At 44.3% G+C, this 52,759-nt stretch overlaps 1 protein-coding gene across 1 annotated transcript; it reads left to right on the forward strand.

Moving 5' to 3' along the window:
- The first annotated feature begins 11,327 nt into the window (after positions 1-11,327).
- Atp6v1b2 (ATPase H+ transporting V1 subunit B2) lies at positions 11,328-37,162 on the forward strand. The gene is made up of 14 exons (XM_052162816.1): positions 11,328-11,511; positions 19,154-19,209; positions 24,374-24,472; positions 24,955-25,048; positions 25,181-25,258; positions 25,469-25,608; positions 25,782-25,883; positions 26,436-26,533; positions 26,695-26,818; positions 28,946-29,096; positions 31,424-31,506; positions 32,180-32,284; positions 33,858-33,987; positions 35,889-37,162. The coding sequence occupies exons 1-14, from the start codon at positions 11,376-11,378 to the stop codon at positions 36,026-36,028; spliced, it is 1,536 nt and encodes a 511-aa protein (XP_052018776.1). The 5' UTR covers positions 11,328-11,375; the 3' UTR covers positions 36,029-37,162.
- Positions 37,163-52,759: the final 15,597 nt, after the last annotated feature.

Genomic DNA, 52,759 nt, shown 5'->3' on the forward strand with positions numbered 1-52,759 from the left:
TGTAAAGTTTACAAAAAAGGCCAAAGAAGACAGATGAACAAGAGTAACAGAGGTCTCCTATTGTGAGCTATCCTAATTATGTGAATTAACTTGGAGGATTGATTTAGTGATTAAAAAAGAAGAAGAAGGAAAGAGCTTGAAAAAGTAAACCTAGAAAGAGAGAGCAAGGTCACCAAGGAAATGCGTCAATACTGTGGGTTCTTTGAATTTAGTAGCACAAACCAGCACACACTTGCTGTTGTACAATTCTGGAGGTCAGGAGTCTGAAGGCATCAGCAGGGCTTTGTTCATTCTGGGGCTCTGGGTGTTGTGGGGTCCACTTCAATCCAACATGCACCCAACATAACTCAAACACCAGGCCAATGCAGATCACACAAATGTATTGTAATCAAGCCGCTATTGATTGGTCAGGGCTGGAGAGCAGACTCAGGAGCTTAAGCCGCTATTGATTGGTCAGGGCTGGAGAGCAGACTCAGGAGCTGAACTATGACCCTGAAGGGACGTTGTAGTTGAAGGGTAAAACCACAGAGCTATGGAATAGGGAGGGTATAGCAGTTTCCCATCATATTTTGGCATAAAGGGTTGAGCAAGAGAATTTCCATCCAAGGAGTGAGTCCCTGGGCCTGGGCACAGAAACTGGTTTGATTGCACTAGCAAGATGGAGAAGCAGTCTCTGAGACGTCTGGACTCAGACAACTTTTTCTTACAGCAGAAGCTATTCAGCTACTGGGAAGCTGCCTAGGGCCTGGGACCTTGAATTTAATTTCCCTTGTGATTAAATGGGGTCTGAAAACTAAACAGACTAAAACTAGAGTAAAATTTATTCTAGTACTTAAAATAAATTTCTTATGCCTGTTTCCAGCACTGGAGACAATTCAATTCAAGAGGCCACCTACAGATCTTAGCTCCCAAGAGGCCACCTACAGATCTTAGCTCCCAAGAGGCCACCTACAGATCTTAGCTCCTAGCTTTTCCCTTCAAAGCCAGTAGCACATGTTAAACTCTCCCTGACCTTCACTTGCAAGAACCCTGTGGTTATACTGAGTACACCCAAACAGTTCAAGGTCCTGACCCCAGGACCTTAAAATAAGATTCCCTGCATCTCCTGTACATTTTAGCATGCAGAGAAACCGTCACAGGTTTGTGACTAGGATGTTAGCATCTCTTGGTGCCATTGCCCTATTATCATGGGATGTGGGGAGCAAGGCACATGGGTTCCCCAACATGTTTCTATATTTGTGTCTCTAAGAATAAAAGGGACTACAGCCAAAAGTTAGAGAGATGCATCAGTAAATATATTTTCTAGTTTTGGGGTAAAAGCCTTTTGAGAGTCCAGTTGGCACTTCTGCCAACATGTTCCCTGGCAAGTGTGCTTTACATTCTCTGAGGGTTTGGGCATCTCCCACAGAGTGCAGCTGTCTAGGAAAGAACATTCATATGGGGTTAGGGAGCATAAAACAATCCTAATTGAAGAAAACTCGGATGGGACTGGAGAGATGGCTCAGCAGTTAAAAGCACTGACTGCTCTTCCAAAGGTCCTGAGTTCAAATCCCAGCCACCACATGGTGGCTCACAACCATCCATAATGAGATCTGATGCCCTCTTCTGGGATGTCTGAAGACAGGTACAGTGTACTCACATATAATAAGTAAATAAATCTTTTTAAAAAATAAGAAAACTTAAAGTTACCACCAAAATCAGAGTCCTCCTCCCCGCAAAACAAAAGTATATGAAAATGATGATCTGGGGGAACAGAGGGCAGGTATGGCTAAAGAATGCTCACACTAGCATTACCAGAAATAACAACAACAATGACAACCTCTGTGAACTGCCTACTCCATTTTCAGCATATTGCTAATATATAGTCATTTACATATGTTATATTTAAAACGTGAATACGTTTTTCAGTTGCAGAGCTTGTGTTCATAGCCAGGGCGAGTAAGTCTTCACAGGATACTGGTGATAATCACAGGAATGAGTCCTTATCTTCCTCTGGTTGAATTCTTTTCATCTATGTGTGTGCATGGGGTGGAAGTCAGTAGACCAGCTCGGGCGTCAGTCCTCCTCTTCTACAATGTTGAGACCAAGTCTCTGATTGGACAGTGTACTCACCAGGCTGGCTGGTCAACAGGTAGGCCCAGTGAATTCACTCAAGTCATCAGCTGTGGCAGCAAGTGCCCTTACCACTGAGCCATCTAATGTGCTCCAAGATAGAAATCTCTGTGCACATTTTCAGGTTCGCACACACTTTTCAAAAGCTAAAAGCAACCTGATGCCTTCCGATGGACGAATGAACAAGCAAATGTGGTAAGGACGCACAATGAAATCTTACCGTCGTGGGTTAATCTTGAGAGTATTAAACTAAAAGTATGTCATCCACCAGAGGAAAAACTCTTTATGATTTCATATGAGGTTCCTAGAATAATGGAATTCATAAAAACAAAAACTTTATGTCTGCTAGGATGTGGGGGGAGGGAAAATGGCAAGTGGTTCTTCAATGAGAACAGAGTTTCATTTTCACAAGATGAAAAACTTCTAAATATTAGTTGGTTGAACCAATGTCAATATATTTAATACTGAACTGTATATTTAAAAATGTTTAACATGGTAGGTCTTGTCTCTTTTGATATAGACTTTTTAAAAGTTTTAAGAACATTATGATTATATATAATATATATTTGATTATCTACTGATAAATATGTCCATATACATATTTATACATATATAGATGTATATATACATCTATTAAGAAACACATATACATACAGCATAATGGCTCACATTTTTTTGGGGGGGGGGGGTTCAAGACAGGGTTTCTCTGTGTAGTCCTGGCTGTCCTGGAACTCACTCTGTAGACCAGGCTGGCCTCGAACTCAGAAATCCGCCTGCCTCTGCCTCCCAAGTGCTGGGATCAAAGGCGTGCGCCACCACTGCCCGGCAATGGCTCACATCTTATAATCTCAGCACTCTGGAAGCTCAGTTCAAAACAGCCTGGTCTACATAGAGAGTTCTAAGACAATCTAGGCTACAGATTGAACCTATGTCTCAACAAACAAGATGGAAACTAGTCCCAACTGGTCTCAAACTCACAATCCCCCTACTTCATCCTCCCAAGAACATGACTGTACATCTTAACTTTACAGATTTTCCACATAACAGTGGAAAATTAAAACCTAAAGAGTAACCAGTAAAAAGCAATAGTTCCATTTAGATACATTAGTTCCATTCTGGTGGCCTCTAAGTCCTGGCAAAGAACTATTTCTGCTCAGAGCTAAGTGGAAGTGTGAGGCCCTCCAACTGCGTTCCTGCTCTTCCCAGTTTAAATGGCTGGCCCTGGGGTCCTTCAGCAGACAGCTTTTTCACTGGGCATATAAACACACGAAACAATTGAGTGGAGCTGAGGTTGACAGGGCCTGCCACAATGAACGTCCTGTGACTCAGCTGTAGGGTGTTTTTGTTTCTCATTACTTCCTGTTTCCCTTAGCTGTTCAAATATTTAACAATCACTTCATAATTCCTCATATTTAGCAGACATCAGAGTCACAGGCCCAGACTTTAGAGGCATGGTTCCAAATACATGACTTTGGTTCAGAAGTTGTGTCTAGGTTTCTGAAAAAGCACAAGGATATTTATGGGGAAAGACTGTAAAGAGGCTGTGATCTTTATGACACTGAAGAACCTATGGAATAGTGTTGTCTCCAAAAGTTAAGAAACTCTATGTGAGAGAAAATAAGTGCTGGACTCAGATCCGGAGGGACAAGGTACTTTAAAATGCCAAAACTCCAAGCCAAGCATGATAGCATACATTTGCTATAATCTCAACTCTAGGAAAGCCAAGGCAATTCCAGGGGATCCAACAATCTCTTCTAGATTCTGACGGCATCAGGTCTGCACATGGTACACATACATCAATGCAGGCAAAGTACCATAAATAAAATCTCATACACATACTTATAAATAAATATAAAACAAAGCCAAGCCAAGGGCCAGGGGTATAGCTCAGTCATGTGCAAAGAAGCCTTAGTCTCAATGCACAGGACACACACACACACACACACACACAAATTAACATAAACTGGAACTTCACATAATCTTTCCATTTCAGGACACCACTAGCAAATTCAATAATATATAAGTAGTTTCATTCCCAATCTCTTGAAGAACAAGGCAGGAAAGTTTCAAGCTAAAGAAAATTCCATGCCAGTGAAAGCAAGCTTCTGCTGGGCGGCGGTGGCGCACGCCTGTAATCCCAGCACTCTGAGAGACAGAGGCAGGCAGATTTCTGAGTTCGAGGCCAGCCTGGTCTACAGAGTGAGTTCCAGGACAGCCAGGGCTATACAGAGAAACCCTGTCTCGAAAAAAAAAACCAAAATTCAAAACAACAACAACAACAAAGAAAGAAAAGAAAAAAGAAAGGAAGAAAGCTTCTTACCCGAGCGAAGATGCTGCAAACTCACTGTGGACGCCCTTGAGCTGTGGCAGAAGTATGCAGGTGTTTTATAATAGTGTAGAACTCCAAGGCAGACTGCTCTGGTAGGATTTAAATGTGAGGACTCTTCTAGCTGTTGCCTCTCACCTGAGCCCTCAGCCACCACCTTTACTCCCTTGCTGGAGACGTAAGCCTCACGAACACCTCACGCACACCTCACGCACACCTCACGCACACCGTCTCACCCACCTGCGGCTCTCTCCATGCTCCCTTTATCTCTTTTGCATGGTGAGGCCCTTCCCTTCCTTCCGTGGTCTCCCTGCTTCTTGGCATGAAAGACCTCTTTTCAAGTGCTGGATTTCTTTCTGAATTAAATTTTGTATTTATTTATTTTTTAAAGACTTATTTATTTTAATTATATGAGCTGTAGCTGTCTTCAGACACACCAGAAGATCTCATTACGGATGGTTGTGAGCCACCATGTGGTTGCTGGAAATTGAATTTAGGACCTTCGTAAGAGCAGTCAGTGCTCTTAACCACTGAGCCATCTCTCTGGCCTATTTTATTTATTTATGTGTACATTTCTGAGCATTTATACACATGGAAAGAGGATATATGCACTGTGCCTGAGTGTTGAGGTCAGAAAAGGGCATTGGCTCCCCTGGGACTGGGTGTTGAGGTCAGAAAAGGGCATTGGCTCCCCTGGGACTGGAGCCAACAGTTAGAGGCAGTTATGAAATAACTCTGTTCCTTTAAGGCAGGGTCTCACACTGAACCCAAAGCTACCCTTTTCTCAAATAGGTTCAGACTGGTCTCGTCCAAGCTGGATGTCTTAGTTAGGGTTTATATTGCTGTGGTGAAAAACCATGACCGAAAAGCAAGTTGGGGAGAAAAGAGTTCATTTGACTTAAACTTCCATATCACTGTTTATCCTTTAAGGAAGACATCCTTTCGAAAGACAGGATGGCAGGAACTCCAGCTGGGCAGGAACCTGGGGGCAGGAGATGACTGAGACCATGGAAGGGTGGTATTTAACTGGCTTGCTCCTCATGACTCACTCAGCCTTCTTCCTCACAGAACTCAGAACCACCAGCCTAGGTGTGGCACAACCCAGAATGGGCCCTCTCCCATCAATCACTAACAAAATGTCCTGAGGGCTTGCCTGTACCTAGATCTTACACAGGCTTTTGTTTGAGGTTTCCTCCTTTCTAGATGACTTTCACTTATGTCGAGTTCATAAAACTATCCAGGACATTGGGGTTAGAAGTATGTAAGGATGACTTCTTTATTACATGGGCAGTAACGTCTGCACCCTGGTCCTCCTGGCTGCAAAATGTCTTAGCAGACATCTTTCCCAGTCCCAAGTCTTAACAATTTTCAATACCTCCAATCGTTCAGACCATCGGAGCACAGTTCATCAGGGTGAGACTGTATGGTAGTGGCTAATCCATTTCATGGAAGCTGAGAAAGCTATGATTACCTATACTCTTTAAGCCTTACCCCAATGACCTAACCTCCTCCTACTAGATTCTACTTCACCCAAGATGTCACAGGCAAGCCTTCAAGTTTTTGTCACAGAGGCTTTTGAGGAACCCTTGTATAGCAATAACTGTATATTATTGTTTCTATTAATATTACTTACTGACTTCTGATCAGTCTTGACTCTCTGGGCTTCCTAGAAGCTTGGCTGAGGTACCATAGGCCCTGAAGAAGACTCACACATATCCAGAGCCTCTTTGCTTAAGAGTGAGAGAGAAGAAACACCATCTTCCATGTGAACTTCAGTTCTGAAATCCTGGGCAGTGTAGGCAGAATTCGACCTATAACAGATGGACTCTCAGCCTCAGCAATGGCTCCTTAGAGAGTCTGGTCATACACTAACTGTGGGAAATTGTCCATCCTCAGACCATTGGACAAGAGCTATAGTTGAGACTGGTGGAGATTGTGAGACTTTACTGGAGTAGGAAAGGGAGGGTCACTTGTACTCTCTAAATTCAGTTCTCATCAGACTCATTCCTAGAAAGTACACCTTTCAGCCCTCACTAGAAAATAGAGGGGAGGGATTCCTTTAGCCATCAGTGTGGGTCTGAATTATTCCACTGAGCAACTGTGAGACTGTGGACAGCCTTTTGATTTCTCTGTGCCTCTGGCTGCTAACTTGTAGAGTTTTTGTGGAAGGTCAATGAGTTAAACTAACAGCAAGCAATTAGCAGGCCATGGTGAATCATGTCTTTATGGAGACAGAGGCAGGAGGATCACTTGAGGTCCAGGGCAGCCTGGTCTATATAATGAGTTCTAGGCAGGCCAGAGCTACATAGTGAGACCCTATTTCTAACAACAAGCATTTAGAAGAGTGTCTGTGTTACAGGTCCCCAGAACTTAGAACAACAGAAGCCATGATGAAAGTGCTATTCAGGTCTTGGAACCCAGCACATAGGCAACAATACACCCCCCGAGAGAGAGAGAGAGAGAGAGAGAGAGAGAGAGAGAGAGAGAGAGCAAAGACCATCAAAATCCATAGTTCTAGGAAAGTCCCTAAATGCACTAACCTTGTGTTTTGGCTTCTGTAGTTCTGCTTTGGGCTAAGTGTTCTCGCTAACTGAGATATGGTTTTTATGCTTAAAAGCTCATCCTGGGAAAGGTTCAGGAGAGTATTTGGGTCCTGAGTACCCAGTGTAGTAGATGATGGGCTAATAGAAGAGTTTCTATTGGCTTGAATCTGTGTCCGAATAGTGTCTTCTGGTGGGTCCCTTACAACACCTGGGACATAGTAGGCATACAGTACCTTGTATCAGAAAGACATGGATTCTGCTCTCCAGAGCCCCTCAATTTGTGGGGAGAATTTCCATTAAGTTCCCTAAGTAAATTCACCTTCGAAGGGCATCACCTACCATGACCACCTTAGAGCTGTTACTTTTTGCTTACTACAAGAATTTACAGATTGCTCAAGACTTCATGTGGAACACCAAGCACTAATCTTCCCATTTACATCTTCTCCAAATTCTTTGTTCCAAAAAAAAAAAAAAAGGTATGCAATCTAGCATTGCATTTTACAATGTTTTCCGTGATATCTCTGTGGGATCGTACCTCTTTTTTTTGTCTCCATTATTTCGCCTTGTGTTCCTTACACTACAGCACTACAGTATTGCAAGTAATGCTGTCTTTGCTTTAGAGATATGGCACGGGCACACAGACATAAGACTGGTTAAGTGTGAGCCTGGCATGCTCCATCTAGCCTGGTATAACGTATTTATGGCTCAGGGCAATAACGTGTCCTTCAGTCCTCTGGAGTTTCTCCAGTGACCACACTACGTTGAGCTCAGTACCAGTGAGGCAATCAATGCTTACAGAAGGCATCACTTGAATGCTTTTGATTCTCTGAGTGCATTGCAAGTAAGCTAAGGAAACAAACTTTCATAGATCTGAGATTCAGACTTAGCGACAATGCAGAGCGTGATCATGATGGAAAGGCAGAGATGGTCCTAATTAGAATGTCTCTGAGCTCTGCCTGAAAGTCCCAGCTGCTGGCATGACCGTTCATTGATATTAGAGAAAGGGCTTTCTTAGCAGACTCTAGGTAAGAGCCTGGGACTATTCTCACTTTGGATCAGATGTGCCCACTCTTAGAATTAATTTGATCTTCCAAAATCCCCCATTGATAATTTGTATCTGGGGTATCTGTCGATTGATCTGAATTTATACAGAAGAGCTTGGCAAAGCATAGAAGTTACAGAGTCAACAGGCATTGCTTGCAGTCTAAGAAGCTCAAATTGCAGGGAAATCTCTTTACTTTCCGAGACTTCTGTTTCATCACCTGCAACCTGAAGAGAAATATCTAGTATCACTCCTTTCTAAAATTTAGCAATTATAAATTAGTCCTCTAAAAAGGACATTCACATAAGGAAACCCAGTATTTTATACCTGAGTGGTATTTTCCATTAAATAAAGAAAGATTCACATTCTGTGAGGAAGATTTAGTCACTGGCATGAGGTCTTCCTGCCTTTCCTTCCTTATTTTTCCTTCCGCAATAAATATTTGTAATAAAATACAATCTCACATTTGTACCAGAGTTGCTGAGTGCTACTAGCCTTTTTCTTAATTTTAAATCCTTAAGAAACCCAGGCCTAGAGGACGGTGCACATAATGCCAGCTTTGGGGCCTGGAGAGAGGTGGATAAAGAGTTCAAGGCCAGGCTCACTCTACAGCTCCATCGTAAGATTGAGGCAAGCTGGGTCTACAAAAGAGTGTTTCAAAACACCTAACTAAAAAAAAAAAAAAAAAAAAAAAAAAAAACCTAACTAAATAAATTCTTAAAAGATGTACATTACATCAAATATTTCCTGTTCACAGATGGCAAGTGAGAGACAGAAGGAACTGGTGGTTGTCCCAAGACCACACTGTGTATTTAAAGAGACAGTCAGCACTGAAACCAGGCTTGTTGGCTCCAAGTTTCATGCTCTGACCACATTCTCTACAACTGGGCCTGCTACCCTCGCAGTCCTTAGGAGGAAAGGAAGGCACCTTTAAACAGTCCATGTCAAAGAACACATATGTGACACATTTCATTCATCTGTTAGGTGTATATTAAGTACTAGCTGCAAATTAACCCCCTAGGTGCTTCAGATAGAAGATACAAGAAAACTGCTGTTTAATTCATATTGGTTAGAGTGGCAGGTCATTTAGCTCTTAAAAAAGAATCTAACACAGCAGATCTCAATCTGTGGGTCACAACATCAGATATCTGCATATCAGATATTACATTACTATTTATAACAGTAGGAAAATTACAGTTATGAAGTAGCAGTGAAATAATGCTGTGGCTGGGGGTCATCACAATATGAGGAACTGTATTAAAGGGTCTTAACATTAGGAAGGTTGAGAACCATTGGTCTAACATCTAGTAATTGATGTATAAAGGTTTATTAATCAATAGATGTATATGAGTAACCTCAGCTAAGAAATATATATAAATATTATATATAAATTATATAAATATAATATATATAGAGATTTGCATGCATAAGGCCTACATAAGATCAAGGTAGCCAAAAACCCAGTACAGATGAGGGAGCTGCTGCTGTTGACCCGCTCTACCCTGAGGAGCTGTTGGCAACAGATGGCTGCTAAGGGGAGGAACAGTGTCAGCTTTATTCAGAAATATGGCCCCTGAGAGGTCATCCATGTAGATGAGATGGTCCTACACCCATGCACATACAAGCAGCACAAAGCTGACTGGGTAGACTTAAAAAAATAAATAAAAGGGCATGAACTTGGGGGGATAGAATGGCAGGAGACAGAGTAAGAACTGGAGGAAAGGGAACTGGGGAGTAGATTTGATCAAAATGTACTATACACATGCATGAAGTTCCCAAATAATAATAAAAAAATTTAAAAGAACTATATAAAACTCACTGTTTACATTCAATTGCCTCTTTTAATACTTCCAACAGTTTTATAGGGAATTGAAGGATTGTTATATATGGAAATGAGATGCAACCAAAGTAGGCTTTAAGTAATCTGGGAACATTTACTTCATTTGTAACACCAGTTGACCGACTTTTAGTTGAAATGCTTGGGAGAAGGAATGCTTTAAATCTCAAATTTCTTTTTTAAAAATTGTGAAATATTTGCATTTACATAATGATATGTCTTGTATATAGACTGTAAGTCTAGTGATAAAACTCATTTATGTTTCATATATACCTCACATATATAGCCCAAAGGGAATTTTATAACAATATGGTAATTGGGCTGGAGAGATGGCTCAGCAGTTAAGAGCTGGCTGCTCTTCCAGAGGCTCTGAGTTCAATTCCCAGCAACCACATGGTGGCTCACAACCATCTGCAATGGGATCCAAAGTCCTCTTCTGGTGTGTCTGAAGACAGTAACAGTGTACTCACGTACATAAAAATAAATAAATCTTGAAAAAATAAACAAAACAACTATATAGTAATTTTGTGAATGAGGCAAAGTCCCATACTTTCCAAACTGATGATAAGTTATAAACCTTCCCTAAGGCCATTCTAGATATCCTCTTGTGTATTTATCAACAAATCTATGGAAAACACAAAGAAGTTTTTCATTGTATTGCCCTATCACAGCAAAGTTCCTGTCTTCCTCTTGTTCTTACATTGTAATCAGAACCACAATAAATTTACTGTGTTGTTCGTTTCTTACAGGCTGGTTTTTCTGTTTGTTTTCTTTGTTTTGAAACATAGTTTCTCTATGTAGCTCGGACTGCCCTAGAACTCAGACCTTCCTGCCTCTGCCTCCGGAGTGCTGCGTTTAAAGGCATGCGCCATCACACCAGGCCAACAGCTAGCTAATTTTATCACAGCAAAAGAAAACAAATTAGAGCCCTATGTGAGTTCTAACCTCTTAACTGGCTTTCCAGTCTGTTTCTAAGGTGGTCTTCCACACAGGTGTGCAAGAAAGCCAAGTCTGCTGAACAGATCCATGAGAGAAAGAACTTGATAGAACTGAAATAAATTACAACACAAAGTTAGCAAATCATGGGACTAGGTTTTCTATCTTCTGCTTTCCATGGTGTTTTTCACAGCTTGATTATGGACATCAGTTGTCTGTATTATGCACGTTTTCCTACCTCTTCCTTCCCTGCTCTCCAATGAATCTTTTTCTTTTTCTCGTGAGTTCTCTCTCTAGTGTCCATTTTGCCCTCTGGCCCTTTGGCTTCTCTTTCCCCGGATCCGTGCTCCCAGCACTCTGGTCAGCTCCCCATCGCACGCTAGCACGCGCGCGCGCGCACGCCCTGCACCGCCCCCGCCGAACTCCAGTCACGAGTCTGGGGGCGGGGCGCCGCCGAGAAGGCGGGGCCTCTGCCGCAGCTCCGCAGCGCGCATGGGTGGAGCCGGCCGCACGGGCCTCCCTGCTATATGTGCGCCTGCGCCGCGCTGCTGCGGGGCCAGTCGGGACGGAGGAGACAAGATGGCGTTGCGAGCGATGCGGGGAATCGTGAACGGGGCCGCACCCGAACTGCCCGTGCCCACCGGTGGGCCGATGGCCGGAGCTCGGGAGCAGGCGCTGGCGGTGAGCCGGAACTACCTCTCCCAGCCTCGTCTCAGTGAGTACGGGAAAGTGAGCGTGTCCACCAAGCCCTTGGCTTGTGCCGTCACCTGTTCAGCCAGCGGGGAGGGAATGGGATTCATTTCCCCCATCGCTCAGTTCACAAGCACCTCTCCAGCTTTGCGTGAGCTTTCCCGTGACTTAGGCGGGCTGAGGGTGAGAGCACCGATTGGAACCTTCCCGTGGGCTAAGTGGGCTCCTGATGATTGCCCTACCCTCTCCGAGTTCTCTGGGCTAGAGTATTGTCAGGCACTGTCTGTCTCTGAGGGCCACTTCTTGTCACTGTATCTTCATCTGCTCCTGGCCTCATTTAAATGTCTCCTGGTCTAGGGAACGCCCACTCTGTCCCCTTTGCCCCGAGGATCTCTGGGCAGGTGGACCGAGCCGAAGGTGTAGTGTCATCGCTGACGTGGGCAGTCCCGCCGCGGCTAGAGGGAGATGTGGCTTAATCTGTAGGGACCGCTTCACAGGAGGACACCTAGATACCGGAGAACCTTAGAGCTGAAAAATACCCTGCTCGCACAGTCCCACCCTCTCATTTTACAAGCGAGACGCCTAAGATTCTGGAAAGGAGAAGCCATGCCAGGCTTCAGACATCTAATGATTGGAAAAAGAGGAACCAAAAATCGACTTTCTTAATCCTTGCTTGGTGTTCTGTTGTTTCTTCGTTTTCTGACCAGCTACCAGACTCAGTTGAATGGAAGGTTGCTTTCCACTGTTAATGTGCATAGGCGTAACCGTAGTGATTATTAAAGACCTCGATAAGCCTTGTATAAGTAGACAAGTCAGTCATTCCCAAACGGCTCGCTCTTGTTGGCTGAAGATTTCGGTTCACGGCAGGCAGAGAGCTTTGAAAGAAGACTTTAAAAAAAAAAGTATCTGTTGTTTTCCAGATAATAAGATTGCGTTTGCACTGGTTAATTGCCAGCTTGGCTCTGTGGGTGGCTCATTGGTTAAAAAGCGTTTCAGCTGAAGGGTTTTAGCTAGGCGCCCTCCTGCCTGACTAATCCTGTGCTGAGCTGTCAGTGAGTGAGTGGGTCATGTGATAACACTGCAGTGTGGGGAAGGAAAAACCATTGGAGAGTGGACTGCTGAGGTGTGCCTTTTAAGCATTTTTTAGAATAATTGTTAGAATTAGAGAATGCCTGTTAGGGGTTCATGTGAGCAGAAGGAAATGTTGAGAAAACGGACAGACCTGAGAACTACAGACTCTCGTGAACTGTCTTTGGTGTGTCTGCTTTGCTCTGGCCGGAGCATGGAGACACTGGTGTGGCTTCTAGGGAAAAAAATGTTACAAGGGTATAATGGTCTGTTTCCATATAATAAGTCGTTCAGAGTCAGTTCAGAGAGCGTAGACTACTCCATAGCTAAGGTACAAGACCGTCAGGGATGAGTACTGTTTCTCCACCATATACATGTGCTTGGCCAATGTTTGAAGTTTGTTCACAGGACGATTCTGCTGACTAAGCTGTCTCTGAAAGTTGCCTGACTTGGCCTCTTTGCAACTTAGTGGCCTCTTGGCCACTTAGGAAGTGCTCTGTAAATTCTCTAAGTTGGAATTCAATTCGTCCTAATAGTTCAGTATATATGTTTTAAATATGGATAGGGTTTGTGGGGGTTGGAATACTGCATTTAAATATCATTTACTGTTTTTGCCACATTTTTAGTCAAATTTAAATATTAACAGCTCAATTTTTATTATAAAAGTTTGATGATACAATCTTAAATAATCATAATTAATTGATACATACTCGTTGAATGGAGTAATTTTGGCAGTTGCCCTGCGAAAATTAGATCCTGTTTTAAAAATAAGTTCAGGATTATTAAAAATTCTAGATATTGTAGGTGCATAATATAAAAAATCATTCAAGCTGTTGAAAAGAAATGGAAAGTAAAATAGTCAGGCTTGAAATTAGTAACTAACCTTGAGCACATCATTTGACTTTCTGACATCACAAGGTAAAAAGAAAACTTTGCCCTTTTAAACGTAAAGGAAGATCAACAATATCTACAAAGCTATTAGAGCAAAATACTGTGAGCTTGGTTGGGTCCACTTTTCTTGACCCATGTATCTATCAGCTGACCTTAAGTTTCTTATGTCACAAAGCAGAACCCCAGCAAAAACGCAAGTGACTCTACTTGCCTTTCTTCTAGAACATCTCGGGTGTGCACTGCTTAGGTTAGTGCTCTGATCTTGCACAATAGAAGGAATGGCTTTCTTAGCTTTTGTTTTGCTATGAAGGTGGCGCCTAAAGACCTAGGGTTTATTGTGCAATGGTTTTTGCTTTAAATGTGTCACAATCCTTAAGGGTGTTAGAAGTGTTGAACAACCTCTTTCCCTGCAGAAAGAAGAGCTAATCATCTAATAGATTATGTGTGCTCTTTTGCTCGCTCTCTCTCTCTCTCCATATATATATGGTTTGAGACAGGTTTCTCAGTGTTGAGCCAGGGTTTCTCTATGTAGCTCTGACTGTCTTGCAACTCACTCTGTAGACTATGCTGACCTCAATCCTCCTGCCTCTGCCTCCCAAGCACTGGGACCAATGGTGTGCACCACCACTGCCCAGTGCTCTTTAAAATCTTCATAGTTCCTGGGGTTTTGTTTTTTATTGATAGATTATTGAGCAAGTTGGTTTGGTTTTGTTTTGTGTATTTGAGAACAGCTGTGTAGCCCTGGCTGGCCTGAAACTCAAAGAGATCTGCCTGCCTCTGCCTCGGCTTCTGTCTCTGTCTCTGCCTCTGCCTCTGCCTCTGCCTCTGCCTCTGCCTCTGCCTCTGCCTCTGCCTCTGCCTCTGCCTCTGCCTCTGCCTCTGCCTCTGCCTCTGCCTCTGCCTCTGCCTCCGCCTCCAAAGTGCTGCGTTTAAAGTCATTCATTCAGTGCCACGCCCAGCTTGCTTGTTTTACTCAGTAACCCTGGCAGGACTGGAACTTGCTATGCAGTATAGTAGCTATCCTGTTTTTCAGCTTCTAAATAAAATCATGGTTTCTAAGTGGGACTCCATAATTTTTTTGTGTAAGGTAAGCATGTGTCTGCATTGCCATAAGGGAGGTAATTTGTCAGTGACTTTGCTGTGTGGTGGATGTTTCTGGATGCCATACTCTGAACTGGTATCTCTTTCCCTTTGCTTATCTTACGGAAGGTAAACTGGTACTGTTGAGAGATAAAAGGTGGTCCTCGTTGTTCTCCCTGCTGGGTTTTCTTTTTGAATACTTTCATTGGCATGAAAAGGATTGACGTGCTTAATTCAAGCTGTCTTTTGCATCAGTTTCTAGTGCAAATGCTTGTAAGTGTGTGATCTTGGTATTTTCGGTTACACTGTTACCAGGTAGAGGTGTTTCAGGACCTTAGAGTAGCAACTGCCTTAATTACAGGAAAGCCGGGGCCAAGCTTGCCTGAGACTAAGGAGGCCCCAGTAGCGGCACTTCTCAGGGCTTTGGTGTTTAAAAGTTAGTAGTAAGATGACCCCTGCCTCACAGTATTTTGTAAAGATAAAATCAAATAATCCGAAAATGCTCAGTAAAAATGCGCCTCACTCTCCTAAAAGGTTTGGTAGTATTTTCACTTAGTTCAGATTATGAGATCTATTGGCTCAGTCTCTGTGTGTCTGTTTAAATTAAACTGATGAGTCTCTCATCTGTACCACACTAGGTCTCCCGTGTTTTTCAGATTGCCAGTGAGGGAAAACTGCATCCTCTCTGTCTCTGCTTGATTTATCAGTAGCCTTGCCACGGTGACGAATGTCGACCCCAGGGAACCTGCCTGCCCCACAGCGCTGTGAGCGGCTCTTTTCAGAGCTGAAGTGCAGGTGGTGTTGCTACATAATTCTTTTTTTGAGACAGTGTGGCTTCAGCTGGCTTGAATACAGTCAAAGTGCTAAGATTCCAGGACGCGCTGCCCTTGCCTGAGCTCAGGGTGTAGTTCCTAGAAATAAAAGCTCTCAGACATGCTGCTCGTTCAGCTTAGGGATTGCTTTCACCCACGTGGCTGGAGACAGGCTTCAGGTTCAGGTGCGTGGATTATCTTAAAAATGACCTTTCTCTTCTAAAACCAGGAATAATGAAGCGGTTACTGTTAATTAGTAAATTTGTAGTGTTTGCTTATTGACTTTTCAAATGCTATATGTTAATTGTTGTGAATTTAGAATTCTTTTTTAAATTTGATTTTTTTTTCCTATTTACTGTTCTGGGGTTTGACCTCAGGACCTCCTAGCCTTGTCTTTGTAGTGGATGTCAACTCCAGTGTTTCCAGGAAAAGCTGTGACTAATGCTTCTTTTTCTTGGTCATGGGTTTTTCTTGTGACTGGCAAAACTTCATAGTGTATAATGAGTTTGAATTTTAACCATGAGACTCTGAGCCATAGTTGTCAGTACTAGAAATTCAAAGAAAATACGGTCTCTTTAAAAGCAGAGAATTTTAAGAACTGGAGAGATTTTCTTTTTCTTTTTCTTTTTTTTTTTTTAAGAGACAGTTTGAAGATGTAGCTCACGTTCTGTTCTCATGCAGCAGTTCTAGAAAGTCTTTGAGAAACAGTATTTGGAGTTTTTAAAATGAAAACAAGGAAGAATTTCTTAAACTGTTGAACTTACATGTTTTTAAAAACAGTATTAGATTATCTTAAAGCTGAGAGGGTGCTTTCCTAAAATCAGCCCAAAATGCCGCAGTTCTTAACCCTCTTATCTACGCTATTAAAAGAGGGTCTCTCCATCGGGGAGCTGCTACTGAGGCCATGACAGTTCTGACACAGTCAAGAGAACGTCTGCTGTCTGTGTTTAAATGTCTCAGTGTGGAGTGGGCCTTGCCTGCTCTGTCCCAGAGTCTGTCCCGAGATCCTTACTTCCTGGCCTTGGGAGGAGGGGATTGGAAGCCCCTTGCATGGACAGACTGCTTACTAAATGGTTTCCTCATTCTTAGGAAGATGTCATCTGTGCCTGAAATATTTGTTTAAGCTAATTAGAAGATCTTACTCAGATCAGACAAATGAAACATTCCTGATTAGTTAATATTTTCACATAAATTATTTCAGGCTTTATGGTGTATTTTCTTAAGAAATGCATTTCTTTTTCTGATTATAAGATATAGCTAATTTTGAAGTTGTCTGCTAACGTTGCTGTTTTCCTAAGTATTTTGTATCTAATTATGAACCTTGCCAGCAAGGTTAATGATTATTAGCTTTGATAATTGCTTTCTAAACTGAGTAAGGGCTGGAGAGCTATCTCAGAAACCATGTGCACTCACTGCTCTTGTAGAGGACTTGGGTTCAACATCAGCACTCACGACAAACATTTCACAGCCACCTCTACCTCTTGAGTTCCAACAGATCCACTCCCTCTGGTTTTAGCAGGCCCCTTCAAGCCCATGGTATACATAAAATTTAGACAGCCTTCCACAAGTACATAGGAATAAACTATAACTAAACATTTAAATATGTATATGAGAATAAGGGAACGCAGACTAGGTGGTTCCTTCTAGGGCATACTTTGCAATGAGTAATACTGGTCTCTTTAATTTAACCTGGTAGTAATATTTCATGCTTTTGTTCTTTTTTTGAGATAAGGCCTTGCTCTGTAGCCAAACTGTCTTAACCTTCCTGGTTTATAGGTCAGGGATACTATGCCCTGCTGGTTTTTAATTTTTTTATTGTATATATGTTTAAATTTATCTGTGTTCAATAATTTATTGTGTGTGTATATACTCGTAAGTATATAGATACGGACAACTTTTGGGATTCTGTTCCCTCTTCCGTGTGAGGCCTGGAGCTTGGATCACCTTGTCAGCCTTGCTAGCATGCGCCTTTATCTGCTGAGCCATTTCAGCAGTCTCTCTGTTTCCCTCCCACCCCTTGCTTGCATGTCTGACTGTTTATGGTTTTTTTTTTTTTGGTTTGCTTTTTCTTTTTTTAAGAATATTTTTGTTGGGCTAGAGAGAGAGCTCAGTGGTAAGAGCACTGTTTGCTCTTCCAGAAGGTTGCCAGCACCACATGGCAACTCTCACTGACTGACCTTAACTCTAGCTGTAAGAGATCCAACACTGCGTTCTGGTCTCCACGGGCACTGCACATATGTGCAGGCAAAACATTCATGCACATAGAAGTAAAGGTTAAAAGGAAAAAATTAAAGACTATCGTTCTCGGCTGGTTGGTTACTTGTGCCTGCAGTTCCCAGCATTTGAGAAGCTGAGGCAGGAGGGTTGCTGCAAGTTCAAGACCACTGGGCCTTGAGGGTTCAACTATCTCAAAAACAAGAATTTAATCCCAACACTTGGCACTTGGGGCATGGAAAGACAGATCTCTGTGAGTTCAAGGCCAGCCAGAGCTACAAAGTAAGGCCCTGTTTAAAAAGCAACAAGAATATTTAGCTTACCTGACCCCTGCTGGTTTTGCTTTGACTGTCTCTCTCTCTTTCTCACTGTCTTTCCACACAGTCTCTGTTATTCGTATTCTGTTTCATAATGGCTTTACCAGCCAGTTTTCTCAGCCTTTCTTTGTGGGTTCTGTCACTACTTTTGTCGAGGATTCCTTTCCCCTCCCTTGCTGCCAGGAAGCCTCAGGCTGCATGACTGCCGTCAGATTCACTTTCTCCCTGCCCTTGAGAACTGAACTTTTTTTTTTATTTTCTATATTCTTTGTTTACATTCCAAATGATTTCCCCTTTCCCAGATCCCCCCTCCCCATATGTCCCATAAACCTTCTCTCCATCCCTTCTCCAATCACCTCCCTCCTTTTTCTCTGTCCTTATATTCCCTTCCCATGCTAGATCAATCCTTTCCAGGATCAGGACCCTCTCCATACTTCTTCATGGGAGTCATTTGTTATGCAATTTGTGCCTTGGGTATTCAGGGCTTCTGGGCTAATTAATATCCACTTATCAGAGATTGCATTCCATGTGTATTCTTTTGTGATTGGGTTACCTCACTTAGGATGATATTTTCCAGATCAAACCATTTGCCTAAAAATTTTGTGAATTCATTGTTTCTAATTGCTGAGTAGTATTCCATTGTGTAAATATACCACATTTTCTGTATCCATTCCTCCTTTGAGGGGCATCTGGGTTCTTTCCAGCTTCTGGCTATTATAAATAAGGCTGCTATGAACATAATGGATCATGTGTCTTTATTGCATGCCGGGGAATCCTTTGGGTATATGCCCAGGAGTGGTATAGCAGGGTCCTCCGGAAGTGTCATGTCCAGTTTTCTGAGGAACCTCCAGACTGATTTCCACAGTGGTTGTGCCATCTTACAGCCCCACCAGCAGTGAAGGAGTGTTCCTCTTTCTCCACATCCTCGCCAACACCTGCTGTCTCCTGAGTTTTTGACCTTAGCCATTCTGACTGGTGTAAGGTGAAATCTCAGGGTTGTTTTGATCTGCATTTCCCTAATGACTAATGATAAGGGGAAGCAGCCTTGGTGCGTACTCTGTCCTGGGTTTTGAGAACAGTGGCTTAGAGTTAAGATTCAAATGTCTTTGAAGATGGGTATTGAAAGGTTACATAGGAGCAGTCATATTCTAAAACTTGTTACAAATCCATATAACTTTTTGAATATCCAAGTTTTTGGGAAATGAAGGGAAGGATTGTTTTTGTTAGAATCAGAGAGCCATGCCAGCTCCCGCTGTTTCACTAAACAAGACTCTCTTCTTTCCAGCCTACAAGACTGTCTCTGGAGTGAATGGTCCACTAGTGATCTTAGATCATGTGAAGGTAACGGCACATCCATTATGATCCCACTGATGTACTTCAGATTTCACCAGTACTCGTTAAGTTTGTCTTTTTAACCAATGAATTTTTAACCATTCTTCAGTATGACTGTAAGTATTATAGGAAAGAAAGACCTAAAGTCAGAAAACTGGATTCCAGTACAGGATTGAATGTGGATTCTTTTTTATGGCCTCTAAGTACCTTGTCTAAGTACCTTGCCTTCAAAGTTGGGGGAAAGATCTGACTTAATAGATTTATAGGAGGAAGCAGCAATAATAAGTGTTTTATAACCGAACGCATATTATGCAGAGATGTGACATCTTACGTCCTTTGTATTATGGGCTTTTTTTAAAGTAATATTTTTCCTGTCCATTAAATGTTAAACTCTTGAGTAACTAAATGTACTTTATCTTTGAGAACCTGACATGGGCATGCAAGTAATAAATATACAAGAAAAGATTATCTCAATAGTGGCTTAAAACCCTATATAGAATAGTTTGTCCAAAATTAGTTGTAAGGGTCATTATTTAACATGTTCTTCTGTCTATGTTTATTATGAGCTTATTGTTGATTTTAGAAAAGGAGATTAGAGTCTAGTTTCTAACTGGTTACTCTGGACTACGCTTCCTACCTGGTTTTTATAATCGAAATATTAGAAAAAATAAATATAAATGGTACAAACAAAAATATTTCAGTAAGACAAAAGGAAAAACATCAGACAAAGTAATTTAAATAATGTGCTTTCTAGAGTTCTGTTGGTGGCTGTTGGAGCAGGGCTGAGGGAAACACAATTATTAGTCTGTAAACAGATGCTAATGATGATAATGTATGTTGTCTTTAACACATACATGTTTTCTGAAAGCAGAAACTAAACTGAGAAACATTTTTTTTTTAATTTGGCTTTTTTTTCAAGACAGGGTTTCTCTGTGTAGCCCTAGCTGTCCTGGAACTCACTCTGTAGACCAGGCTGGCCTCGAACTCAGAAATCCGCCTGCCTCTGCCTCCCAGAGTGCTGGGATTACAGGAGTGCACCACCACCGCCCAGCCTGAGAAACATTTTTAAAGGCAAAGTGCATATTCCCTTTATCACTGCAATAATGTTTTTATGTATGACAAGGGATTCTTGACAAGTAATCTTGAGGGTAAACCTAGCACGCTTCGCTTCTCTCTGGTCAGAAGGAGGTATCCTTTACCACTCTCTGCATAGATTTTTGATACAGGCTCTTTCCCAAAACTAATACTTGTGTTTCTAGACTGAAAGCCCTCAAGCCTTACCTGTCCTCCTGGCCCCACTCCCCCTTCCCACAAAAGGACAGCCCTTCAGGATACTTAGGAGTCCCCAGTACACAGGTTCTCAGCTGTGGGTCGTGACCCCATTGTAGATGGGACCATTCTCTCACAGGGGTCCCAAATCAGATATCTTGCATATCAGATATTTACATTATGATTATGATTCATAACAGTGGCAAAATTGGTTATAAGGTAGCAACAAGATAAGTTTATGGTTGGGGGTCTCTACAACATAAGAACTATATTAAAAGGTCACAGCCTTAGGAAGGTTGAGAACCACTGCCCTAGTAACATTGTTTTTTAAATTAGTGAAAGCTACTCTGTTTCTTCTTGGCTTCTGCTCTCAGTACTGCTAACACCAGGTGGACAGGTTCTCTCTCCAAAACAATTGAGTTCAATTTTTTAGTAGACCTGAAATTTGCTTCATTTCTTACACACTCCACTGACTTTGTCACATACACACACTGTACCTGCTTCATGAATGAATTGTGGGTATCTTAAGTAGACACAGCTATTGTCTGAGTTGGCTATAAATCAGAAGGTCTCTTGATTTCCCATAATTTGCTAGAATAGCTCGTGCAGAGCAGAAACACTGTAAATTTACCATTACTGATTTATTTTAAAAGGTATACTAAAAAGTATAAATGAATAACCAGATGGGTAAATATATATAGTCCCAAGGAGAACTGAGGCTTCAGTCTGAGAAGCAGACTGCTTGTGGCTACGTTGTTTCCAGACAATAGAACTTCCAGCTCTAAAGTCAAAATTTTTGTGGGGAATTCATTATGTAACTATTGATCACATTATTGGCCAGTATTGACTAAGTCAATCTGCAGTCTTTCCCTTCCTCAGAGATCAGAGGATGGGATGTCTAATTGGGTGCTTGGTTTTCCGGATAGTGGACATCCTCCATGGTCCCTAGAGGCTCTCAAAGGTCACCACAGTAAGGTGACCTTTGAAGTTTCAACCTCTAGTGAGGTTGAAAGGACTTCCTATGAATAATAAAAGGCTTAACATCCTCTTGATTATTCCTGCTACTAGGAAATTACAGAGGTTTTAGGAGCTCTGACCAAGAACTGAACTAAAGCTAAGATGAGACTGCTTGAGGTCCCAATTGCTGTCCATCCTGAGTTTGACATTAGCAAGCAGTGGGAAAGGAGTGAGAGTGTAAAAGGGTGGGAAAGAAAGCCACAGCCATTGTTCCCGTGTGGTTACACAAAAGCTCAAGTCATCAGCTATTAAAACGGTAACGTAGAGCGGGATCTCAAGACACAGAATCAGCTTACAGAAACCGTTGTAGTCTCTGCTAGATGCACCTTGTCTAGAGAAGACCAGGCAGCTTACTCAAAGTACCTGGAGATGGCGTTTGTTTTGAGTAATTCCACTTAACTGTGACTGGGTGGGTACACTCAGATTTGTGGGAACTGCTTATGACCAGCCAGTACGGTCAGAGACAAGGTGAGCAAGCCGGGGACGTAGTGAATGGGTGATCCCAGCCGTGTGACAAGGCTGTGGGACCCAAACAGCCATGAACATGATGACCTTCGGTTGTCTTGTCTTTCCTTTATGAGATATAGTCTCATACATGTTTTGGGTTTTGTTGTTGTTGTTGTTGTTGTTTGTTTTGTTTTTTGAGGCAGGGTTTCTCTGTGTATCTCTGGCTGTCCTGGAACTTACTCTGTAGACCTGATCAGTCTGCCTCAGCCTCAAAAATGCTGAGTTCAAAGGCATGAACCACCGTAGCCCAAGACAGAGCCTCATTATGTAGCCACTTCTGGCCTGGCACTTGCAATCCCCCTGCCGTAGCCATGTGAGTCCTAGGATTGTATCCCCTGCCTTAGCCCTCTGAGTCCTAGGATTGTACCCCATGCCTTAGCCCTGTGGGTACTAGGACTGTATCCCCTGCTGTAGGACTGTATCCCCTGCTGTAGGACTGTACCTGGCACTCATCAATCCCCCTGCCGTAGCCCTGTGAGTCCTAGGACTGTACCTCCTGCCGTAGCCCTGTGAGTCCTAGGACTGTACCTCCTGCCGTAGCCCTATGAGTCCTAAGACTGTACCTCCTGCCGTAGCCCTGTGAGTCCTAGGACTGTACCTCCTGCCATAGCCCTGTGAGTCCTAGGACTGTACCTGGCACAAACGGCACTGTGGCTGGTGAACTGGGCTTTGCGAGGTACAGGAAACATTTAGTCAAATGTTTCATTTCCCAAATGAAAAATGGGGAAAAAAACAGGAAATTAAATCCACATAAATGAAACATCAGCCTATTAGAAGCCAACACTGAAAACCTGTTTATGATTTTCAAGTTGAAGCTTTTCCTGAATAAAAGATTAAATCATAAGGAACAATAAAAATTTTATTCTGTTAATATCTTTCATATCTTTGTGGGACAGAAAATACCATGAGCAAAATTAAAAGACAAACATCATTTATAAGAACACTAATGTCTACATTCTATAAAACCACAAATGAGGAAGAAAGAAAATGATTGGCAAAAATTGAGGAGGGTGTTTTCATTGGTTGGCTGGTTTGCTCTTGGGTCTTTTGTTGTTTTGGTTGGTTTTTGGGGTTTTTTTGTTTTGTTTTTTGCTAATAGTAGAAATGTGAGTTTACTTAGTACCTTTGCAAAATAATTGGGGAGAAAATTTGCCCACAGTTTGTCACGTATGTGGATGTAGATTCATTGCTAGAATGTAGCTTACTAACTTCTGCAGAGTTGTAAGGCTGAGAAGTATAATATTGGATAGTCCTTTGTTTCATCAGGTGAACAGCTGAGTCAAATATGATATGGCCATTGCACGATTTTTTTCTTTTATTAGTTTTTGAGACAGAGTATCACTGTGTACCTTGATTGGAGCAGGCCTTCCTCTGACTCCAAGTGCTGGGATTAAAGTTGTACGCCACCATGCCCAGCTTACTTAGTAGACTTTTACAGTGCCAATTGTATAAACTCGAATTTTAAAATCCTCATTTATTAACATTTTAACATCTCCAAAATCTAAAGGTTTTAGTAGTCCTAATGTTCAATAATTTGATTGAAGAGATTTCCCCCATCAAATTACATAGAATGATACATCTTTCAATAAACCATGTTGGTAGATTATGAATAATAGCCTGAGAGTGTATTATTTCAAAATGTCAATACAATAAAGCAAGTTGTCCAATAATACATCAAATATTTTGTCAGCTAATTACATAAAACCTTGTCTTAGCTCAGTATGGTAGGTAGTTCAGTAGCTTGTAGTCCCAGCTTTGAGGTTGCGCGCGCGCGCGTGTGTGTGTGTGTGTGTGTGTGTGTGTGTGTACACTGGATACTAGATGTAGACAGTGAGTTTGAGGCCAGCTTGAGTTAACATCACTGTGTCTCAGAAATGAGCAGTGTACTGCTGGCTGGGGCTGCAGGAGGAAGGAGCCTTAGAGATACACATGTTGCATTCTTACTTAGGAGGATATGTATCTGTTTGCATTGATTGAAGGAGACGTTGCACATTATCTTAGTCTGATAATATTTCAAAATAATAACATTTTATCTTTCATCTCTTATGTGAGGCCAGTGAACATCATTCTTTTCTATGAGTGGTAGAAATGTTGGTAACTTTATATCTTTCTGCAGTTTCAAAACCTGTACGCACAGAGGAAAATTACTAAATGTAATTGCTGTGCTTTTGTAAGATAATATCCTTCTGTCTGAACCTTGCACTAGTTTGCCACTTTGTATAGCACTAAATATAAGTTACAGGGATCCAGATTCCTCTCCCCATGCACTTGTTGAAGGTGGAGAAAGTGCATAGACAACAAGGCCATGCAGAGACGCACAGAGCGGCCTGGGGAGCTTCTAGGATGCTGAGTACTGATCCTTCACTCTTTTCCTCCTTAGTTTCCCAGATATGCTGAGATTGTCCACTTGACATTACCAGATGGCACAAAAAGAAGTGGGCAAGTTCTAGAAGTCAGTGGCTCCAAAGCAGTGGTTCAGGTGAGCATCACTCAAAACCGTTGAGGCATTTCCTAATCAAACACACGTAGTTCCATGACAGGATGGTGATAGAAGCCACAATTACTAAAGACCGAATGCTACCAGAATGGTACCTAACTCAGTTCTTTTGGATTTAGTCCTTAAAATTTTCTACATTTTAATGTTATTTTATTACAGAGAAAGAGGTTTCTCAACATGTACCCAAAAGATATTCTAGAATAGTGGCAGGTAAAATTTGTAAAAGTAGACAGATGGAGTTCTTTGGCTTTTTTGTTTAGTTTTTTGTTTGTTTGTTTTTTAATTTTCTATGACCAAAAGTCCTTAAGTTTCTTTCTTTTTCATTGTTCTTATTTTTAACCATCCTTTTTACACATAAATGGCATCATCACATCCTCAGCCCCTTGTGATATTTGACCCTGCAAGCAGGCCCCTTGGTGACCTAAATTTCTTTTACCCTTGTAACTGATTCTCTTCCTTGGTAGGTATTTGAAGGGACATCCGGCATAGATGCCAAGAAAACATCCTGTGAGTTTACTGGAGACATTCTCCGAACACCAGTGTCTGAGGATATGCTTGGTAAGTGACTGTCACGATTCATTCTGTACACAGATCTATTTTCTTTTGACCATATTTATTTAAAATCTAGAAACATAAACACAGATTGGGAATACTGGGTTTACTCTGTTCTGTCTTGTTGCTATTGTATAGGTCGAGTATTCAACGGATCAGGAAAACCCATTGACCGAGGTCCTGTGGTGCTGGCTGAAGACTTCCTTGACATCATGGGTATGTGCAGTAGATGGGTGTCAGTGCTGGAGAAAGTAACTCTGTCTACTGGGAGTCTTGCAAGATAGAGAATAGTTATGGTAGCATTTAAAGTAGATGCATAAATACAGAGAAATTCTTTGTCATAGTTCTGACCTTTTAATTATTTCACTTGTATCCATGACCAGTGTGCAGACATACTAACATTTTTCCCTTTCTGGAATACGTCAGGCCAGCCAATCAACCCTCAGTGTCGCATCTACCCAGAAGAGATGATTCAGACGGGCATTTCTGCCATCGATGGCATGAACAGTATTGCTAGGGGACAGAAAATCCCCATCTTTTCTGCTGCTGGTTTACCACACAACGAGGTGAGAGCTGGTGTGCTTGCTATGCCCTGTCGTGGGGACAATGTACACATCTGCTTACCTAGCACGGAGTTGATATTCTTAGTACCCTATTCAGGGTACTAATTAAAGTAGTTAAGAGTTAAGAATAAATTATTTTGTTGTCAGGATATGATTTTTAGTTTCATCCTTAACAGATTGCAGCTCAGATCTGTCGCCAGGCTGGTTTGGTAAAGAAATCCAAAGATGTAGTGGACTATAGTGAAGAAAATTTTGCCATTGTGTTTGCTGCTATGGGAGTAAGTATGGTATTGTGTTTGGGAATAACATAAAAATAACCTATTAGAAAGAGGTGATAAACTATACATAATCAACTTTATTCTCAGAGACTTTACATCTTGGCATTTTAGCAAAACTTAGTCAGATTTAGCATGTAGTTGAAACCTAATAATACTTTGCATGCCAAAGTGCTTTATTCTGACTTACAAAAATGGATGCTTGAAAAGTGCGTACGTACGTACGTACGTACGTATGTATGTATGTACGTGTGTGTGTGTGTGTGTGTGTGTGTGTGTGTGTTGGGTTCTAATAAAGGCAGGTTTATTGGGAAGCTGCTCTCTGGGAATTCACTGGCCTCAAGGATTAAAGCCAGGGACTCACCCTGGGGGAGGTGGGGAGAGAAAGGTCTGTGCACACATGCAGTGAAAGAAGAGAAGGAGGAGAGAAAAGAGAGAAAGAGGGCCTGAATTTTTAAAACATAGAACAATTTAGATTTAGAGCTTGGCCTTCATCAGAAATAGATGTTGAGAATTTTTCTTTTGTGCCGCACTGATGAAGTCACTGATGTTTAGGTAAACATGGAAACAGCCCGGTTCTTCAAATCTGACTTTGAAGAAAATGGCTCAATGGACAATGTCTGCCTATTTTTGAATCTGGCTAATGACCCAACGTAAGTAAAACTTGTTTCTCCTTGAGTAACTGCCTACAGAGGCATCTTTAAAGTAATGTCTTCCTCTCTGTGTGCTAAGAATGCCACAAGGAAACTGCTGCTGTTTCCGACCTGTTGTGGTTGTGGTTTCTGAGTGACCTGGGCCTCGGGTTCCCTTTCAGCATTGAGAGGATCATCACTCCTCGCCTGGCTCTGACCACAGCTGAGTTCCTGGCTTATCAGTGTGAGAAGCATGTCCTGGTCATCCTGACGGACATGAGTTCCTACGCTGAAGCGCTTCGAGAGGTAACTGTTTCTTCCTTTATTTTTTCTCAAACAAAACGTGTCAAGTTCTAGGGTTCTCTTGATCTTTTGTAGGTTTCTGTTTTTCTTTAATCACATTTTTGAGCTTGTTATGATTGATTCATCAAAGCAGATAGTACAGCTCTTAGCTCCCAGCTCGTCCTCCCCCTCCTCTCGCCTCTCTCACTCTCAGCCTCTCCCCTCCTGGCTCTCCTCCCCTCCTCCTCCCTCCACGTGGTCATGGCCGGCCTCTACTTCTCTACTCTCTCTCTCCCTCTGCCTTTCTCTGCCTCCACTACCCCAATAACTCCCATCCCATGCCCTGAATAAACTCTATTCTATTCTATACTAAGAAAACAAAAAAAAGTACAGTTTTTTGTCTCTGTCAACTTGGAAATAGTTGAGGCTGAGATTAAAATTAATAGCCAGCTTACCGCACTGTCACTGTCCCAAGGGCTGAAGAAGTAAGAAAGTATCCCAAGCTGGTGGTATTGTTATATTCTAGGAACTTCTGGCCACACTGTGTGTTAACCCTTTTCAAATTCCTAATTAAAAAAAAATTATGTGTACGGTGAGTGTGTGTGTGTGTGTGTGTGTGTGTGTGTGTGTGTGTGTGTGTGTGTGTGTGTGAGTGTCTGTGTGTGCTCATTGGAGGCCAGAAGATGGTGTCCATTGCCTGGACATGGGTGGTTGTGAGGCTCCCAGTGCCAGTGCTTAGAACTGAACCCAGGGCCTGCGCAGATGCTCTTAACCTGCTGAGCCATGTCTCTGGCCTCTCAGGTCTCTGTTTCAAATGTAAAATACCAGGAACTTGTCTGTTTTAGGATATTTTAAGACAAATTCCTGGTATTCTTAATAAGTTAATTCTTGAGTACAATGTGAAAAGACTGAGGAAACCTGTTCTCTAATGACCTGTATTTTAAAGTCCCAAGATCATTACCACATTGTCACAGTGTTTATGTTGACTCTGTGAAAGACTAGAGTTTTCCCTTCTTTGAAGCAGATCCACACCTTTGTTAAGGAAAGCAAAAATGAGCTAAGAGAAAGATATTTTTGAAAGATGCACAATTTACAAACCTAGGTTTACTGAGGGTTAGGTTAGTAGCGTCCAGGTGTTCTTCCAGAGTGCTGTGGCGTCTCTATTGTGCAGCGATGAGCACGGGTCTGTGGGTCACACTTTGAGTAACAAGACGGACCCTTCATTGGTAATCCTCTGAGGTTCTTGTGATGGCAGAGTCCTCATGAATGTCTCTAAGGAAGACCTTTAACTATATTTTGCGCGGTGGAGTAGGTGTGTGTAGCCCAGTCTGGCCTTGAAAACTTCCCGTGTAGCTGAGATTAAACTTCTGTCTCCCTGCCTCTCCAAAGTGTTGGCATTCTCCACCTCTGCCAATGGGTTCTGCCTTTTTGATCTTGGGAAGCTTACCTGAGGCTCCGTTCTAGCTGCAAATTTGAGATAAACTTTCTTGTTTGGCTGTTGTGAAGATCTGACTGACCAAAGTATGAGTGTAACAAGTGATTGGTGATTGGTATGTGCTCCTCATTTTGACTTTGTTGGGACTTACATAAAAATGGATTGTTTTGCAACATGACATAGTTAATGAATTGAAAATGTAGGCTTTGGAATTAACTGTCCTTGACTGGGTCTCAGTGTGGTCCAGGCTGTCTTTGAACTTATAGACTCCTGCCTTAGCCTTCCCAGTGCTGGGACTACAGGTGCATACCACCACACCCAACTGAATTGCTTTGACAGAATTATTTATCCACATAGTATTTATTCTTGTCACCCATTATTACTTATTCATTTAGTTATTTTAAACACAGAAGTGAAGCCTTATAAAAATAGCTAAGTTGTTTTGTGTCCCTAAACTTCTAAGATTACTATCCATTCAGAGTAACAGTATAGTCCTTAGCAAACTTAAAATAGAGGAAATGACTGTATGAATAGAATCTGAGAGTAACATCAACCCTTCTAGCCCCAACTGAATTTCTGATTCATTCTAATTTTCAGCATTTTTGCTTACAAACATGTAAGTTAGTACTTTGTTGGGCATATTCAAGCAAACCTTCCAAGCAGACTTTTTCTAACTCTGACATGTCTGACATTCTCCTCCTTTGATTTGTTATCAGGTTTCAGCTGCCAGGGAAGAGGTTCCTGGTCGGCGAGGCTTCCCAGGCTACATGTATACCGATTTAGCCACGATCTACGAGCGCGCTGGCCGGGTGGAAGGCAGAAATGGCTCTATTACCCAAATCCCTATTCTCACCATGCCCAATGATGGTAAGTTTGCATTGCACTAGACTTATTCATTGCAAGGGCTTCGTATTTGTGAGAATGTGTGTATATAGAATGTGTGTATATGTGTTAATATCTACTTATTCATGTGTATGGGGTGGGGGGGATGCTTTCCACAGTGGCAGAACAACTTGGCCAGAGTTCCTTCTCCCCTACTGTGGAGGTCCTAGAGAACCCAGGTGGTCGGGCTTGGTGCCGAGTGCCTTTCCTATTACAAACCAGCTGTTAGCCCTTGATAGGGCAGAAGTTACAAATCTTTTGAGAGCTTGACCGCTGAGGTTTACCTTAACTAGATACTTATACCAAAATACCATTTTCAGTTAGATTATTCCTAAATGTCCTTAACTCTTTTTGTAAGAAAAGCAATTTACTTTGTAATTTGAATTTAAAATTTTCATTTATGAGTATATTAATTGAATGTCTGCTGTTTTCAGAGCACTATTTTAGTTATGAAGAATTATTTCTACTTAATGCAAGCTACTTGGATTTTCTTACGAGCCAGTCATAGTTGTAGTAAATAGTTGAACTTGCAGTGAGGAGCATAGATGTAACTTGACTGCAGTTTGGGTACAAAGCAGCTCGCGGCATCTCCTGGGCCTGTGTGAGCCCCAGCAGCAAGGCTGAGTGTACTGGGGGCACGGGGGAGGGTTTCCGCAGAATTCCTCTACCATCAGGCCCTTTTGTTTATATTTTATTTTTAAAAGCTACTTTTATACAATGTTTTAGAAAACAACTTACTACCCATACCTCACAGCCAACCAATAGACTGAGCACAGGGTCCCCAATGGAGGAGCTAGAGAAAGGGCCCAAGGAACTGAAGAGGTTTGCAGCCCCATAGGAGGAACAACAATATGAACCAGCCAGCACCCCCAGAGTTCTCAGGGACTAAACCACCAACCAAAGAGTTCACATGGAGGGACCCATGGCTCCAGATGCATATGCAGCAGAGGACGGCCTTTTCAGACACTGAGAGGAGAGGCCCTTGGTCCTGTGAAGGCTCGATGCCCCAGTGTAGAGGAATGTCAGGTCAAGAAAATGGGGGTGGGGGGTTTCTGTGGGGGTAACAAGGAAAGGGGATAATGTTTGAGATGTAAATAAAGCAGATATCTTTTTTTAAAAAATATCACGAGAAAACAGCTCCCTGTAGCATCATGTTAGACGTTAAGAGCGCTTTGTAAATGTCTGGTCTGCGCCTCGCCAGGTGCTGAGGCACAGGGAAGTAGAGTGCTCCGTTAGGTTCAGAAGCCACAGCTCCGCAGCCCCTGGTCTGGATTCGAAGCCCACAGTGGCAGTTCTGCATTGCGTGTGGCATAGGCACAGCCTGCTTGAGAAGGGCAGGCAGCTGTCTTCATCCACAAGTTAGCCACACAACACATGGCGTGGCCCTCATGCTGTCTGAGCAGCACTGCCGTGCCTGTGCACACCGCATCTGCATAAAGCTGTGTGCTTAAGACGGAACTTGATGTTTTAGCAGGAAACCCAGTGTACTTCATAGTGTGCAGCACAGGTTGGACCCACAAATGAAATGGTAACTGCTAGGCATGCTGCCCTGCGTTAAATTCAACTTGATTAAAATGAAATCTGAAACTAAGTCCTTGAGTTCCATTAGCCGTGCTCGAGTGCTCGGCAGCCATGTTTAGTAGGCGCTGCTCTGTCCTGCTTCCATGGCTGTCTCTGTGACAGAATGCCGTGACAGAAGCACCTAGGAGGAGAAGGGCATGTTTCCGTCTATAACCCAGCTTACAGTCTCTCGCTGTAAGGAAGTCAAGGCAGGAGCTCTGAACAGCTGTCACGTCCCCCGTGGTTAAGAGCAGGGACACGTGTGTGCTCAGCACCTTCGCTGTGTCACAGTAGGACAGGGCCCTGCTGCAGAAGGCTTCATCCAGAGGAGAGTCTCTTCATGTGAACTGATTTAATTAATTCCTGGGCTGGAGAGATGGCTCAGCAGCTAAGAGCACTGGCTGCTCTTCCAGAGGTCATGAGTTCAATTCCCGGCAACCACGTGGTAGCTCACAACCATCTCTAAGGGGATCTGATGCCCTCTTCTGGCCTGCCAGTGTGTATGCAACAGAGCACTCAAACATTAAATAAATAAAATTTAAAAAGAAAAAAGATAATTCCCTACAGATATGCTCACAGACCAAACCAACCAAGACACTTTTCCCAGGTTGTATTCAGCTGACAAAGTTAACCGTCACACTACTATATTAGACAGCACAAATATATATATATGTCACCACAGAAAAGTATTCTCTGTAGCTCTTGACAGACAGGTGAGAGATACTTTAATGCCCTCTGTCTTCCTCTGGTAGATATCACTCATCCCATCCCCGACTTGACTGGATATATCACTGAGGGCCAGATCTACGTGGACAGACAGCTGCACAACAGACAGGTACTGACTCCTGAGCCGCGCTGTGGGGCTTGGGCTGCGCAGCACTGGCTGCTGACTGACTGCTTTCTGGGACCATTGTGCTTAGAACAAATCTGCTTGAGTTGTTTTAATGGGGCTGTAAACACGTCATTTCTATAAGCTAAAATCTCTTAGGCAGAGTCAGAATTAAAAATCACCATTTTTATGTTTGCCTTTAAATGGGATCAGTTGCCTCAAGGATCGTTTTTGTGTTTTCAGGGAATTCTATGCTAACAGTGCTACTGTCGTGCATGATCTGAAAAAACACGACTTTTGCTGGCTTTGCATCAGGTTTCTAAAGTCATCTTTTTGGGGAAATTATTATAATCTTTTTATTCTGCTTGTAGATTTTTTGAGTCCTTGCAGAAGACTGTTTAGGTGGATACTCTGGAAGTCTAGGCAGTTGAGACTGTAGATTTCCAAAACAGTGTTGTGCTCTCTATAGTCTGCTCTCTCAGATCCGATTCTCCAAAGAAATACTGTGTTCCAGGTGTCTCTCACTACTGTTGCTTCCCGAGAGGGAAGATACCAGACCTCGTCTGGGAAAAGATGCCTGTAAATGTGTGATATGACACAAGGGACTGGTGACTTTAAATGTTTCTGCACAGGAAAGCCTGACATTTACATAGGGTCTTTTCTTCCTGTTGTACCCCAGATTTACCCTCCTATTAATGTGCTACCCTCACTCTCTCGGCTAATGAAGTCAGCTATTGGAGAAGGGATGACCAGAAAGGATCACGCTGATGTGTCTAACCAGCTGGTACGTGAGCTTTTGTAAGGATGAGGTCTGAGCAGCGCTGTTCTCCAGATGTCCCCTGCTGGCTCACCCATGCCTGTTCTTCTGTCACTCTTCTTCCCATACGAGCAGAGCTTCACTGTTGATTTGGTTGGAATAATACTCTCTGGATCAAAGCAGCCTTTGTTTCAGAAAAATGGTGCTAATCAAGGTTAAAATACTAAGCTTGTGGGCTGCAGAGATGACTCAGTGGTTAAAAGCATTTCGTGTTCTTGGAAAAGGACCGACATGACAGCTCACAACCATGTGTAACTCCAGATCTGGAGGAACTGACACCTTCTGACCTTGGAGGTTACCAGATCTGTAGTGGTAAACATAAATACATACATTCAGAACACTCACGCATATAAAGTAAATCTTTGAAAAATAAAACCAATCACCTGCTAGGTTTGGGCAGGATCCACCTGAATCCCAGTATTCCAGAGACTGAGGCAGGAGAATTACAATGGCAAGTTAGCCTGGGCTTCACAGTGACACTGTCACAGGGAAAAAAAACAGTAATAGCAACAAGAAAACTACCAAACCTATAACTCATTTCTAATATTATATGTAGTTTTAAAATTTATTTTATTGGATATTCTATCCCTATTTATTCATCTATTTATGTATTGTTATTGGAGTTAAACTTGTATGAATATCTGTGTACTATATGATCTCTAGACCAGAGAAGGTTGGGGATCCCCTGGACCTAGAGTTAATGAGGCTGGTTAGCTGCCACGTGGTTACTGGGAATCAAATCTGGTTCCTGGGTCCTCTAGAACAACCAGTTGTTCTTAACCACTGTGCCATCTTGCAGTCCACAGTTTTTTAAATTAAAAAGTAAAAAAAAATGGTGGCAGCTTAACTTAATGGGTAAAGGCACTTGTGACCAAGCCTCACAGTTCCATCTCAGGTACCCTCATATAAAAAGTAGAGAATCAATTCCTCTGAATTGTCCTCTGACTCACATACCATGGCACATGCATACTCACAAATAAAAAATATTTAGTGTGTTCCCATGTGCATTAAATAAAGAAATGTGATAAAATTTTAAGCATGAAAATAAAAACAAAAAGCAATGTTATTTTTCAGATTCTGCTAAATCAAGGTTTTTCAGATATACCATCACATATTTGTTATATGACATATTAAGCAGCCAACAGGACACTGAAGCTTACAGTTGTATATATTCAATGAAGTCCTTAATGTCCTCAAGTTTGTACATCAAACTTAGAGAAAAATATCTGGCTCTCCATTAGGAATGGGAGCCTGTGAAATCACAGGCATTTTACAGAAACCCGCAGAGATTTCTCTTTGGCTTCTGTATCTTGTTTCTGTCCATCAGGAATTCATTGGCAGTATGAGGAGGTATAGTTCTGCAGTGTTGGAAACGAATGTCTGTGCATTGCATGCCTGAGGGAGACTATAATAATATGAATACTTCCTGGGAGCTTTCTGCAGTGGCCGAGTCTGCCCTGGGCTGTTGACACGTGCCCTTCTCCCCTCTTCAGTATGCGTGCTACGCTATCGTGTTGACACACCCCTCTCTTCTCCTCAGTATGCGTGCTACGCTATCGGTAAGGATGTACAAGCCATGAAGGCTGTGGTGGGAGAAGAAGCCCTGACCTCAGATGACCTTCTTTACTTGGAATTTCTGCAGAAGTTTGAGAAAAACTTCATTACTCAGGGTAAGATGATTCCCTTCAAACAAAATGTCTCAGGGTTGTTCTGTGCTTCTTGCAAATCTGTCTTTGTCCTTAACTTCTGACTCTCTTCCCTCTGCCTTCTGAACACTGCAGGGAGTCTGTAATTATAGTTCAGAAGGCCCAACAATATTTTTTGCTGTTTTTTCCTCCCCTTCCTAAGCATTGACTGTTGCTCTGATGAGGACTAATTTGCTGTATATGGTCTTTACCGGTCTCTCAGCTCCCACACCTCTACCTGCTACAAGCATGTCTTTTTATGGTATTATCCCTAAGGTCCTAGTGGCCAGGATGAGCCTTTTCCCCATCTGACCACCCTCCCTGCCTGCCGCTGTCTGGTCTGTGAGCTCTCTGGGTCTCGTGTGGTTGTTTTTCTCAGTTGCTGGGCAGCACTTTGGGTGGTTTAGGTTTCGTTTGTTTGGAGACTCTGATGCATGTGTGCAGTGAAGAAGATGATATGTGTCTACCATCTCAGTTCCAACCGTCCTCTAGCTCCCCAACCTCTCCTGCTTTCTTTATGTTTTTTGTTTTTTGGGGTTTTTGTTTGTTTGTCTTTTGGTAATAACTCACTAGTCCTGTTGACTGCGCAGCATTCTTAACCTTCCCTATTCCCTAGGGATCTGGTAATTAATTACTCACAGTGCTCTTGCTCTATTACTTTTGATTCTCACTACACTATTTTGTCCAGGAGTTCTCAAACTTTGATTTGCTTTTGAATCAACCAGTCATCTTGAGGGTGCTAATTTTGCCTCAGTAGACAGGTGGGACTAGAGATCAGGGTCCCTGGGTGAGAGTGAAGATGAGCCCTGAGCCCTGAGCTCTGAGGCCCTCGGTCCCAGCCTTGCTGTGGCGAGCTTGGCCCGGCTCAGCTCCCTCCACTCTCACGGCTTGAGGGTGACTATTAATAAATAATTTCACTTGTCTCTCCTATAAGAACCCTCCAGTGAGTTTCCTTGCATGGCGTGTGGGTTATCTGCTGTTTTATTCAGTCTTGCTGTTGTTCCTCTTGAGGTTTAGAAATACGCCATTCTTCACTGGTACTTAGGGTAGCATGCTACTTTGGAATAACACCTTGAGTGGTGACACTTAGGATCCATCGCATCTATTTGCATTCATTACTGATATTGTAGTCATCTCAGATGCGCAGTAGCTTCGTTTTTTGAGGGTCATAGATGGATCCGACACATGCTGAGCAGGTGTCTCACTGACCTGTACACCGTTGGTCTTGTTTGGAATTTAGTTTTTTCTTTCTTTTTTTGTTTGTTTTTGTTTTTAATGCAGAACCTTAAAAATATGCTTGTTATCTAGAGAAAGGAACACAGAACTCCAGCCACTCTTAATCTTGTGGTTAAAGTTTTTTTTTTTTTTAAAGGGGGAGTCTGCTGTATTAAATATAATGATTTGGTTGGCCTATAATTTCAGCATTTAAGTGGTTGAGTTTGAGGCTAGCCTGGGCCACTCAATGAGACCCTGTCTCAAAATTAAGTTTTGAAAACCACTGGCCTGTGATATAGTCTGCTTTTTGGCATTTAAGGCTTTCTCAGAATCTCCGTGGATTCCTGCAAGCATAGCCTTTTCTCCTGTGCCCTGTGCCCTACAATCCACTTTTTGCTGACCTGGTTTAGTTTGAACAGAATGCTGGTCTAGTTTGCATTGTTGAAGGACCTCTCTGCCTCTGTTTACTTCAACCCCTCTCCTCACCTCCGACCTCTGTGGCACGTACGTACATACGTGGTGCCCTCATTTCTACACGGAGTCTCGAATCCTAACCCATGTTTCCTTTCCTGTATTTTATGCCTACCTTGCTTGCTAGTCCACAGACAGAATGCTGAGTAGCACAGGCCAATTGGAAGTACTCTGCCATTAATTCGTTATTAATATTTTAGGGCCCTATGAAAACCGAACTGTCTATGAGACTTTGGACATTGGCTGGCAGTTGCTTCGAATCTTCCCCAAAGAAATGCTGAAGAGAATCCCTCAGAGCACCCTGAGCGAGTTTTACCCTCGAGACTCTGCGAAGCACTAGCTGCCGCCTGTGTGGCGTGACCCTCCTGTGAAGTACTGGCTCTTTCCTGATCCCTTCGCACTCCTCCGTCCCACCTGTGTGTGGGAGTTTACCTGTTACCCTGTAATTAAAAACAAAGGCTAGGTAACTCTTGTGCCAGTGTTCAACGTTTAAACTGCTCACAGATTGAGAGATCCCTGCTCAGAAAACCTCACCTTCAGTGCTTTCTTTAAAGTAGCTGAGGGGTGAAGTTTGCGTACTGATGTATCTATTTGTACATATAGTGGAGAGCTAGTTGCTAATAATGTCTTGTTTGGGTCTCCCAAACCCTACCTCTCAACTCCCTTAAGAGTATCACTGTTTTGAAGTTAAAATGCTTCAGTCTCAAATTTAGGGGCAAGGTGGAGACTGGAAGGATCCTTTCAGGAGAACCATGAGGCTCTTGGCCGAGCCTCCCTCTGGAGTGCTCGCGTCCTGTGGGTGTGTCCTCTGCTCTGTGCAGATGGGTTTTACTGTCTGCTTGTGTTTCTTATGAAGAGAGTTTCCTTCTGCCAGTGCTGTGAGTTGGGAATCCCGTGTGGCGTCTTTCTCTTTGAGGCCCGCCCACACAGAATCAGGCGACACTGCGCAGTTCTCCTGCAGTGGTGACTCGCCTGGTGCTGATCCCCACTGGGCTACTGTCACAGGGGAACTGAGACTTGGCAAAAGCTGGGGTACAGTTAAGGAAAGCCTGCATGCCATCCTCGGCTCGATGTGTTATGGTGGTTTAGGTTTCGCCTTGCCCTCCAGATCCTGAGGTGGGTGTGAAGATGGCCTGCCTTAGGTAATGGGCACTTTACACTCTGGTCAGTCCCCAGGCTTTCTGACTCTGCTCCACCTTTTCTGGGTGATCTTGTGGCACGTGTAGCACTGTTTCTTTCATTCCTGTCCCTTCCTGGCTTGAGCTCTTAGCTGTGTTCTGTGTGCCTCTGCCGTGTCTGCTGTTTGGGTCTCTGTGCTGTGTGTTCTCAGGGGCAGCCATAACTTACCCACTCTCTGCATTCCACCTTCCAGTTGTTTTTCTCTGAGGGGATGGGGGGTCAGCATGATTATATTTTAATGTAGAAAAATGTGACATCTCGTTATAAATGAAAATAAATGTTAAATTAAATGAAAGTTCCTGAAATGACTCTGTGTTTTCTGTCGAGGAGCAGCAGCAGCAAGCAGGTGGTAACTCAGGTCCTCCTGGTTGTGATCTTCGTGAGTGTGGCCTGTGTTGGTGTGTAAGAAATGTGAGTGTGCGCCATGTTCCCGAAGGCTGGAAGAAGGCATCTGTGTGTCCACTGTATGGTCTGGTCCGCTGCAGAGCTCAGGCTGCAGTTACTAACAAACCTTTATCAAGACAGGTGAAGGGGCTGGGGAGATGCCCAGCAGTCAGGAGCACTTGGCTCTTTTTCCTAAACAGTTTCCTAAGTTCAATTCCCAGCAACCACACGGTGTCTCACATCCGTCTGTAATGGGATCTGAAGCCCTCTTCTGGGGTGTGTGAAAACAGAGCCGCATACGCATGCATGCGTGCGTGCGCCTGTGTATGTGTATTGAATGGATTTTTTTTACATCCTTCTGTAACCTTTAGGGCTACATTAAGTAGCACTCCTGCCAGTTTGTCGACTTTTTAGTGAGAACAGCTGACTGCTGCTCTGTGGCTTGTTTCTATGAGTGAAAGGCCATCTGTGGATGGACGCCATCCGTGCCTCAGCAGTGCGCCGCTTTCCTGGGAGAGCGAGGAGGTGACGTGCTGTCCTCGCGGCAGTCTGCTGCCTCGGCTACATAGAGGGGAGGTGAGCGCAGTTCAGTGCACGAGGCTCCAGTAAGAAGATGTTCTCAGGAACAGCGGAGTGGGTGGGTCAGGCAGACCCCGCTAGCTCTGGGCCAAAGGTGTATTTATTATCTGTAAGTACACTGTAGCTGTCTTCAGACACCAGAAGAGGGTGTCAGATCTCATTACAGATGGTTGTGAGCCACCATGTGGTTGCTGGGATTTGAACTCAGGGCCTTTGGAAGAGCAGTCAGTGCTCTTAACCACTGAGCCATCTCTCCGGCCCACAAAGGCACTTCTTAAGGGAATTTTTTTTATGCAGAAGAGCGTTAAGTATAAGGAAATGGTTTTATTTGCTGGTGTTTTTCATTTATTTAAAATAAAAATAGTGCCGGGTGGTGGTGGCGCACGCCTGTAATCCCAGCACTCTGGGAGGCAGAGGCAGGCGGATTTCTGAGTTCGAGGCCAGCCTGGTCTACAGAATGAGTTCCAGGACAGCCAGGGCTACACAGAGAAACCCTATCTCGAAAAAAAACAAATCCAAAAAACTAAAATAAAATAAAATAAAAATAGCATTCCATACCATAGCCTACGTGATTTTATACCGAACCGTTTTTCCAGCTCAGGGTTGACCCCCTTCCTCGTGCTCGGAACCAGTGGCACCCGTCTTCCATGGCGACAAGTTCCCTCGTGACTCATGCTTACAAACAATGAGAAATCCATTCCAGCCAGTCACTCACCAGGACTTGCTGGTGCACTCAGGGTCCACTAGGACCACAGTCCTCCTGACCACGGCCATGCTTCCTGTTGGGGGAAAGCAAGCACCTGACCAGTACCAGTAGTCTAGAGTCACCAACACAGATGTTCACAGCGGAGTTTGCTTGTGAGGTGAAGAAAGGGAATTCTAGCATTTGACCTATACCCTTAGCCACAAGAACTGTTAGATGTTCATTTTGGTTAGATGAACTAAGCTAATTATGCCACTGACTGAGCCACACAGGATTGATCTCTAAGGATATCCATTTCCCAGCAGCCCTGGCTCTCCTAGTGTCAAAGGCAGATACCTCAAAATGCATATCCTTGTCTGCAGCTACACTCACTTCCACAGAGCAACACAGCCACACACACAGCCCAGGGAACCAGGCCCAGCTCTTGAGAGTCCATGGCTGGGCACTCTGGCTCCAGAACCAGACGGTGCCTTCTGTCAAGCTCCGCCTCATCCGAAGACTCTAAGGAGTCTGCTTCATCTAATTAAAACAAACATTGTTAACTTCTAAAAGCCAAGCAAACTAGGAAGATGGCTCAGTGGGTGAGTCCTGCGAACAGTCTGAAGACCTGAGTTCAAGCCCCGCTCTACACAGCTGAAGAAAGCAACTCTTAAAATAGTGTTCCTCTGGGGCCAGAGAGATGGCTCAGCGCTTAAGAGCACTGACTGCTCTCCCAGAGGTCCTGAGTTCAAATCCCAGCAACCACATGGTGGCTCACAACCATCTCCTGGTGTGTCTGAAGACAGTGGCAGCGTACCCACACTTCTGACCACATATGTGCTGTGGCATACTCCTGCCTGCAGACTGTTTTTCATTCCACTGATAAAGGAAACTTTTGCCTCTTCCTTCACTGAGCAGAGTTTAAACCCAGATCTTTCCTTGCACAAGGATCTTTATAATCTGTTCTTTTTGTGTATTTTCTGGAAGGTAAGTGGGATTCTTAGCCCCTGAGAATCCAAGCCTTGCCCCTATGGGTGACCAGAAGTCCTGCAAATACTGAACTTGGGACCAAGCCCGTGGAGCCAGACTGATCTAAGTTGAACTGATTGGAAACGTCACCGTGCTTGAACTAAGACATTCTGTTCCCTGGTTCTGTTGTGCTTTTCCGGGTACCCAGTCTTTCGCAGCACTCAGGCGCAGCCCAACAGTAGACCAATTTCAATAATGGTTTACTCACCACATATGCATTGTGCAGACAGACCTTGGAAAGTACAGGTAAGCACAGAATTCTGTCAGTAACTAAAGATAAAGATAAAGTTGCACTGAGTCATATTGATAGTTTAGCAGTCACAACTGCCTTCTGTCATCACACTAAAACCACCACAGACCACATATGTGAGATGTGAGGAGTCCTAGCCAAGAAGAGATTTCCCAGTGTGGTGGCACATAGCTTTAATCTCAGCCCCTGAGAGGCAGGTACAGGCAGACCTGTGAGTTCTAGACAAGTTCTGTCTACAAAGCTGGCACTAGGAGAGCCAGGTAAGTGCATGTCCTTAGAGATCAATCCTGTGTGGCTCAGTCAGTGGCATAATTAGGTTTGCTCATCTAACCAAAAATGAACATCCGTCTGACAGTTCTTGTGGCTAAGGATACATGTCAATGCTAGAAAACTTGCCTAGTTCATATATGTGAGACTCTGGGTTCAACCTCAAAGCAGCAGCAAAGGAAAGGTTCTTTTGTTTTTAATTTCATAAACAATTGCAAGCATACTTCTGAACACCCATTTTCTTAGCACTAAGGAGGTTTAAAGTCCCACAGAAAGGTGAATAGAAGGAAACATTTCCGTAGCAATGCTACAGAGGTGCTGGCCATTGAATCCGGGGTACTAACTGGCACTGAGCCACTCCTCCAGGGCCCTAGAAGAGCTTTAAAAGCCGCAGCCGCTAATGGGTCCACCGCTCTGCCTCCCGTTTTGGTCAGTAGGTTCAGCAAACACTCTTCTTGAGTGTGCTCTGTGTGCTTCGGTCCTTGTCTAAAGTGACAGAAGCTGACGGGAAGATAGAATACCGTGAGACAAGCAAGTCTGGACCCAAAGGGACTGGGTATGAGGTGCAGTTACCACATGACGTCGAAGAGGTAGCTGAGATAGGAGAACTTGGCAGCAGTTCCCTTTCAGGTCCCGTCATGAAAGCCCCGGGTTCCAGCTCTCAGGTTCCAGCTCTCCGTGGCCCGTCTTGTCTGAGTACACTTAGGAGCGGCTCACTCCTCTGCAGTGAGTAGTTTGGACCTAGGCTAGGCTAGCACTTGGGAGCACAGGACATACTGGTGGATTTACCGCCTTGTTTGGCTTCACTACAAACATTCAAGACAGGTATGACCTCTGAGGAGCCCTTTCCAGCATCTGTCCTATCTGTCCTGTTTGAGGATGTCCCCATGGGTCATTTAACTCTTCAGTGCCTCAACACCTTGTGAAAACATACCACAGTTAGTTACCCGTGCATTTTGCTGGGCACTCTGAACTGTGAAATGCATGTTTTAAGCCAGGAAGGAATGTAATAAAGGTACGGGGTTGCATACTTACAGGAGGACACTGAGTGCAGAGTATGTTCTGGACCTCTGAAGGACATGGGGTGATCAACACCACATACTGTACACTCTGCCTATTTACCCACCATGCAGTGGCCTTCGGCATAGTCTTAGAATTTCATGTCCACAGTTCCCATATGGTGCTGCACCAACTAGAAGTCATTCCCTGTTTCCCCCAAACAGAGCCTGTCCCAGGTAATGCCTCTCTTCTTCCTGCGTGGGTTTGCCTGTTCTATGTTAGAATGGTGGTATGTTGATTTTTGTGTCTATCTTATTTCGCTAATAAGATTCTTAAAACAAGTCACACTCCATCCATTTTTAGTTCTGAGTAATATCTAGATAAATTATGTTGCATATATCCACTCCCTGATTGGTGAGCATTTGGGTCATTTAAATTTCGCATGACCATGAATGAGGTATACAAAGGTGTGCTTTCATCTAGATGTGTTTCACTTGCCTTGTGCATATATTATATCTAATGTAAAGAACAGGACCTACCTCCTCCCTTAAGGGTTAATCCAGTGTAGCAGGCCAGGGATCTGACCAGGAACTGCCTGTATTTAAAATGAGTCCACTTAGTGCTGCCTACGTGTGCATGGATGTGGGACGGTAGGTAGCCTCCCAAGCTAGCTATCTCTGAGGAAAACTGCTTCTCCCTTCCCAAAAGCCATTCATTGCCAATAGTTTCTCAGGGTGTCAGTATTTTTAACTCCATTCTAAGAGTACATACAATTAATTTTCAAACTTGTAACACTTCCTGCATTTCCACTTTTTACCACAAGGTGTCAATAAGCCACGCAGGAGAGCAGTTGGATGCTTTGGCCAGCAGAGGGCCTCTGGCGTTCCTCGGAGATTTCCTGAGTGAAATTCTCCTAGAATTTCCTTTCTTTTCCTATCCTGGCCCTCATTCCACCCAGGTCTGTCATTGCAGCCTCAACTGTTGCACACACACACACACACACACAAAACCTCACCAAGGTTTTTTCCCCTCGGGTTGGAGAGCCGTGGCTGGAGTTACTGTGATCCTGGCAGTGATGTAAAGGCTTACTGAAACCACTGGGCTTCATTAACAGAGGGAATTCTGAGAACAGCCATGAGTTAGCCTGGTAAGGAAGCTGCTCATGGAGAGTCATCGGAAAAGCAGCCCTACAGTGCTTTCACCGCATCCTCCAGAGGTCCGCCATGTCATGGGAAATCACTGGGCTTTAAACACCCCATAAGAATGCCTTTTATCCTTTGTACCACATGACAAAACCCAATGACTGCCCTTGCGTCTTTTCTCAAGTGGAAGACGAACAAGGTGGGAAACGTGACTATTCCTAGAAGAATACATTCCATCCACTGAAGGATGCCGGACACTAGTCTGGCCCCTGGGTCTCCTCAAGGATCTTCACTTTATGTGCCCTTTTGGGCTCTCCTGGTACCAGGAGCGTAGCCCGGGTGGAGGTCCACTGTGAAAAGGCAAAACTGAGGAGGGGAAGAGCATCGGGGGCCAGCGGAGGTCTCGGGAAAGAGTAGGCTTCCTTTCTATAATAACACATCCTATCTTGACTTTAGTTACTCTGAGGCCAGAAGCTGCCAGCCTCTGGATCTACTGATACTTGTTGCCAACCACAGGGTAATTAGGTAAAGGATTTTTGTTACTGCTCCCTTCTCTGTCTAGACAGCCAGAAGCCTCTGTGACTAGGCTGGTTAACTCTGAACCAGGGAGGAAGGAAGGGAAACGAATTAAAAGTCTTTATACAGGCAGATATGCACACACGTTCATACACCCACATCTGGCTGGACGGTCTGTCTCAATCAACTCCACAAAGTGTTAATGCTTACATACATACACATATACCTACCCATGTATATACAGACATGTACATGTGGATGGATGGATGGGTAGACAGACAGACGGATGGGGCAGAGCCCCCCCCCCCAGCTAAACCATTCAACCAACAACTTTCTTTTCTCTGACCTCTTTATATCTTCTTAGACAAAATATCTTTACCTCAGAGATAAAATGTTACATAAAATGGGAATTACAGAAGGTTGTTGCTATTAAGTTCAAAGCAATGCTTCCCTCTGCAAGCTTGTTATAAGTTCAAAGCTACAGTTTTTACACGACCTTGCCTTATCATAGTGCACACCTGTGGTTTTATCCTTGAACACAAGTTTGTCCCAAGCCTATTTCTCTTTTTAGTGTAATTATGAAAGCTCATTGTATTTATGTAACCTTTACTTACTATTATGAGGAGTGGGAACATTCTAGTCTTGATTCTAACTTTATTACATCTTTCTAGCAAAGCAACTAAGACCATCTCTTAAAACTTCTTCCTCCTCCTCCTTCTCCTCCTCCTCCTCCTCCTCCTCCTTCTCCTCCTTCTTCTTTTTTTGTGGTTTTTCTAGACAGGGTTTCTCTGTGTAGCCCTGGCTGTCCTGGAACTCACTCTGTAAACCAGGCTGGTCTCAAACTCAGAAATCTGCCTGCCTCTGCCTCCCAAGTGCTGAGATTAAAGGTGTGCACCACCACTGCCCGGCTAAAACTTTCTTAAAATTATTGAAATCAAATCTGAAATTCTATAGAATCATTAATCCATCAAAATAGCATTAATTCATGAAAAGTTCATCTTTATGTTGATCTGCAGGAAATCAGGAATTATTATATTAATTTAATAATGGCAAGAAAGGCATATTAGCTACAAGAAGCAGTCCTGAGATGGAGTCTGTTTGGGACCTTGCCATCAAACTAACCCATTGCAGACCATGCCAACAACAACAACAAACAAGAACTGACAGGACAGGACACCTCCAGGAAGGCCCCCTGCACCTTAGCCCGGCCTAGATGGTTCCTGACAGTGGCTTATCCCAGTTACTGCCATTATTACCCTTGTGCTGAGTGTGTGTGTGTGTGTGCGTGTGTGTGTGTGTGTGTGTGTGTGTGTTTTCTCTATACTAAGTGTTTTCTTAGGGCAAACCTTTCAGCCAGACAGCAGACAACTACTCATATTTTATAGAAGGAAAAATGGATAACCGGGGCTGGAAAGATGTCTCAGCGGTTAAGAGCACTGACTGCTCTTCCAGAGGTCCTGAGTTCAAATCCCAGCACCCACATGGTGGCTCACAACCATCTGTAATGAGATCTGATGCCCCCTTCTGGTGTGTCTGAAGACAGCTACAGTGTACTCACATATACTAAATAAATAAATCTTTAAAATTAAAAAAAAAAAAAAACCCGGACAATTGGACCAAGTCCCAGGACAGAGATGCACAAAGTCACCTCTGCTCTTTCGACTTCGCAGGTTCTGGCTTTTGGAGCAGACCCCTTCAGTCTGGGGTACTGGTCTGGGCGTCTCGTTTAAAAATAAAAAATATGACGATAATAATACCTCTGGGGTTTGAGGTTGGACTGAAGATGGGCTAGAGCAGCCAGCTGGGACCGCGATGACGCAGTGAGCTAAGCCTGCACTTCCTCATCACCAAGTCACCCCCGATCGAATCCCATCTGCCCCCCACCCCCACCCCCGTTTCTGAGACCTGCCCATATGCCCTCAGGGCTCTCGTCACAAGGCTGCGATTAAACAAAAGGCCACGCTCCCTCCCAAAACCCAGGCAAAGCAGCAGGGGTCGCAGCCGGGACAGCAGGTTTCTAAGCAGATGCAAAAAATGGGCCCGCAGCTGCCGCAGAGCACACCAGCACTCTGCTTTCTAATTGCCTCTCCCTGCTAAGTGCTGATTACCCGGCTCTGCCTCGGGCTGCGAGCCTTCAACCACCTGACTTCAGCCAGTGGGGCTCTCAGAGAACCGAGCAGCTGGCAGGGCGCACTTCCGGCAAGGACCTAGAGGGGCAGCAGATGCGAGGCACTGATTATTCCGGGGGCGGGCTGCACTGGGGACCTGAATTTGCACTTCAAAGAGGTCTAGCCCCAGTGCCTCACTCTGGGGACCCAGTCTTGTTCTGGGGCAAATCAAGTTGCTTTGAGTGAGTTCCCCACCCCCTTCCTAACAGGGGGCGGGTTTAAACAACCCCTAGGAGTTAATGCCCACTGGCCAGACATCCCCAGGGACCCCCCCACCCCCAGTCTAGCAGCTTTTCTCTACAGTCTGTTTCCATCTGGACATTTACCGAGTCACAGCGAACCTATCTATCTCACACTGCCTATCTATTTTTTTCTTTCAAAAAACAGTCTTAACTACATCGCCGAGGCTTTCCCGGCAATCATAGAGATTCCTCTGCGTCTACCCCTCAGCTGCTACGAATAAAGGTGGGTACCACAAGCCTGCCTCGGTTTTGATCCTTTCCACATCCTTTTGTTAGGGTTTGGACTCTGTGTGCCCCTCCCGCAAGATACGCTGAAGTCCTAACCCTAAGCACGTCCGAAGTGTGGCCTTATTTGACAATAAGGTCATTTTGGATGAGATTGGTTAAGATGAAGAGGCCACAGCTACGTGAATTGAAGCCAGGACAGAGTTTGGAGCCCTGTAGCCTCCAGGCAAGAGAGAGCGGTGATCTGAAGAGAGAGGAAAGATCGATCCTCTCACCCACGCCCCAGCAGCTCTATGAGGGTGTGTGGCCCTACTTAGGTCTTGGATTCCTGGCAGCTACAATCTTGAGAGAACAAACTAGTTTGTTGCAGATGGTGGCCTGGGGAGAAATAGGTCCCTGAAAGGTAACTACGTCGTCTATTTATTTCACTGAAGTGAAACAAGGATGGGACTGCCTGGTCTCCCGGCCCCAGTCAGCTAAGGGCCGTGCCCATTTCTTGGCAGTTTCTAGCACCTCACTGTAAAATGCCTCTACCGGGGTGCTAGTTGAGGTAACAAGGCCTGATTCTCCCTCCTCTACCCATTCCCGTCCCGTCCCCTCCCCCCACCCCCAACCCGGTCCACACACACAGTGAGGCTCACCTTAATTAACGCTGACCAGGGCCCTGAAGCCACGTGATGACGGAGAGGTGCGGAGGCTGGAGCCAGTCCCCTCCTCCACAGTGCTCCGGCAGCGTCTTCCCTGTCCCCTTTCTCTAAGCAGTAGTGGGTGGGGGAGTGGGTGTTATAATTACATGTATTTGTGTCTTCTTAGCCAGACAGCTAACTCTGAGGGCAGAATTCTGGGGCTCATCCCCCACTGCCTCACCTCAGCAAATACCAATTTAATTTGGGAGCCTCTTGTATTGGCTAGTGTTTGAAAATTCAAAGACAATCAGCACAAAGGGAATTAGATGCAGCCAGAACTATGTTCTGCCTTGCGGCTGTGACTCCTATAGGAACAGAGCCTGCTGCCAGTTTGGTCTCCACTTCGTATACTGTGACACACAGAAGAAGCCGTGGTCAAAATGAAAGGCTTCGGAGAGTCAAGGATATGTTCCTGTCCCCAGCTCCGCTCCAGGCCCAAAGGTCTTCCAGCTCCTAAGTTGCTTTCACAGATGCTGGGATTCTCCTTGCAGGGATGGACAGTCCTAAATCCTGACCCCACCCTCTGTAGCTAACTAGCAACATGACTAGTATTGTTACCAGAGGGTTTAGAGTACAATCCTGAGCCCTGGCATCCCCAACAACTAACACTGGCCATCTCCTCCCAATCCATCAAGTGAAGAGAAAAGTAACAATATTGAAAAGCTGAGAAAGGAGGTTTATTCTCTGTGGTCACGCTGGGAAGAACAAACAAAGGAGCCAATGACCTCCAGTCTGCCTTTTAGTTTATTACTGTTGTGTTTTATAAAAAGACAGAGAAGGAAAGAATATGTTTATTGAAGGTCTGGTAAGGTGTGGGGGTAGGGGTGCCTCTGCAGTACCATACTGAGGCATCCCTTCTCCCTGAGGGACCAGCCACAGCATGGTATAATATAGAATAGAGTCTATTCAGGGCATGGGAAGGGGAGTTGAGAAGGAGAGAAAGAGACAGAGAGAGAGAAACAGAGAGAGAGAGGAGAAGGAAGAGGAGAAGAAAAGAAGAAGGAAGAAGGAGAAGAAGAAGAACAAGAAGAAGAACAAGAAGAAGAAGGTAGAGGAGGAAGAGAGAGAGGCAAGAGGGAAATGAGGAGAGAGAGGGTAAGGAGAGGGAGCAAGAGAGTGGGGGGGGGGCAGCCCCTATTATACTGAGTCAGGCACACCTGGCTGTTGCCAGGTAACTGTGGGGCAGAGCCCAGACTAAATACCAACAATTACAGTGAGGTTAAATTGAAATAAAATGCAAGAGTTATGCCTCATTAAGGAATCTTGGTCAGGGTGACCAACTCCTCAGTCAGCAGCCTGAGGAGCCCTGCTTTAGAAACCCTATGTAGACAAGACTGTATCTTGGTTTTGCTGTAGAAAAGAATGTCAGAATGGACCCGTGTGAAGCTGATTTCAAGTTCCTGAGTGCATTTTTAACGTGCGTCGAAGGGAAGCACAGGGGTTTATAGAAAGAGGAGGCTGAGAGGAAGAGATAGACACAGTGTGGGTGTGGCTTTTCAGCATCCTAGAGATGGCAGGACTGAGGATTCTGGCCTGCTTTGGAATGTCATTGTTCAGTGGTTGCTGAGTGATCCTGTATCTCTATTTCTCAAAATTGAGAAACATGTATTTTAGGATGTCTATAATTGGACTGTAATCTGTCAAAACAAAACCAGGAGCCACTGGGGTTGCCCAAGGGAGTTCCGGCACGTCCTTTTCCAGTGAAAGGGTTTCTGGTGCAGGTTAGACAGAAGCCAGTCAGGGAGCTGTATTATTAGTTGGATCCTCTCAAAAGACTTTGAGAAAACCCCTTGAAACGTAAGGCTCCAGCTCCCTACACACAAGATCCCAGCGATCTGGCGGGTTCTTGCCAAACAAACCTCTTACAGCCTGGCTGCCTGTGAAGGCCACGGCAGGCAGGGACAGGCAGAGGAAGAATCTGTGTCTCAGCTAGTGTGCTTTTCAGAGCATGCTGAAAAAGGAACGAGGCATATGTATACATCCACATGAATAAAAATCCACACATCTATACCCACAGTCACATATGTGTGTGTACTTCTAATACATGTCCCTCTGTGTACAAATGTATACATCCACACTGACCCACATATACATGAATATATACACACATACTTATCCATACCTATACACATCTATATTCACATGCATATATACACATTTTCATTACCCTACATATATAGGCATCCATACATGAGCATGTATGTGCACACACATAAACATCCACACCCTTGCATATCTACATCTATGCACGTCCCTACTGTGGTGGAGTGACTGATCCATGTACTTAGTTCCCAGCTGGTGGTGCTGTTGGGGGAGGTTTTGGAGATCTCGCCTCGCTGAAGGAAGTGTATCGCTGGGGATGAGGACTTGAGAGTTTAATGACTTGGGCCTTTTCCATCTCTCTGCTTTAAAATGTGATCTCCCAGACTGCTTCTCCAGACACCATGCCTACACCCTGCTTCCACGCTACGACCCCTGCTATCAAGGACCACAACCCTCTGCAATCCCAAGTCCAAATAAAACTCTCATGAGTCACTGAGGTCATGTGCTTTGTCACAGCACCGAGAGGTCACTGATACACATACCCACAAACATTCACAAATCCACACACTCACACTCCACACTTTATACACACACTAAAATAACTGCCTCATCTTTTTTTTTTTTAAGATTTATTTATTTATTTATTTATATGAGTACACTGTAGCTGTCTCCAGACACACCAGAAGAGGGTATCAGATCCCATTAAGGATCCCATTACAGACGGTTGTGAGCCACCATGTGGTTGCTGGGAATTGAACTCAGGACCTCTGGAAGAGCCATCAGTGCTCTTAACCGCTGAGCCATCTCTCCAGCCCCTGCCTCATCTTCTACTCCAGTTTTCAACATTAACTTAAGACAGCATCATGTAGACATATGTCACGTCGGGTGTCTGTGTGCAAGAAGTGATTTGAAAACAGGGTTTTTCTTTTTTCCATGTGACTGTGTCCTTGGCAATCTATAAGAAGGGACAACCCTGCCCATCTAGGACACATCGAAGCTGTCCTGTGGAGCTGTGCCCAAGACTCCACTTCCTTAGTGACCAGATGGTTGGGAATAGAAGCAGAGCTCTGGACTGTGGACCTGACTTGGTTTTCTCTAGAACTCATGTCTCTCTGTGATGCCAGCCCCCATTCAGAGCTGGCCAGTTGGCATGGGTGTAGCCCCTTCTGCTTGCTAAGTTGGTCTTTGGGGCCTAGCCAGGTGGGCACCAGAGCCAGCATTTTCCTGGAAAGTGTTTGCCTCCACGAGGTAGGAGGGCTGGGAACTGCCTGGCAACGCTGTTGGGGTTACCAGGGTATGAGGTGCTCTATCCACACTGAGCCGGTGCTTCACGGACTAGAGTTGGGGCTTGGACAGATGTCCTCAAGGATTCTTCATAGGGCAGTGAAGATGAAAAGCCCGGCAGGACAGGTCAAGATCCCAGCCCCAGGGTGGCGTTTTCCAGGACTCTAAAAACCGGACCACTTCAGACCACTGGGACAAGATGAGGGAGGGGTGGAGAAGAACCAAGTGGCCCTGACATCGGCTTCCCTAAGTCCCTACAAGGGAGCAGGCCTGAAGCTGTGCCTTAACCCCAGGATTGCATCGAGAAGGTCACCTGACCTTCACAAGGAAAATTCACAGAGGAACCAAAAGCAAGTGAGAAGCTTGGGCTATCCCCCAGCCTCAGCCAGAAGACAGTCATCAGTGACCCCCGCCTGTTAGCATTCCTTCTGGGCCAGGTGTGCCTGACTCACCTCCCACTCTCTTCTCCTCTCTTGATCTCTTCCCCGCTCCCCCACCCACAGGGTTTCTCTGTGTAGACCTGGCTGTCCTGGAACTCACTCTGTAGACCAGGTTGGCCTCGAACTCAGAAATCCGCCTGCCTCTGCCTCCCAAGTGCTGAGATTACAGCGTGTGCCACCACTGCCTGGCTGCTCTCTTGCTCTCTTACCCCTCTTCCTCCTCTGTCATCTCTCCCCTTCCCTCTCTTTCTCCACGTGTTCATGGCCAGCTTATTCCTCTTCTCTCTCTCTCTCTCTCTCTCTCTCTCTCTCTCTCTCTCTCTCTCTCTCTCTCTCTCTCTCTTTCTCTCTCTCTCCTACCCTCTCAATTCCCCTCGCCATGCCCTAAATAAGCTCTATTTCCACACCATCCTGCACCTCCACCAAACATAGCCCTCGCCTCCTTTTCTTTCTTTTTTTTTTTTTTTTTTATAAAATACTACACTACCCGCTGAGCTTAAGAGTCCCTGCCTGGAACAAAGGGGACCCTTGGACTAGGACAGGGTCTCCACTTTATGTGACCCTGTCGCCCAGGAGATACCATCTGAGTGACAGCCAGGCAGGCACATTGCCCTGTTATTTTTGGAATGAGGAATTTGACTTGCCTCACCTGATACTGATTACAAATTCTGTCCTGACAACCTGTACCTCCACCCTACGTCATTCACACACACACACACACACACACACACACACACACACACACACACACACACACCCTGCCCCCAGGCAATAGCCTAGACAGAAAGTCACCAAAGAGAACTCTTAAACTTGTAATAAGAAAGCAGAAGTGTGGCTCACCACAACTGATGGCTTCCGAAGGGCTGGGTAGGGAAAGACTCAGTTTTCCTTAAAGGGCCAGCTAGCTACTAGGAGTCTGACCTTGAGCCTGAGTATATGGACAGACAACACAAGTTGGACTGGGTTTTTTCCTTTTTCTTATTCTCATTTTTTTTTGAGGCGGTGTGTGTGTGTGTGTGTGTGTGTGTGTGTGTGTGTGTGTGTGTGTGTGTGTGGAATGGCAGGCTGACCTGGGAATGCTGGCAAGTGAGTGTGCTCTGGTTTCATTATGTAGAATTCCCAAATAATCAATAAAAATATTATAAAAAGCAAACAAACAAAAAACAAATTCTATCATGAACCTTCTTAGCTCTCAGTTAGCAGCAAATGAAGCAACTGGAGCATGACTGTGTGACTGTGTGTGTGCTCGTGCTCGCATGTGTGTGTGTGTGTGTGTGTGTGTGTGTGTGTGTGTGTGTGTGAGTGTGTGTGTGTGTGAGAGTGTGTGTGTGTGAGTGTGTGTGTGTGTGAGAGAGAGTGTGAGTGTGTGTGTGTGTGTGTGTGTGTGTGTGTGTGAGAGAGAGAGAGAGAGAGTGTGAGTGTGTGTGTGTGTGTGTGTGTGTGTGTGACCATGCTCAGGCTGGCACTTCGTGACAGAGCTGGAAGATCTGAGCAGGGATCTTGCTCAGTGTGTGCTAGGACTCACCCTTTGGGGACTCAGGGTCACAGGCTGCTCCACCACACACGCCACCTCCCCAAGCAAATCCCTCTCTGTTCCTTTCTTGTTCCTGTGCCATCTCACCCAGAGCCTTGCCCCCAACAAACCAGTCTTCTAGAACTGAGAGCAGAGGAGAAAAAAAATACTGCAAGGTGCTGGAGATGAGAATAGATGCTCTCACAGGGCAGAGATTCAGCAGGGCTCCACCAGGACCTGAACCGGTGACGTTACACCAATGAATGGCTATGCTAACACGCAGAGGTGTTGGTGATAACATATCACATTTAATTGTCCAACAATCCTCTGAGTCACAAAGAGGTTCAGTAACTACTTCGCTGCTCTGCAGCACCAGGGACTCTGCAGGAACTTAGCCTGCTCAGATTCTGCAGTGAATCACTGCATCATGCTGGGGTGGGGGTCAGAGATGAGGCCAGGCTTGAAGGGCGCACTGGGCTCCTTTGGATGGTGATTAGAGAAAAATCCCTCCGGGTTGGTTAAATGTCTTTTAGGGAACCCTCTGAACCTTGTGACTGTTTGCTGAGACACAGGCGAGACCCAGTAAACAGGGAGTCAGTGAAGACTGCCACGAGGGCTGAACTTCTGATCGGTGGGAGGGGTTTGACAGGAGGCTTGGTGGAGGGACTCTGGGGAGCATACACCTGTTGGCAGGCATGGGTTAATGGGCCAGAATGAGACAGATTGCAAATGGAGTCAGCCATGGGGTCAAGGTGATCTGGTCTATGGTTAACCAGCCTTTTTGATCTCAAAACCCATCAGACATCTGCTGTTATCTGGGCCTTGGTTTTGTATCTACTACAGACAGGGGGCTATATTTCTAAGTGCTGAGGATATCTGGAATGTTCTCTGACTCCCTGATAGGCTCAGATTGGCCACCAGATGTAGGCAGAGGATGACCGTGAGGACCGGGTGGGCCCTGCAGGATCCAGGATCTGATTGGATAGGGAAGGTGAGAGGGTGAGGGGTCAGCTGTAGCTTGCTTCTAAAGCCCAAGGCAAGGCTGGTAGAACAGAGCTGGGCAGGAAGTATGGATCACACAACAGGCTGAACCAACTTCTGCCTAGTGTGGCTAACGCCTCCCCAAGCAAACAATAGCAACAATATCTATAGACGAATTCCTTGAAGCCCAACATTTCCTTGTCATTTGCTTGCTGTGTGCAAGGCCCTGGATTTCATCCCCACCACTGGATTATTTTTTAAAATTAATTTATCTAAAAAGAAGCAAAGGAGCTGTATTGACTCTTTAGCTTCTCTGCAAGGATCCCACCACATCACTATACCTCCACTTCTGTGCACAGAAGAACACATGCAATGCCTGAAGCTTTCCAATGGAGGCGATACGGCTTGTTTTAGATGGAAGGCCGGCGAAGTTATCAGTTACCCAGGTGGAGACTGGGGAGT

This window comes from Apodemus sylvaticus, chromosome 18 (assembly GCF_947179515.1).
Source record: "Apodemus sylvaticus chromosome 18, mApoSyl1.1, whole genome shotgun sequence".
Classification (NCBI taxonomy): domain Eukaryota; kingdom Metazoa; phylum Chordata; class Mammalia; order Rodentia; family Muridae; genus Apodemus; species Apodemus sylvaticus.

Bases quoted from the DNA above. Each gene is read 5' to 3' on its own strand.
- Atp6v1b2 (XM_052162816.1), top strand. From the start codon at position 11,376: ATGGCGTTGCGAGCGATGCGGGGAATCGTGAACGGGGCCGCACCCGAA. The intron at 32,285-33,857 runs GTACGTGAGCTT...TCTTCTCCTCAG, and splicing joins CTGATGTGTCTAACCAGCTG to TATGCGTGCTACGCTATCGG. The intron at 33,988-35,888 runs GTAAGATGATTC...TTAATATTTTAG, and splicing joins GAAAAACTTCATTACTCAGG to GGCCCTATGAAAACCGAACT.